The following is a 71,497-nucleotide window of genomic DNA, read 5'->3' as shown; positions in this document are numbered from 1 at the left end:
ACTCTTTAGCATGTAGCATGTAGCATGTAGCATGACCCAGAGTTACATGTTACACTGTGCATGATCAGCCCCGATGCCTGATCCTGGAAGCGGTGCATCATGGTCCAATATCAAATGTACCTGTTTCTGCTTATAACTTACATGGAAACTAGTTTTCACGCCAACATCGTTTCGCAGGTCTCACTGTTGCGTTGTGTCCGATACCCAGAAATTTGTTAAAAAATTGAAATTTAGTTTCTTTTTTTTATTATTTTTACAATTTTGGTGGCTTGGCCGGATTGGAGCATATTACCTGTCAATTTTAGAGATAGATAGAGAGAGATAGAGATATACTTTATAAATCCCAGACCGGGAAATTCAAGCCTACGGGCCTTATGTTTCACTTCCATGATCTAACTTACAAAGGTTATTGGGGGAAAAGTCCTGAAGATTAGACTATTTCAGTGTGAACCCTTCTGTCTCTGACGGGATTTGCTGCTTGCTTCTCGTCACTCAGACTGCTTCCACTTATAAAGCTGTTTTTAAGAAGCATAGAATTGGAGCTTTGCTTGGTCAGACGGGTCTCCCCGCTGGCCCCCAGGACCTGTGTGCTACGACACAGATAAGATTCACACCATTGTCACACACCAGTCGTGTGAAGCCTCAACACGACACCTCAGAGCTGTCACTTATTGAACGATGGAGTTATCTCAGAAAATGGGTCAAAAGCTATCTCTTGTTGCACATTTCTTCACAATTTGAAAGTGGTAAAGTCAGATCTTGTCAGTGTGTTTTGATATTTGGATCTCCGTGGTGTTTTTCGTCTGTGCTATTCCAGTATTATCTTGGTATAAATTCTTTGTGTTGCTGATGAAAATGTTTTTGGTGCTCGTCTGTCCTCCTGCTCACTGTCGGCTTCTGTTTCTCTTCTGTTTTGCTGGATGTTTTCACAGCTTCATCAATGAAAACAGGTGCTCCATATGCAGAAATAACACTCTGAGGGCTGTGACAGTGAGAGGTGGCTAAATGCTGACGGGAAAAAGTCAGATTCCGCTCCTTTCATGGAGCAGAAGCCACATCAGAACCGAGTCGTCAGACCTCCTGGAGCTTCTCGTGTTTTCTGCCACTGCTGAGCTACAAAGTGCCACAGGAGTCTGAATCTCTTTAAACAGCTTGAATTATGTGGGTTGTAAAACCATCTGTTGTCTTCTCATTATTGTCTTGTTAAAATGAGCCCGGAATATCTCCGTCTGTCGACGAGATGCTTTTCAGTGACGTCAACGCCGCCGACCACCTAGATTCCTAAGACGCCCAGTTGAGGCCATTCTTCATTTTAAATTTACAAATAATCCAAATAAAAGCATGAAACGGCCACGCCTGGCTCTGCTCTCTTTGTCTCCATCTCATACGTATTGATTAACTGGTGATTAATCGATACTGGAGAGCCTGTCAGCACCGTCAGCTGACTGTCTGCCGTGAGTAAGTAGTTTCTGGCGTGAGCGCAGGAGCACTCCTTCGCCCAGGTGATCATTCACCTGAGATCCTGGAAGCCTCCATCTTTCCCGGCACATGCAAGAAGCGCCTGCAGTCAGATGTCGTCATGCACACAACGAGCCAGGGAACCGGTTTGAGCCGGTAGAGGGAGTATCAAAGCAAGCAGATTAGCAGGCAGGCATCCACTCAACTGATCTGTGTGTGTGTGTCTGTGTGCGTGTGTGTGCGTGTGTGTGTGTGTGTATGTGTGTGTTTGTGTGTGTCTGCAGCTAAGTCCTCATACACACCCCACCAGCGAGATAAAATGCACCCCCATCCAAACCAAAACAACAAAACAGCCAGACTTGAAGGCGGGGTGTGGATGCAGTAATGAAGGGGTCGTGTCTGCTTCTGGTGGAGGGTGAAGAATCAGAGAGTGACGGAGCAAAGCCTCCACATGTCTAAACCCTGTAATGCTACTTAGACAGGCTCTTATCTGGAGAGCGGGGATGATTAAATAGACTCCCAACGCAAACACGTTGAGCAGAGAAAGCCATCCACCCTCCCCTCCCCTCCCCTCGCCCCCGCCCTCCCTCTCAGCTCAACCTGAGCCAAACTGGTTCTGGCCGGTCTGGCATGAGGCGCGCGGCACTGTGTGAGAGGGAAACCCGATGATGAAGGTTAGCCGCATCCCTCCACCCTCCTCTTCCCCTGCATGAGTAACTCTATCCCCATTTCAATGTGAGCAAAGGGGGTGGGGGGGAAATCACCTGCTCCTTTGTTCCCTTTACCAAGAAATGGGCCTAATCCCAGATTACATGACTCAACAGTTACACACAGTCGTAGTAATGGTAGTATTAGCCCAGTGATGCACCTCAGAGATATGAAGCCAGACTTTACACCCGAGGTTTCCTGTTGCCGTGGTGATTAAGACTGAACTGAGGGGTTTCCCTGAGTGTGAACAACGCTGAGCTCATCCTGCAGGAGTCTTTCCATCTTATTGCTCAAATCTAGGCTGTTTTTGTTTTTTCTTTTGGCAGTCCCTCATAAACCACGACTGATAACCATCAACATCACTGATAATAACAGACCCAGAATTAATCCTGAGCCTCCTGTAATAAAACATAATCTGCCATAATTTGACTACATGATCCTATAACCTGGAGTGAAGTGACTTTTTTGTTTTTTTTTGGGGGGGGGGGGATAAATCAAAATTATGTGAAAGATCTGTGTAAAAAGGACAACAATCAGGCTCGTTTTCAGTATACAATGAAATAATTTATTATTTAAAAAAATTGTGAAACAAAAACAAGGAAGAAGGTCATCGATGTAAAATCATTTGTTCTTGACAGTAACACATTAGTGGCCACTAATGAGTGTTCATACACGTTTTAAAAAAGACAAGGCATGTGTTCAGGACAGGCATTCAGAGGCAAGTTCTTCGGCACTGTTAAGAGTCAGATTGCAGCTGTGCACCAGCATCAACACCGTGATGCGCGCACGGACACCTTGGAACTGCTGCTTCACAGTCACGCGTCCACAGGACCGCTTTTTTTTTCAAGTCAGAGGAGAATGGTGGAGGAGGTGGAGGAGGAAGGGGGAAGACATGTATTCCCTTCATTATTCCCAGTCAGCTCCATGCTGTGGCCTCCGTCCATGAGGCGCACGGCTGCGGCGCGTGTGCATGCTACGATACGCTGCGCTCCGGGCGCGCTCCCGGCTGGAGGTGCGCTCTCCTCCGCACCTGCCGCCGCTCCTCCGGGGAACAGGGCCGCGCGTGGCGGCCTGGACCCAGTCACAGTGGGAGTGTTTTCATACTGGGCTCACGCGGGAGCCGGCAGAAAGGACACAGGCGGTGAGAAGCCCGGCCGCGGGCGCGCTCAGCGCATCTTGAGCAGCTGCCGCAGCATCCCGGCGATCTGCAGGAACTTGTCCTTCTTGCGCTGCTTGAGAGCCATGAGCGCCCGGGCCGTCTCCTCCGGGTCCTGGGTGTAGGAGAAGATGCTCCTCACCCGCTCCTCCGCCTTCATGTCGCCCGTTTTCTGGAAGAGCCTCATCAGCGCGTCCTGGTTGACGTTCTCGAAGATGTTGGCCACGGCCTTCTTGCGGTGCGCCGTGTCGAACTTGTTGCCGTGGACGGAGGGGCTGACCCGGCGGCACTCGGAGGACACGTAGGAAGACATCTCTCGTCTTTTCTGTCTCGGCTGTTGTGGCTTTGTTTGCCTTTCGCCCCTCCAAACTGCGGCGCGTTGCTCTCGGAGGCGGTGCGTCGCTCGGTGCGTCGCTGCTGTGCCCGGAGCGGCTCTTGGAGCGATAAGTGCGCAGCTCAGAGGAGAGCCGTGCGTATTTATGGAGCCGGAGTGGGCCGGTCTCCCTCTCTCTCTCCCTCTCTCTCTCCCTCTCTCTCTCCCTCTCCCTCTCTTTCTCTTTCTCTCACTTCCACGGTGACATCAGCCGTCGTGAAGCAGAGAAGCGCCTCCTTTCTGATGAAACCAGGCTGCAAAATGTCACTTTTCCACCCGATGTGAAACAAAAAAAAAAACACAAATCACCAACTTTTACCCCGTGTGCTGCAAATTCAACACAAAATGCATCTTTATTTTTCTTTTGGCATTCGCTAAAAAATAAATAAATAAATAAATAAAATCTGGCCACCATCTGTTTTCTTGCCTTGCAGAAATCTTTTTGTCTTTATTTATTCATTTCAAACATGTCAAAGACAAAAATACAGATGCAAAAGAAATCATACTAATTTCAATTTTAAATATAACAATGTAGGCATAAAATCAAAAGAATCAAACTATGCAAGCTTCCTGAAAGTAATTAGAACCAGCCTGAAGTTTAAATACAAATAAATGAAGTAATAGAATTATGATGGGAAAACTCTGATAGAAGTGAGACTGGCTGAGCAGCTTCACAGACTTTAATCTTATTCTGTTTGTTGTAAGTTTTCATTCTTACAGTAAACTGATCGTTGGCTGTGAAGAAACAGGTTTGATAAACTAATTCTTCCTTCTGTTCTTTTTCATTCAGAACTTTGCAAACTGGTGTTTTGCTTTGAGTTGTTTGGATGTTCTTTTGTAAGTTGATTATATAAAGACAAACTAAAGCAAATAGCCTACATATACTTGCATAAACACAACAAAATAAAACGATATCCAAGTATGCACACCTATACACTCTCACATAACACATATATCTAATTTAATCCTTCAACAGACAGTAATAAAATGACATCAAGCTTGAGATAACAACAAAGCTGGATAAAGTTACATAAACAACAGAAGAAATAGAAAAAGCACTGGACTGAATGATGCTGTGCAGATATTCATTTACCTTCAATAGTATTGTCAACTAAATAAGATGATTTTTATCAAAGGAAATGCAAAAAAAAACAAAACAAAACTGTAATCAACAGTTTTGACCAGCGAATGAAGCTGAAATGTGGATCAAATGACTTCTGTCTTTTCTTGACTGCTGAAAACAACATTTGAAGAGGTTTTTTTTTTTTTTTTTTTTGCAGATAGGAAGCAGGATACATCCTGAATGCGGCTAAAGTCTGTGCTTCAAATTCACTCATGTATATTTATTCTTCTTATCTACATTCGGCTGCTTTCATCTTAATAATAGTAATAATAATAAACCTTTATGGCGCTTTGCAGAACATCTCAAATGGAGGGAATCAAAATAAGAAAACAGAGCAGAGGAAGAAATTATTCACTGGAGAGGAATTATAATGCCAAATCGGCAACATCGCAACCTTAAGGTGTGAAAAAGCTTTCATTGTTTCTTCAGCCAGTTATGGAAAAGAGGCTTTTTCTTATTTTATCTACCAAACTGCACGATCCTGTCCATGCACAGTGACAAAACAGATGAAACCTACTGGTAAATTAAACGAGCAGACTCACTCTGAATCATTAAACAAATAGTCTGTTTACACAACAACACTGAAAATGCGACATTTTGAAAACCGTGTGTAAAAGCTGGAAGTTTAAAGAATTTGAACCAAAGTAGCCAATAAATATTCATAAATTTTCATGGACAGACATTAAATAACCTTGACACTCGTGTCAAATATAGAGGGCAAAGTCTGCAATGACATTTGTATCTGCCTGGACGGCGTCGGAGGGTTTTCTGGGTTTCATTGACTCATCTGTTTTCATCACTTGTTATTAGAAAAGATTGAGTGGAAGTTTACAAAAAGTGGACAAGCTAAATAAAACCGTTGGTGTGGTCTGTAACCTGGGGATACGTTTAAAAGCAACATTTATTCACTCTGTAATCAACTCTTTTCTTTTTTTCACTGCTCCCAAAATTGCTGCCGTAGATTAGATCTTGCCTCTCCAGTCAGCAGCGGTGAATGTTTGACTCACAGTTTGGGAGTGAGACGGGGGGCTGTGGAGCTGTGTTTACCGGTGGAGGTGACCCCGGCAGCTGAGGCTGACCCGCACTGATAAGCGCCGCGAGGCGTTCCCCCGAGCTGTCGGGACTTTTCCTGATAAACAACAGCAAGTGTCAGCCTCATGCACACTGCTGCCCCCCTACCTGAAAAAGCAGAGAAATGTCCCCCTCTGCATGCACAGGGCCTTATATGGTGACGGCCCCGAGCGGCAGCCGCGGCTCAGGAAGTGTTTTCTTCTCGTGCACGGTATGCCCGGCATGTGGCACCGGCTCTGTTCGCTGAGTCTGAACAATAAAGCAGAGCAGCTCCGAAGTGCAACAATAGCCAGATCCTCGCCGACGGCTTTGTTTTCCAACAAGCCCGCGTCGCCACAGGATACCTGGAGCTGGCATGGCCGCTATGACTGCAGACAGACAGACAGACAATGTCCAACCGAGAAGAGGCGGAAACGGCATATTTATGGCCCTGAAGACGTCCCCGAGGCTCCGGGCACAATGAGGGCTCAAGGCTCCCGTTTCCGCCCGCCGACCCCGCTCTCCTGTCCACGGCGAGCTTTTCAAGCTTTATCATAACAAAGAGGACACTAAATTTACCCGAGTTCAAAGGTTCTGTCAGCCGCTTCCCCACGGAGGGCTATTCTCAGGAGACGCTCGGTTCACTCCTCCGTGGATCATTTGTTTAACTTTTGGCTCGAGTTGCATAATCACGGATCAAATGTTCCCCAAATTGGGTCACAGATAAAAAGCCTTCAAGTTGAGGCCTGAACAGTCCCAGAAGTTTGACTCATCTGGATTAAATAACAGGGTCAATGTTCAGTCTTATCTGCGTGGACCACTTCTGTGGGTTCCCTCCCTCTCACCTGTGTTTATGGTCGTTCTGTACCTGTGGCTGTAAACTGCTGGAACGTGTTCAGAGATCCGTCTCCTCAGTCAGCAGTCGGTCAGTCAAAGTCTGACGGCAGGTTTCTGGGGTATTAAGGCGTTGGTTCCTTCGCCATCGCTTGCAGGAACACATTGGCTGGAGGGGTTTTGAAAGGTTCCAAGGTACAGGAAGTTTGCGTAACCCGGCAGTTCGCCAAACCGACACTGACTGCTTTGTAGTTTGCGTCACTTGATGTGGAGCCATCCAAACCAGAGCGTCCAATCAGAAACAGAAGAACCATGATTATTACAGTGAGGGGAATACTGAGCAGACTGAATCAAGTTTATGAGCTTCTGTTGCTCCGCTTCAGTTTCCTCTCTTTGAAATCATGATTCCATTTTTCAGAATTTACAGAGAACATTTCTCTTTCCTTGTTCTCAACCATTTTATTTAGTTAAGAACTGCTAGCTCTGCCACGTAATCTCAAGTGACCTCAACGGGCACTGACAGAAATTCTAGAAAAACAAGGAATTACTGAACAACTTAGCTAAAATGTTTAGTTCATGATGAAAACTGAAAGTACTCATAAAATAAAGGATCTGCTGTGATTTCAAAAAGATTTGATTCTGTTCAGTTTCCTTGGATCAGTGGAAGACCATCATATACAGTATAACTGATCTTTAACAACTTTACAAATATTTACTTTGAACAAAAGAGGAAGCACATAACGTCCAACTTCATCCTGGGTGGGTCGAAGCCGCACTCTAGTGCCTTGAGTGTACCTGCCAGAAATGTCTGTTTTCACATAAACTGAACAGAAAATAATTACAACTTCAGCACAAAGTTATTTTTAATGGAATCTTCTGGCACAAAACATAGTGAAATGTCCAGTTACGTAAAAGTCTGCAGTCACATGTTCCTCTCAAAAAACCACTCGGCACCACTTGAAACCCAACAAATGTGGTAACGCATTGTTTAAAGACACAGCCCAGACTGTCTCGTGACCTCCGCAGGGTGCAGGTCCGTCACGCTCTGGTCTCCGGTCCTGTGCTGCAACCTCCCAGTCCTCGGGCCCCGGGCAGCCCTCTGGAGCGGCTCATGATCAGACTCAGTCCTTCACATGTCGTCAGAACTCTGATTACTCTGATCCCAGTATTACAACATGTGTGAGGCCAGAATTCATCCATATTGTGTGTTTGATAGAAAAAACAGTGTTGTTTGCTGAAATGGTGTGTGTGTGTGTGTGTGTGTGTGTGTGTGTGTGTGTGTGTGTGTGTGTGTGTGTGTGTGTGTGTGTGTGCGTGTGATGTAACAGGGCAGAGTGACATCTGTGTGCAGTAAATCCTCTTGTAATTCAGAGACATGCAGGGTGTTATTTGCTTTTGTCTGTTTTGGAAATGTCTGGGATCCTGTTTGTTGTCCTCGGAGCAGAGACAGTTTGTTCAGATCTCGCAGCCATTGGCTAATTTAGGAATGAAGGCGAAAATCAAGTGTTCGCAAGGCGGCGATTTCAAGTGGAAATGGAACACTTCGGTTGCGTTTTGTGTCCGTTTACACAACGACGGCACTCTGAGCCTCTGACGATGGGTGGAACTTTTTGAAAACGAGACTTTTGGCGTCGTACTGTAATTTGCACACATGCTAAGCGATTTCATGACAACAAAACAACCCACAGTGCCAGCTCATGGCCTCGCATGCTAGCTGCGCCATTTTCAGTGTTTCTGCCTTTTAAGGTTAAACTGATGTTTTCAGAATGGAAGCGCGAAACATTTCCTAAAATAAAAACAATCCATTTTCACTGGAGCTGCCATGTGAAGGAGGCCTGCATCAGTTCGTGGGAATCAGTTCTTCTACTAATAAACCTCCCCGGTCAGGTACATTAACAACAAAAGAGCAGGCGTTAATGTAAAAATGAGTCATGGCATCTCAGCAGCGGATGCAGAGACATTCATGATTCCCGTCGGGCTTTGTGGTCGCAGTGGCAAAAAGTGTGTTTCTATTCAGGCTTGTTTATATCGGGCGCCAGGACCTTACTGGAAGCTGCCATACAAGTCTGTTCAGCAAGTGGCCACTTATGTAACGCTAACACAGGAAGAGAAGGACATTTGGGGAGAGTGGGAGTCCGCAGGGACCAGTGTGTGGGTGTGTGTGTGTGTGTGTGTGTGTGTCTGTGTGTGTGTGTGTGTGTGTGTGTGTGTTTCAAGGACAGTGGACATAGCCGCCCCCTCCGTACGGATCAAGGTGAGGATTCCACGTTGCTCGGGTTTAACGGGCGCCGCAGGCGTCCCGGTGCTATCACCGCTGAACTCTGACTTACTGTTAGCAGCAATAACATTCAGGAATTTGTTGCAGTCCCAAGCTCTGTTAGCCAGCAGGGGGTCCCGTTAAGGCTGTAAAAAAAAGAGGCCAATTACAGTAAATAGAAGCTCGGGATAACAAAAGGCTAATTAGTGTCGGGTTTCCCAGAAAAGGGCAAAATGGTAAAGCATTCAATTTAACGTAAAGGGTGAGTTACACAGCTGCCTCGTAAAGAGCTCAACCTTTTTCTTCTGTTTTTATGTCTTGCTCATTTCATGGAAAACGAGCTCCATCTCCTGAAAGCTGCACACAGGGTCCAGAGCTATCAGCAGCTTTTCTTTTAATCTTCGACTTAAGTTTCACAACCTGCTGGGGCGAGCGGCGGCGCGGCCACAATAGACCCGGCCGTAACAGTCGCACGCCAAGCCCAGTTCATGTTTCCTCTTTCCTCGCGCTCCCCGCCTCCGGGGACCGGCCAGCACTGCAGATTAAATGTCTGCACCCGCATCCAGGCCCGGGCGAAGCAAGGCACCGCTGCGGCGCCCAAACCGGCTCAATCCGGCCGTGGCCGGCTTCACGGCTGGCTGCACCGCGGGGCCCTGAGGCCAGAGCCACTCTGCATCTGTCTGCACGAGCCTCCCCAGCCAGGAGCCTCCGCTGCACATCCAGGCCCCACCGCATCAGGTGGATCATATTAAGGTCAGCGGCCCACAGGGCGGCCGAGGCCAGCATGGAACCAGAGCGGCCTGGTTACAACCCATGGATGACACTCCTTTATACACCCTCACTCAGTAACGGTTCTCATGAATCATGTCTTGACGCCTGAAATGTTGAAAAATCTCAGTAACCTTTGAATGTTTTGAAGCCAGATCAACATTTAATCTCCAACCAACCTTTATGGCTCCTAAATACCCCGATATACCAGGTCTACAAATAATAATGAATCTGATTCTGTCTGTTCTGCATTCACACACGATTTTTCACATCCTCAAACCATGAGAGCAAAAGGCTTTCAGATGGTCTGTTATGTGACAAAACTTCCACAACAGCACTGTGTGATGTGTTTTACCAGCTGACAGCTCGTTAAAATACACAAAAGATTTAAAAAAATGGCAGAAGTCCCTCCATCACACATTTCCACAAATATATCCAGCACCTGTAATATCCTCTTTAGCCCGCTTCCTGCAACACGCCTTTGGTTTGAGCAGCAGTAACACTTCAAGCGAATTTCCCGAGTTCCTTTGGAAAGGAGGGAGCCTGACTTCCCAGGAAATCTTACAAGTAACCGAGTGTTTGCACATTACAAATTGCAAGCTGTTGTCGTGCAACCGGGCTCTCATTGGGACGGGCACCTCGTCCAGGAGGTGACGACCTTTCACCTCGTGTGAACTGCCTCCACCTCTCTAAACCCCTAACTGGATGAAGATGGATGGATAAATGAGTTTAAAAAAAAAAAGGAAAGTATCCATACTGCGCATCAGGTTTTAAGGAGGAGCAGCACTAAGTGGAAGACATTCCACTCCAGTGCATGTGTGCTTTATTTTAATGATACAGCTTCGTAATAAAACAGCCTCACTCAAAACACATGATAGAGATTGTGGTTGCGGAGCAGGGGAACCCTCATGTGAGCACAGTTCAAAGCTCAAATACCACCCCGGAGGGCAGAGCGGCTGTAAAACACACACAGACAAACACTGTTAAGGTTGCTGTTTATCATTAGCCGGACCGGGTCCAGCCGGACCGGGCAGCACCGCTCGCTGACAGCTCGAATCCTCCACTGTCTCCACGACGACGCAGCAAACGGTCTGAGGGAGGAGGAGGCCAGACGGCAGCGCGCTGCAGGGTTAACCAGGCGGTGACTCAGTGTTTGATCCACTCTGACTTCCTGTTTTACGGTTGCCAGGAACCGTCTCCATGAGTGAGTCTGAGTAAACTGGGAAAGGTCAGAGCGTAACTGCTGCCATCAGCCTGAACATTATGACTCCTGTGGTAGTATTCTGTAGGCCTCAGAGACATGCTTTATCTATTCACTCTGCCTCCACGGGGCTGAGCCGCTCAGTAGAGGTGGAGCACATTGTTCACTAAAGCTCCTAATCTCATTCAAACGCGATAAGCTCGCCACAGTTGGCGACCAGTCCCTAATTTTGACACCGCTGCATTAACTCCACTCCACTTCTGAAGGTGTGCTGTGGTGTCTGGGGCCAAGATGTCCTGGAAGCTGTGAGGAGGGGTTAATCTATAGACTGAACTTCTGTTTGAGGCTCGTCCCACAGATGTTGGAGAGATCTGAAAGCCAGCTCTTGTTGTGGTCGATCGGCAGCAGTGCTGACGCAGAGGTTCAGCGATCTGTGGGCAGAACTCCGCCCAAATCGTCACATAATGTATAATGCTGCCAGTTCATCTCCACGTAAGCTCAGACATGCACACACACACTCACGCACACACACATAGGCATCCACATGAAAAGAAAGCGTGATTCAGCCGATGTGACCACCGTCTGTGATTTGCTCAGCGGTAGATTCCAGGCTGCCAGGCCGGAGGTCAGAGTGCTGAGTGTGTGCAGCCTCACACCCAAAATACAGCGTGACGTACTTCTGTCAGGACCAGCAGCAACTCCTGCAGCAGTTTGAGCAACAGTGACAAGTTGGATGGGACCACACACACACACACACACACACACACACACACACACACACACACACACACACACACACACACACACACACACACACACAAGCTGCAGAACAATACACACTACCACCAGGACCAGGAGGATCTGGACTGGGGGCCATGACACTTAAACACGTACAAATCTTTGAGGTTTTTTTGCTTCCGATTCATGAGAATTCTTTGAGAATGAAATGTTCTTCTGCTGCTTGACGTAATCCACCCATTAACCTGAAGCATCATGTAAAGATAATCTTCTTCACTCTACCTGTCACTGCTGATAATCTGAGTGCTTTAACCTGGCTCCTGCTCTCACACGCCTTGTGAGAGACCCAGTGAGTCAGTCCACATCTCACTCGTCAGATTCCTACATGTTTTGGGACTAATGTGATTGAGTCTGCTGACTCATGACATTACTGGGAGCGTCCCAGTTCAGCGGCCTCCGCCCGGTCAGCACCGCAGCGCAGCGCATTGGAAGATGGACGGGAGATGCTCCGATGTGCTGACCCCACGCTAAGCTGGACAGAAAGCCGTATGAATTTATAGCTCTTGGTTCAGCGCCAGGTGAAGGAAAGTGCTGGAGCCGGCCGGCGGCAGGCCCATTGTTCCCCGCGGCAGGAGGCCAAGGTCACTGCACAGACAGAGGCAGGCAGAACAAGCAGCGGCCCGCGGTGGGAGGGAGTCTGGATGAACCTGAACGGAAGCGTCCTTTGATAGCAAGCGTCCGCGAGTCCTCTCTGATTGAATTCCTCTCCGGTTGAAGGAAAGTCCAAACTCATCGTGTCGCCACAAGTTGCATGTGTATTCAAATGCATGGCTCCATATGATGACCTAAATTAAACGAATGTAGCTCAAAGAAAAGCCCTGCCGCACCTCTCCGTAGAAAGATGTTCAGCTGAATTTCCACAGGGCAGAGGTATTTCTCAGCCCGAGCCGCCACATCTCTAATCCCAGAGCAGACACATGGGAACCATGAACATGACTCATCTGCTGAAGAGGGGGGCCATCGGACAGACCCAGACGCTTTCAGTCGCACAATAAGACGTCTGCCGAGACAGAAGGGAAAACACCACTTACGCAAAATAAAGCACCTCTGATTTACCATCATTAGAGGTTTATTAGACGGGAGTGATCGCAAAGCGAGCGCTTCAGGAGGGCAAAGCAGAACCATCTGCTCACACACAAAGGTTACTGTCAGGATCCGCTCAAAACCAGGAAGGCTGATCTCTGATGACTACTGCTGCACACACCGCAACACAATCCAGGATGGGCTTTTAATCACACATGCATATTATTGTATTTGTCATGCCTTATAAGTGATAATAATAATAATAATAATAATAATAATAATAATAATAATAATAATAATAATAATAATAATAATAATAATGGTAATAGAATTTTTTTTCTTTTTCATTATTATTGAACATTTCTGAATATTTAGTTAAGTATTAATTTTTTTTTAAAGGTATAAATGTTTTAAATGGTTTTTGTTCAACAACCTAAATTTTAAAATGCATTCCTGGGACATGTTCAAACATGTTACACCTTTAAATCCTGATTATCTTGATGCAAATAATCCGAGTTGACATGTTCGTACTGTACAATGCACAGTCATTTCTGTGCAGATTTTGGTGTCTCCTCCCTAAATGGCCATAATACAGCCATATAAATAGTGGTAAATATATTCATGTGCATCCTGTATGTGCACCATTGAGTTGTGTGAGTGGAGGAATTAATCTACACACAGTATATTGAACTGTGTAGTCGTTATCCCCTCCCAATCTTTTTTATTCTTCTGTTTCATCATCTTTCCTGTTAACGTCTTTTTACTGTGCGTTTGCGTCACCATTTTCATTTCCCAGTGTACTCTCTTCCCTATAAATGTTTAAAAGGAGAATCGGAAAGCCCTGATGTGCAGGAACACAGTGCTGAGAGTGGAGGGATTAAGAGGAAGTCTATCAGCTGGTCTTTGAGGAAACGCAGCGAGGCTCAGGGAGCTTTAGAAGCGCTTAGCGTGGCCTGCTGGATGTGGAACTGAGAGCACGGCTGCCTTTCAGCTTCAGGCTGGTTTGAACCGGTCTGACTGAGGCAGAACTCGCTGGAGCAGATGACTGCGCCCGCCACGATAAGGTCTCGTGCGCTTATAGCTCTGTCTGAGGGGGATGAGGAGAGGGAGTGCAGACGGTGGGTGGGGGGTGGGTGGGGGCGGGGAGGGGGGAACGTAAATCTCTCCTGTCGGCCCGCCGGCCTCTTTCACCTCACGTGAAACTCATCATGAGATATGTGACAGAAACAAAGAGGAGAAAGACGAGGAAGGTGGGGCGGGAGCGGCGAGAGATGAAGAGCAAAAAGCCATGAATTAGGTCAACAGTCTCTCCGCTCTGAGTCCCTTCACTCGAACCCTAATGGAGTCAGGAGGGCCAGAACTGGGGAATAAGCTGGAGCATAAGTCTGTTTTTTTTAGTGCAGAAAGCACAGCTTCATCATCATCATCATCGTCATCATCATCATCCTCGTCGGCACGTGGCTCAAATAAAGAAGTGGCCATGTGTGGAGCAAGCGCAGCTTCGTCTTCCTGCCGTGTCAGCAGCGTTAGAAACACACTCGACACGCCGAGCCGGGCGTAAACACAGCCAGAGGTCAGGAGCAGACGGAGGAGTTTACCCTGAAACGTGACGCCGCGCAGAAACACAGGAGATGGATGAGTGTGCGTGCACGCCGTGTTGTTTATTTCTGCCCAGAATCAATGTTGGATGACAAACTGCTCGGAGCATTACTTCTCTAAAGCCTAAGCCGCCAGACAAAGTCCCCACTTTTCATGTTATTTGTCGCTTAGCCGTGCAGAGCAGCTTTGCAGCAGCTGATGACATGCAGCTAAATGACTTACAATTACTGCCGCATATCATCAGCTTAAAGGGAATTGGCAGATTCCTTCTTTGCGTACAAAAACATAAAGATATAGGGATTATATTACTTTATTGTCGAGCCTGTTATACATGGGAATCATAAGCAGTACACTCTACTTTGTGCTCGGCTGAAGATCATTTCTCTTGCAGAGAAGATACAAACTGTAAACCAGTGTGACAGATTAAAGACCCACACATGCACGGTGTTTGGAGGACTTGCAGCTGGCTGCACTCGGTTAGCTTGAAGTCATGCAAAAGCTGCCATGAAGTTTTACCTTAACCTTTGAACGGGACTGGCACATGGCCCGCATACCTGACCAGACCTGATCTGACCAGAACAGACCAGACCTCAGTAGACCAGACCTCAGTAGGCTAGACTAGACTAGACTAGACTAGACCTGACCTGATCTGACCAGACCAGACTAGACCAGAGTAGCCTAGACTACTCTAGACCAGATCAGACATGACCTGAGAGTGATGGCAGTCCAGTCTCAGCCTCCTCTCTCAGTTTTATTTAAATTATCCCCAGTGCATCAGGCTTCAAGTTGTGGCAAGAAAGGCTTGATTTATTCGAACACACAATCGTTATTTCCTTCATTTTTCCCCAGAGGGAACAGTGACGAGAGAGAGTGAGATGCTCTATAATCTGGATGATTTGATGAATCTCTTTTTTTTTCTGCAGACTATGCATCTGACAGGATTTTGCATAAATGTATATTTCATACTGGTGCATTACTGGTCTGTCTAGCTTTGGTATTTTATTTAAATATTGTAAGTAAATGTACTGAGGTAAATATATAAACGTATGTAGGAATGCTATAATTACAAAGATCCATTTTCGTTCCTATAAAAACCCTCCTCACTCTGTCAAACAGTCTGAACTGTTCAATACATCCCAGATGGTAGTGTGTTACTGTTGAACAGGTTTTTACAGGAGTTGTTGAGGAAACATGCCGACAAACAGCAGATTAAAGCAGTAAAAGATAAATCTAATCAAATGATGGGGTGAATGTGGAGCTACAGAATACTGCAGCAGGCCCAGTAATGGAGGATCTCATTAAAGCCCCTCCTCTCCACCATCTGGGCTGTGACCTCTGCTTTCTGTGACGCCCGTTCACACTGCTAATGTCCTAATGAGGAGCCGCTCTAATGTGATATGGATCCTGGCTGCAGGCGGCGTGGAAAGTCCTGCACCCGGCTCCATGCGCAACCATCAAGGTCGGGGGAGAGCGCACGAACCCGGCGCGAACCCGCTGCGGCCGCTCTGTGCCGCACAATCAATACAGTCACATTTTTCGACAGGGCCCGGGTCACACGGGGCAGCTGTCCTTCAGGCGAGCCGGGGACCTGCGGTTCACAGTCAGACCTTCACACTGCTGCAGCGCAGACCAGACGGACACATCCTGTCTGAAAACACTGCTCCGATCAGCAGAGCTGAAGTCAATTATTTCACATTAGTCACATTTCTGAAAGACAACTGTCCTCTGCTATGTAACGGCCTCTTATTATAGCTTCCTGGTGCTGTAGCGCCCTCTGTAAGCACGACACATCCACTGCAGGCGAGATTAAAGAGAGAGGATGCTGCCCTCTGCTGGTGATGACAGGAACTGCAAGCCAGAGGTGGTGGAGGGTTGAACTGAGGGCTTTCTGCATGTTCTCCCTGAGCATGCAAAGGTTAAGGGCTTTCCACAGATCTTTAGGAAAGACCTGATGCACAAAGAGCAGGAAGCCAGAACAATCTTTTAAATTAGAACTGCTAAAATTCTCACGTGAGCCTCAGCAGCTGAATGCAAAGGGAGAAAAAGTTATTCTCTGTCACTCAGGTTATTTTCTAGTTATTTCTGTTAATGTAATTATCTATTTTGATCATAACATATAGTCAGACTGGCCTTCCCTTGAGCATCTCAACTTTTAAATGTCAGATGGTTCAAATTTCACATTTATCAGTGTTTTTCAATTTGAAACTATTTAAAATCCATGCTCCACTTTAGTTAAAAGATTTAGAGCAAACCATTTTTGTGCATAAATTACAAATACACAAATTGTAATTCATTGTGGTAATTTAGTCAGATTTGGGATTAAATACTGAAAAGAAAACATGGCTGTCCAGTTAAAGACCGTGTTAAGACGACAAAAGTTTCAAGTGAAAACAGCAGCGACACCGACAACACTCTTATTTAAAATTCTATCTTGTCTTTGCAGAGCATGAATGCACAGTGAACATCCTTAATCACAGTTCAGCCTCATCTCCATGTGCAATGAGTGTAAAACAGAGACGCTGTAACCTCTTAAACGTTATCTGAGAGAAACTTCCTGTTTGACTTTCAACTTGGTTTTTCACTTCTCATTCAGTCGGCTCTCCTCAGTTTAAGAAAGTTGATGAAAATATTCAGATATTCTCCTCTCACACTTAAATTTAATAATAAAACTAATTCAGTGTTGATATGCAACAGCAGAAAGCAACATGGGGGTAAAGAGAGGCTGTCACTGTGCTGCCACCTGGTGGCAGCAGCACACACAACACACAGGTCACGACACGGCTCAGGTGAAAATTTATTTCAAGTAAGATCGATAAAACCCTTCAATAACAAAAGTCACGAGGAAAGAGAACATTCAGATTACAGAAGCGTGCAGGAGTTTAGATCAGGAGGAAAATAGGAAAGAACACGAGAAACTACTGCATCCCAGAAACATTTAAGTATATATATTAAAAAAAAAAGAAAAGAAAAATACAGTAATGTTTGTTCCAACGCTGCTCATCCATTCTATACCTTCATCTAAAAAAGATTAGTGGCAGTAATCAATCAGTTTGGATGAGGACTTTACACAGAAACCATCATCAGGGACAGGAAGAGGTGAATGTTGAACAAGACACTTTTATTAACAGGGGAAATATACACTCACACACACACACACACAGCAGGATGCTCTATTTACACCAGGAGAGCTGAGCCTCCTGAAGCTGACTGGACTGTGTAACGGCAGACAGGAGGAGACGGGACGTTGCTCCTCCTGCTCAGTTGATCCTTTGCCAACATTAGTGTGAACAGCTTTGCTGGCGGGTTGGTTTAATGGCGTGCCGGAGTTTAGAGTGTGAGCCGATTAAAGTATTTCCTGATCAATCCAAACATGCTCGATTGATCTCCAGTAACAGAAGATCCTCTGTAGCGAATCACTTCGAGTAAAGACACTCGAGGCGCTTCAAGGACACGAATGGTAACATATTAATCCAACAGAACCATTTCAACCCCGCATCAATCATTAAAACGTCATGTGGTGCGATTTTGTTTAGATTACTGAGGTTAAATAAAATAAAAGAAGAGAGAGAACATGAGCTTCGACGAAAGAAGCTGAAGGACTTCTGTCTTCACTGCATCTCCGGTCGTTGGAGCTACTTCCTCTTTGCTGCTGTGAAATAACCGCTACGTGGTGAAAGGTTTGTGTCGGCCAAGCACTCGGAGCCGTTCTGCAGCGAAGGCGTCCGAGCTGGAAGATAAAGTGCCTGAAACCCAAAGAAACCTGAAAGTGACAGATGAGAAGTGAGACGGCGCCTCTGTGTTTCTATACATGACTGTGTGCTACAGCGGATTGGCGGCGGCGCAGCGGCGTCTGTACACGGGGCTCGGCTTCAGGGTTTGGGTTTGCCGGTGGGATTGACGATGGGGGGCACAGGCTGGCTGACGGGAATGACCCCGGTGGCCAGCAGGACGATGATGAGCAGGATGACCACCACCACCACCACGATCACCACGATCAGCTTGACGTTCTTCCACCAGTAGGCCCGCGCCACTTTCTGCGACGTCTGCTTGAAGTGCTGCGCCTGCAGGGGGGGGAAGACAGTCAGGATGAGAAAACCAACAAGTCTGCAACTGTTTGAAGTGAAATTAAAACACTTCCGTCGTGTTACAGCATTTTGTTCTGCTGAAACAGACATAATTGACCATGTCAATGTGAAACTCTTCTGAAGAGAAACCACAAAGCGACACGTTTTCACTTGAAATGTGTCAAACGGTCTCAGGCTGTGGGCTTCCTTCCACTTGACGAAGTGTTTGTTTGTCATTAAGACAGGAACTTTCAAGCCTTAAACCAGGGCGTGCTGCCTTTCTTAAGCTTCTGCTTCAGCTCTGAAGGGAGTTAAGCTTAGCTAGTTATCAAACCTGAGCTCATTCTGGTGCTTCCTCCACACGGCTAACTGCGAGCCGACTCTGGTTCAATGATCAGACGCCTTACAGGGTGATGAAAAAAAAAAAAAAAAACAGAAGAAAAAATATTACATCAAGAGTATTTTCTGTTCTTAACAGTCAATTTGTTTTCCTGGTGGCACAGGAAGCTCTGTCTGTGTTTTGAAAGACACTGGAGCTGACCTGTGAAGCTATAAATACCGGCTGTAAGCAGAACATTCCTCCTGCACTGCTAAAAATTAATCAACATTCTCAAACAAGAAGTGGCTTCAAATATAAAAATGCAAGAAATGATTAAAAAAACCAATAAAAAAGGGAAACAAAAATAACAGCAAACATTAAAAAGGAAACATGTAATAAAAGCAGATGAATGTTGATCTAACTGAAGATAATCAGACAGACCCCCGTTTACACACACACACACACACACACACACACACACACACTCCTAATCATCATATATTTCTAAACTAATCTACCAAAACTGGAGAAGTAATAAACCGCCGACTGACAGAATGAGCTGTGACTGAAACAGTGAAGAAAACTGTCACAGCTCATTTACGCTCCGTCGCTTCTTCCCGCACTCGCTGAGCCGCTGAACCGGTTTACCTCCAGACACTGGAGGTTTATCGCTCAGCTGACAGCTCGCTCACATCAAACCTCACTCTCGATCCAGCTGACTCAGCTCACACCTCGCTCCAACTCAACCTCGCTTCAGCCCATCTCTGGCTTGTGAGCGGGAGAGCCCCCGGGCTGAAACACTGACCCCTGCCTGCAGATCCTCCGATTTGCCCATCAGGTCGTCCAGCCGCTCTCCTCGAGCCAGGATCCGGTCCACGTTCTCCGTCATGATGCTCTTGACTCCGTCCACCTGGTCCCTCAGGGCCTGGACCTTATCCTGGGGCTCCGGCGCTCCCTCCACTCCGCCCAGCTCCTGAGAAATAAACAGAAAAAAATGAACACAATGGCAGAGTTCAACAAATCCTCAGGACAGTTTTGTTCATTAATTATAGAGAACGCTCTGTTTCTAATATATGTTTTGCTTTGGATTAAAAAACAAGTCATTTTACTGAATTATGAGGAACAGATTCTTCACTTCAAGCTTGGTTACAAGTTCACATATGATGCGATTAATCACAATTTAAAAAAAGTTGTTGCACGCGGCAGCCGTAAACAAAGCTTTCAGTTCAGAGGCCGCGCGCATGTGCAGTAGGCTCATTGCTTCAGGGGCTACCGGAGGCTACACAACAACTTTCTTCTTCAAGTTTAGTGGAAAATACCACGGAGGTGGCGAGTCTGCCTATAGAGACGAGGTGGCGCAGCTGTCGACATGGTGCACAGACAACAACCTCCTCCTGAACACCTCCAAGACCAAAGAGAGGATCACTGACTTCAGGAGGAAGAAGACAGAGACTCCTCCTCTCACCATCAGCGGGGACGGTGTGGAGAGGGTTGCTGACTTCCGTTTCCTGGGAGTCCACATAGAGGAGAACCTGGCCTGGAGTGCCAACACCTCTGCGCTGCTGAAAAAGGCCCAGCAGAGACCGTATTTTCTGAGGATCCTCAGAAAGAGAACATCACACAGAGACTGCTGCTGTCCTGTTACCAAGCCTCCACAGAGAGCATTCTAACATACTGCATATGCATCTGGTACAGCAGCTGCACAGTAGCTCAGAGGAAAGCACTCCAAGGAGTCATCAACACGCACAGAAGATCATTGGCTGCCCTCTCCCCACACTGGAAAACCTGCACAGCTAGAAGAAAGCTCTAAATATCACAAAAGACACTTCTCACCCAGGTCACTCACTGTTTCAAATGCTGCCTTCTGGGAAACGTTACAGACAAATGAACACAAGACAAACAGACTCAAAGATAGCTTCTACCCAAACAGCAACAACCAACCTCAGCAAAACGAGGAAGTGATCATCCTACTTTCCTAATGACTGTGTGTGTATGAAGTCCTGTGCTGTTGTCTGTCTGAATGTGTCTGAATGTTTATTCTTTGATTATGTCTTAAGTTTTTCTTTTCAAAAAGTAACTTCTCAGGATTTTTTAACTTTTATGAGCACTTTAAATTCCATTGTACCTGTGACAATGACAATAAAGATCTATCTATCTATCTAAAATGGACGAATATCTATCGGATGAAGATGTTGTGGACGTGGAGGAGTGGCGTGAGCGGACCATGAGTTTTTGGACGATTAAGCCGTTTTAGGAGCAGCGTTACATGCCTGTCTACTAGCCGTGTACGGATGTCCGCCGCTCGATTTTGGATCTAAATTTATCCCGAAGCACTGTTTGGATCAGAAAAGCCTTCTGGGTGAGGATATTGTTCTACTTCATTCTATAAACAACGTGAAAGCTGTTTAGACCGTACTTTTCCTTTAAGCTGACTGCCATTTTCAAAGCTGTCCTAATTTTAATATAGTTTGAGTGATGCTGATCTGTTGTGTTGTTTTGTGTTAAAGTAAAGAAAAAATGAATAAAAATATTCAAAAATAATGTAAGTAAAACTGACAGCACTAAAAAAGAGATAAAATGATTTCTGTAAAGTGAACATTTTAAAATATAAATAACAAAAAACTGAAGATAATGAAGAAGGAAAAAACAGGAATTCAAATAAAACTGTGAAAAAAAGGGAGAGAAAATAAAGTACCATGACTCAAATGAATAAAAACAAGGCATTGACATGCATTAAATGTATTAAAAAAAAATCTACATTTAAAAAATTAAAAGGGCACAAAAATCATCATAATAGGGGAGAAACTAAAGCATATCAAACAAGTTTAAGCTGTGAACACATAAAGAAACAATGATGCAACATTTGAAAAGTGAAAAAAATGTAAATTTTTAAAAAGCAGGAAAAAATGTGCAGAAATACTTCTTGAAAAAGTGGACTTAACAAGAAAAATTAATAAAAAACAATAAACTAAAACAAAAAAGTGAAAAAAAAGTATTGCAAACTAATGTTTAAAAAGACAAAGATTCCTCTGTAATAGTATTGGTTCAGGTGGACTCACTGACCTGCAGGTTAGTGTCTGCTTAAAAAAAACCTGATTGAAATAAACTGAAATGAGGCTGAGGCCCCATTTAAACATTTTCAAGTTTCAAGGAGGACATAAGCTTTTGTTACATTTTGGAAGTCCATTTACACGACAACAGTGCTCAGAGAAAACACCACTTTCAAAAACGATCCGACACGGTCTCCATCTAAACGGGGGGAAAGGAAACTTTCTGAAACACTGCTACTGCGCACGATCCGCCGCAGTAAAGAGCTGTTCTGCACGTGCTCAGCAGAATGACAGCTGAGCGTCATAACTCCCGGCCCAGACTGTCCTCCTCCTGGTCCAGGATCCAGTCCAGATCCTCCTGGACTTGGCAGTTTCAGAGTTGACAGTCACTGTAATAACAGTCTGTCTTGGGTGTTCTGTCCATAATGATGTGTCTGTTCTCTGTTGTTAATGATCCTATTGTGCTGTTCTCAGTGTTTTCACTTCATTCATGTTTTGTATCTTCGTATCAGAGAATCTTTCTGGAGTTTCCTTTTGAAAGCTGAACTCCTCAAACAAAACACAAAAAAACTTGTCGTCTTCAGATTCTGAATGGTGTTACTGCCGGTAACCTTCATGAGAAACCCGAAGCAGGATCATCTCAAAAAGACTTTCCACGACACATTTTCACTTCAAGGCCAAACGAGACACAAATCATGTTGGACATCATTTGGACTCCTCCCGGTGCCGGTGCCTGTGTCAGCGGGCAGGGCTGCGCCCGAGGGACGTCTGGGTGATTCCACAGCCTGAGCGTGACGTGCGGGGACGTCCACGTCCCACGAGTCAGCGGGACGCAGTAAACAGCCGTCTCCAGGAAACCGGGCCGGTTCTCCTGCGTCACGTGGCCTCAGTCCTCCTCAACTCCTACAAGTGCTTCAGTAATCCGGGAGGAAATGCTGGACATTAGTCCAAAGTGCAGCCGCCACGCACTGATACATTTAACACAAGTAATACAGTAAAACACACAAGAGGCAAAAGAGCTGTTCTCTCCTCCTATGTGTGTTATCCGCCGAAGCCGGAACAGATTAAACAAAACCTTTCAAACATTCTAATTCTAAAACCTTAAAGTCCTCTGAGCCAAGCTGATATGTCCTTTATAAGTAAACTGATAAACATTCAAACAGCAGAGGATCGACAGACATCAGTACATGTGGTTAGGGTCAGGTTTTTGCCCGTTTAAATGTTTCTCGCTTGCACTAATCTTTTTTTTTTACCCCTCAAAACAAATAGTTGCAGTGTGAACTTTACACACTGTGTGTTTTTGTGAGAACTGTGGTTTGAACATAAAAATGTCAGAACTTTTCCTTCCACCTCCTTCAATCTTTCTTCTGATTTGGGTGAGGCCACAGAAATTACACGAGCGGCGGGTGTCAGCTACGTCAAGTCTGGAGATAGGATTCAAATGTTTCTGCTGCTGCAGGCCAAAATGACAACATCAACAACAAAAAAAAGAACCCTTCCTGTAAATGAGCACAGCTCACACAGAGGCTGCTCAGCTGGCACGTCTGTAACGAGGAAACACTCCTGCAGAGTGTGACGAAGCAAAACTTCTTTGGTAAACTCCTTTGGTTTTGGTTTTTAGGATGTGAGCTGAACAGGAAGCAGGAGGTGAGCTGTTCTCTTCATCAAAAGATCCACATACCTGCTGCTGTAACAGAATCCTCACACTGAGGAGCCCGTGTGTGTGTGTGGTGTGTGTGTGTTGTGTGTGTGGGTGTTGTGTGTGTGTGTGTTCTTGTATTTCTATCCTTGTCGGGGCCAAATGTCCCCATAAGGATAGCAAAACGTGGAACGACGTGCCTTGTGGGGACCTTTTTCCGGTCCTAAGTAGGAGAAACAGTGTTTTCTTGACCATGTTGTTGTTACTGAAAAAAGTAAAAGTGCAAAAACATTTCTTTAGGGTTAGGCTTTGTTGTGGTGTGGGTTAGGGTTAGGGTAAGGGTCAGGGTTAGGGGCTAGACATGAATGGGAGTCAATGGACGGTCCCCACAAGGATAGAAATACAAGACTGTGCGTGTGTGTGTGTGTGTTGGATCCTGTTGTTCTCCCTGCTCAGCTCAGTCCCTGCATGTCTCTTCACGGTCACTTTAATTCACAAACTGGTTGAAGTGCTTAATGACAGTCGATCTGCATCTTAATAAAACATTAATGCATCTCTTTCTTAACAGTGTTGCCACAAAACGTATATAAATGGATCAAGATGAGATGCAAAATGATCAAAAGAAACAAAAAGAGACAAATGTGACAAGATGTAAGCCATAGATGTTTCACGGTTGTTTACATGGGTGAAAGATGAGATTTAAAGGTGCATTAAGGAGTTTTTCAGCTTTAAAAATACTTATTTTCCACCATAAATATGTTACAAATATTCAATAATGTGTACAATGTGCCCTGACATATTCATTGTAAGGACCTCTAACAGCGCTAAATTGTCACTTGAAAGTTGCAGTGCCGGTCCGGCACCAGAATTTTTTGGGGAGAATTTGAGAGGAATGACGTAATGCACGCTCCGGCTGGCCTGATGTCCTTAAGTTTCGTTTTGTCCGCCATTACTACCGCCAGATGCTTAGCAGCAACAACTGAGCAGTACTGAGGATGGAGCTTCCAGAAAGTAAGAAAAGACTGGCTTCTAGCAGTGCCACAGCTCCAGCACAGACCGCACCAGGCAAAAAAAAACTCAAATTTTACTCGAGCGCTACTTAAAGACGAGGAAGGAGTTCCCCTCGTCCGTGCACGTACATGGATGGAAGCCACAGGCACGAGTGTTTCACTAAGCTGCAGTTACGCCCAAGGCCTGCAGGGGGGCGCTGTTTCGCATAAAACGTGCAAACTCCTTAATGCACCTTTAAAGTTCAAAATCTACAAATACAAAGGGATATAAGAAGATAAAAAAAATCAGCAAGATTTAAAAGAAAATTAATAAATAGACGTGTTAGATATAACGCAACAACAAACAGATGCTTATTATCTAAAAAGAAGCAGAACAGTACATCAAAAAATTAACACTGCCAAAACACAATCCAAAGAGATATTAAGAATTTAAAAAAAAAAGATAAAAACAATGAATGATGACTACAGATATCTGCAACAGGACCATTATGAAATCAAATAACGACAATCAGAATCCAAGCAACACCAAGACAAATACCAATAAAACAATCATATATCGCTCAAAACGAGAAACAGCAAAAACACAAGAGTGTGAAAAATGACCACAGTGACAAAGAACAACCTGAAAACATGAAGTTAAACCATCAGAGTCACAAAATGGCCAGAAGACGCTAAATAATGACAGACTAGAAAAGCAAACCACAGGCACCTCTGAGAAAAACGGTAAACGAATAGACCAAGACACAAAATGAGTGTGAAGACGACATACAGTAATTTACATCTGTTTGAGGAGCTGAGTCATAGGTGGAAGTGTCCAATACTTATTCTATTAATCTATATTTGGGCTATCTGTGCCTTGTTGAGCAATTTTTCAAAAAGTACTTGTCTTAACTGTTGATCAATTTAAAATTGAAGCGCCATACAGAAATAATCATTGAAAAAACAACTACAAGATCAAGATTCGTATGTCAATGGATTAAAAGTACAACTCCCTCAATAAAATCACTACTTTCAAAAAATGTCGACAATTTCAATTAATGTTCATTTTTAGCATTTTGATAGCAATTTGTGCAAATGTATTGATTTTTCACATAAGCCCCGTTTAATATTGACTTTTGTGAACATTTTCCATTTAATTTCTGCATTACAATGTGCAAAAAAATAATCAAATTATTAAAAATTAGCCAATACTTTGTCTTTTAATGGTCAGCAGGTTATCCACAAATTGGATTTACTTCAAGCAAAATAACAATAAGGTCCCAGTTACACGGAATTTTTAAGAGAAAATAGAAACTTTCACAGTGTTTTGGGTCTCTGTTTCCATGGCAACAGTGCTGGAGTCACTAAAGATATGACGTTTTGGAACACGGCTCCCAAGGTGGAACTTTTCCCGTCTCCGTGGAAACGGAGGAAAACACAGTTTTTAAAAAAGCCCTAACTTTGGCTATTTGGAAACTGCAACTTTTCTGAATGACCCACTGCTGCAGTAAATACTCCTTCTGTTCATGCTCAGTAGATGGACAGTCACAACAATGGCGGCTGTGTGTGGTTTCGATACAAACACAACCAGCAGCGCCCACTAGTGGCCCAAAATGAGAACAACATCATTCATTTTCAAAACGCTGCTGTGAAAACAGAAATCATTTCTGTAACAAAAACGCAAAACCAATGATTTTCCACTTGACAAGAAAACGGGGTCCACATGTCGACTACAAACATCACACTGTTAATACATCAATAATCGCGAGAAAGTATAATAAGTATTTTAAAAGACAGTAGGAAAAGGTGAGTCAGGGTTAAATGGCCTCATAGATGTTAAATGAGTCATGATTGCAGGTCTAAAATAAAGATTTACTTCAAGATTTGTCATCTTTACATAACTAAGAAGATGCATTGCAGATTAAAAAGATCTGACGTGAAGATTTTGTCAAGAACATTTTAACACTATTTTAAACAAAAACGAGTGTTTCTTGACTCTGCGGGTGTAATTCGGCCATTGTGTAACACTGAAGCGTCCCAGTTCAACAGTTAAAAGTTAATTTGTGGCTTTTCAGCTGCACTCCAGACTTTTTCCCGGTAAAATGCTGCTCCTTGTTGTTACACCTGTGGGATGTCGGTGTTGAACAATGGAGGCGAAGCTTCGAGCCGCAGAGTCCCTTACCGGATCGGTGTCCATGTTGTTGTATTAACCAAGTCCTTCGCCGGATAAACTCTCCCACGACACCTTTAAATAACCTAAAACTTTTTTTTAACGGTGTTTTTAAACCGAGACTTGAGCGTCCGAGGCTCCTCCGTGAAGTTTCCTCTCCACGAACTTCCTGTTTCTTCTTTCAAAGTGAATTCCTCCTTCAGCCGCCAAGTGCCCCAAAACACCGCAACCACTTCCGGTCAGGGCTTAAATAATAAAAGTCTTCGTTCATTAAAAACAGGAAGTGCACAGAAAATTGATTCAAATCTTGCGTTAACATTTTCATGTTATTAGAATTAAAAAATATATATGTATAGAAAAAAATTCCAAAGCACATTTCCTTCAATTCAATTCAGTTTGATTTCTATATTTATTAATTTATTATTTATATATTGCGAAATATACATCTATTTTTTTGTTTCAATTTTATTTTATTTGGGAACACCTATTGACTGTGGTAAAACCCAAAAGTTCCAAGCAAGTAATCTCAGATGCATGTTTTTTGACAGTATTACTTCTGGGGACAACACACACAGAAGCATAAAAATTTTGCACTAAAAGGCGCAGCTTGAATTTTTTTGCATTAATTAATATTTTCTATTATACTAGGTACAATAAGAATTCTGTCCACTTTACACAATGTTTCCTGAGAATCAACTTTTTGAAAACATGGGGAATGGAGAAACACAACTTTTCTAAAATAGCTCTTGTGCACATAGTAGCTGGACAACGTTTCCTCCAGAGTGTCATGACTCCCCGTCCAGATTCTCCTGGACCTGTTTTGAGTCACCGTAATAACAATTCATCTTTGTCGTCTGTCCTTGCCAGTGTCTGTGTACTCCCATTGTTGATGCCTATATAGCATATTGTTCTCTGCATGCACGTGTGTGATTTAATTACATAAACAAACAACAGTGCCTACAACTCATGGCAAGGTAACTACATTGTTTTTAACATTGGTAAATGTATGGCATGTGAACAGGAAACTTTCCTGAAGCAAAAATGCAAAAACAATACAGTTAATTTTAATTGTGCAGATGGATCCTCTAATCTGCTGCAAGCAGCTGTCCAGATTATCATTATTTGATATTTGTTAACTCTTAAAACACATGATTGAATGGATTTATTTATTTGGATGTTTTCTTTGGAGAGGATTAATCTGAGCACATACAGACACAAGATAACTTTTTCTATTCTGGTTCATGTTAGAAAGAGAAAAGAGGACAGGACAAGCAATCAAGTTATTAATAGACAGCTAATCTATTCAGTGTGTAATTGCAGGTGGCAGAGGGCACAGATGAAGCACTTCCAGTTCTGCCGTCAAAGATCCTGACACAAGGTACACCGAGAGAGAACACACTGCAGGAGGAAAACACTTGTAGTCAGGTTTATTTCATCTTTAGGCTGTATTTTTCTGTTATTTATTTTTTTTTTTTTTTGTCCTTATTCATAAGAGCCATGCGCCTGTACATTCACATTGCAGTTTATTTTATTATTGTAGCTGCTTTGTGCCATTTTCATTAATTTCTTAACTCCTTTTAGATCAGTTTGTTGCCGTTGGAGTGATTTTTGCTGACTTTTGTTTAAATTTTGTCAAATCATTTTTGACCATTCACTGGTTCTTCCATGTCGGCACTAAATTTACATTCTGTGAAAGAATTTTAGCAAACATTTTCGAAAAAAATCCTGCCTGCTGCTCACCAGTTGTAAAAAAAAACTTCACTTGTGCTTCATTTTACAGTTTTTGTGTTTAAAATGCAATTTTATTGAAGAGAGAAACAATCTACAAGCAGCGAGCAGCACAGGCCTGTTTCTCCTGTAACACCCTGACATCTCTCCAATCACTGTTTATCAGGCAAACGTCACACATTCACAGAATATCTGAGTTTAACATGCAGGTTTGTGTCATATGATCTCTGGAATTTAGAAAAGGGCCACTGCTGTTCTACATTTCTTATCAAAAAGAAACATGCTGCTGAATTGGCTCGTAATTAGAAATGTGTTTGTTATTGTCAGTCAGTGCTCTGAATCTGAAAAAAATAAATAAGTAAATATAAATAATATATATATATATTATATATATATATATATAATATATATTGTGTGTGTGTGTGTGTGTGTTGTGTGTGTGTGTGTGTGTGTGTGTGTGTAAATATATCATAACCTACAGAAATCCAGTGAGAAGTTCACAGATTTTAATCTAGAATTTGTCAACAGTGTGGGATTCCAGGTTCACAATATCCTCTAAGAACAATGTTGGGCAAAGACTTTAATTTCAGTGCTGAACAAAAGGTTCAAAAGAAGCATGACGTTCCCTGCTGCTGTTTTCCTGCAGCACATTGTGAAATATGGCTCTCTCTCCTGGGTGGTTTGGTGAATCTCTCCATCTGAAAGCTGCGTCTCTTCGTCTGGTAACAGCGTGACGACTGCAGAACTACATTCCTCTTATTCCTAGATAAACCAACAGGAAATGGACCGAGCTGGGCCGAGAGTGGTATAGTGTTTAGCACTCCTTCCTCACACTGAAATTATCTGAGGTTCAAGGCCTGTCGGTGCAGTTTGCATGTTCTCCCTCTGCATATGTGGGTTTCCTCCCACACTCCGAGATGAGCGTGTAGGTTTTGTCCTAATTTGGGCTTTTCTGACACAAAAGCATAAAACTACATGCTCTCAGTTTAAACGCTGTGCAGTTTAATTAAAAACAGCTGAACTCCAGTAGAAACAAAGCAAGAGCTCCATGTCTGGAAGAACAATGCAACAGTGACGAGCGTCGTGCATCAATGCAGAGTCTATTCAGCTCTCTCTGTAACTCCGACGCTCAGTGACTCCTCCCTCTGCCCTGGAGCTCCTTGTTGATCTTAACTCATGTGTCCCACCCAGACCGGTTTCTCCTCCTCCACAGAGACGATGACGAGGCTTTAAAGCTCTGCCCAACCTGCCAGCTGCTTAAAATAACCTCAACTGGTCCGTCCATGACGTTAACACTTCATACTCTGCAGGCATTTTACAAGAAAAGAAAAAGAATAAAGTCCTACCCTCTGCCTTTCTTGTAATATGAATTCAGTTACAAGAAAAAACTCCAGCAAAACTTTTTAAAAAAAAGAATTTTATTTCTTTTGACAGGAAACTTTTTTTGTGTGCGGTATAGAGCAATTAAAAATATCTACAAAAGACACACCGATAGCACAGAATGAACAAGAAAAGGCAGAGACTGCACTGTAATTATGAAGAGAAGCAGGTCCCACTGTCGAAGAGCTCCTCATTACATGTTGGAAATGTTGAATAAAAAAAAAAAAAAAAAAAAGGAGGGGGGGGGGGGTTATGAAAGTAACATGACATTAGAAGTGATGAGCGGAGGAAGCAGAGGGATGCAGATCCTCGCCGCTCTCCTCAGTGGCCTTGTCTGATGATGATGTCTGACATGTCGTCCACCTTCACCAGCTCCAGATTCTGAACCGCAAACAAAAACAAACGAGTGAAGAAACCTGCTTCCTGCTTCAGATGTCTGTCTGAATGAGAGACACTTCAGTAGAATATCACAGCCGAGCAATGCAAGTTCCACCCTGAAAGCGACGCTATTAAAACCCACACCCACCTTTTCATTGGCGAGGTGAAGCAGGGCGACGAAGGCCAGAGGCACCGACAGGTTCTGAGACATGCTGCTGGGCAATCTGGAGCGCCACGCGGAAAGGAAGAGCAAAAACAGCTTTAATCGTAACTCCTACACATCATCACAGATCAGGCTGAACGCAGTCTGGTGGACACGTGTAGAAATGACAAATGGGACACAGTAACTTATCTCCTATTTGTCCACTAGGGGGAGACACAGCAGCAATGAGGTTTAATGTTGAGTGATTCGTTTTATCCTCTCAGGATGCATTTTAATTCGAAGGAGAAGCGTTACTTTAAATTGTTATCCAGTCTTGTTTATTCATTTTGTGGTTTTCTGGAGCATCTTTAAAGGGCCCAGAACATTTTAAGACATTTCTCAACCTGCAAACACTCTGAAAAACAGTCTGAAAAACAGTTTTCAATTCTGCAGAGAAAAATAATTCATCCACACGTTTTATAGTCAATGGAAAATAATTTTTTCGTACATCGTTTATTTATTAAACTATTTTTTTTAGGTTTTAGTCATTTAAACCTTTAGTTATCTATCATTATACAGTACATTATTTGTCTTCTACTTATCTTGGGCTTATTTTCCTCATCCACTGTTGGCTGTTATGTGTAGACCTGACTTTCAGCTTGATGCTCAGAAACAGACCAGCGTCGCTGCAGTGCCAACGGCGATACAGCAGGGCTAAGCTAGCTACCTTAGACAGCGCTTCCTCCGGATTTCTAATGGAAATATGGCTGTTTTGTGTGGGAAAAGTTTGATACAATATGAAGGTGAGTTAGAGCGTCAGTCAGAGGTTGGGGAGGGGGGGCCGCCACTACCTCTGGAGGAGCGTCTTTGTGGTCTCGCTGAAGACTTTCTCCCCGCTCACTTCTGCCTTCTCTGCAGTCTCCGTTAGCTGCAAAACCAACACGCATACAGCTGAAAGCGCCACCAAACAGAATATGATTCTTTTAAATAACTTGGCTTGGAAATTCACCTCAACAGTCTTCTCTGGGCTTTCAGTCAGCAGAGTCCACATGGAGTTTTTCAGCCTCTTCATGTCCATTTTCTTTGCCGTCTTTGCGTAATTTATCTCGATCTTGTTGACCTGCACAGACACAGAACGATTAAAGCACAAGTGTGTGAAACACTGATTGGACTGGCTCCAGATCTGGGATCTGCATGAGAAATCAGCTCAGCTCAAAGTGCAATACTGCCAGAGACCACTAGGAAGCAGCGGTCCAGACTCAGGGATCACTGCTCTGGAGAGTAAACTGGAACCTGGACCTGCAGCAACCGTGTGCGTCTCACCCTGTGAGGTTCCGGGACCAGATCGTCCTCCCCGTACGTGGACACACCCTCCAGGTCTTGAGACGGCCCCGGTAAGTTCTCGCCGGAAGGCTGCGTGTCGTCCGAGCCCCCAAACCCTTCCACATCGTCGTCGCTGTCGCCACCCTGAAATGGAACAAACGAGGAGACGGCAGGAGAGGCCGTGAGCCGCTGAACCACAACTGTCTCTGTCCATGAATGATCTGAAGTTTAAACTGCTGACGAATCAGAATACCTGAGAAAATCTCACTCCAGCTTCATTTAAAGACTTTTATACAAACAGGAAGCAACACATGCCATCAGGTCAGCACTCAAGCTGAGCTTTGGCCAGATTTCTAAAAAATGGAGTCATTCTGTCCTGAGTCCATTACTTTCATTTAAAAGGATTTGCACACAGTTTCACGTGTTCCCAGTCAAAGGTCCAATTTCCTCGTGGTGCAGCTGTGGCATGCCCACTGCGCCCACTATGAAACCAAAACGCAGACACGTCATCTGCAAACTGGGCTTTTAGTGTTGGAGGAAAAAAAAAAAAAACCTGAGCTGGATCCAGCCTCATTTATCAGACAACATAAATTAATTTACTGCTTGAATGTAAACAACTTAATTTCACGACCCTGACAGAAGGAGCAGACAGATCAGATCGGCCGTCACGCCACATTCATTTTCCAAAGGCACAAAACGATCCGATCTCAGGAAGCAGCGACGGAACAATCCAATTGAACGCTGTCAAAACAAACCCCCCGAGTTCATCTGAGAAAAACACGAGCTCCATATTCAAAATGGGCACACAGTCTGTCTCAACGAAGCAGCGTCAGGAGGAGCGGTTTCACTCATCAGCTGCTGCCGCAGTAACCATGTTGGAGGCAACATTATTTTCTATTTACAAGTCAAAGGAAACGACCGTGACGCTCACAAATCAATCAATGAGGAGTGTTGTTTCAGACCTGAAGACCTGGACAGAAGTTGGCCGTGTCGTTGGCGTTGTTGTAGTCATAATCTCCGATTCCTTCTCCGAGCTCCCCCGACAGCCTCTTCTGGGCTTCTTGATTCAGCTGCAGAGAAAAACACTCTCCTTAAAGCTCCGTGATGTTCGCTCAGCTGGAGAAACATCTGGTTTATTTATGTATTTATCCAGGTGAACAGTCACATGTAGCACTACGCAGTGATTTGATTTGGCATTACTAATTTTACTGTCTCGTATGATTTCAGAATGACTCTGCAGCGATCTCACACACTTTGATGGGCTCTGAAACCCCCTGCTGATCAAACGTACTCCCAGGACGTGCTATCTGGTGAACTTGATCAGACAGACCAGATGAATGTGTGATTGTCTCACCGAGACGGAGGGCTTCACGCTGAGCTGGGACAGCGTCTCGGGGTGAACTGGAAGTCTGCAGGAAGAGTCGTTCTCCTCTTGCTGGTGGTGAGCGCTGACTTTACGTTGGTGGTGGCAGCCTGAAAGTAGATGGAAAAATGTCAGAGATAGATGAAATGTGCTGGCAGGTTGAGTCCACACTGGTCTGGACAGAGAGTCCCGCTGGTTTATGAGCATTAACTGCCACTTTGATCACCTCTCAATAAACTCCTAAGGCTTTGACGAAGTTGTACTAAGTTATTACATATTTCATAGTCAGATCTTCGCTGTATGAGATCCGGCTACTTCAGAATTCGTTCTGTCCGACCAGGATGTAAATGAGAGACTCTGTGTCACCAGCAGTATTATTCCCAAAGCGCTGCTTGCTGCATTGCCATGGTTACTGCACACAGGAGTGTGGCGCTATGGGCCTAATGCCTCCACATTTCGACAGATCAAACGCGAGGAGACGGCTCATCCCCCCCGCCCGACTCGGTTCGGTGGGTGTCACAGCAGCAGAGAACAGAAAGCCTGTGTGAGTCCACCTGCTGCTGGTTTACAGAGGCCAAGGCTTCAAAAGCACAGCAAAATGATCAAAAAACATGTATTTTTAAACAAAAAAACATCAAGACACAAGCAGCAGCATCTACACTGAGATCAAATAAGGGGAAAAAAAAGTAAAACAGTCAACAGAAATGAATAGGAAATGAAAATTAAAAGCAAGGGAAGAAACATCTCTTTCAGCCACCTTCAGAAAATGCTTCTCTTTTATCATCTGACAGCTTGTTTTAAGCCACAGAGGCATAAAAACAAACCATATTCTCTGAAGATCATCTTCTAGAGCCAAAACAACTACAAGAAAATAATCCTCCCCCACAGCGAGCAACGCGGTGCCGCAGGATCTGGAACAGCTGCTTCTTATGAAAGGGAGACAGAAAATGCAAAAACAACCCCGAAACCAAACGGGAGCCATGTTTTTACCCTGGTGGTGCGGAAGTAGGTTTCAAAGTTCACGTCCTCACTGAAGTCGATTTCGAAGGCCTTCTTGGGCTTCCTCTTGCGCGGCTCTTTGTCAGGCATGTGATCCACTGCGGGAGATTTAAACACGCAGAGAGACGAGGGAGATGGAGACAGTCAGACACTGACGAGACGGACTGGAGCAGAGTTTCATTACCAACGTCCTCCTGCGACCTTGACTGTGAGAGGATTAAAGCCACTGGCTGGACTCACGCTTGTGCTTGGGTTTGAACTGCCAGTACCCGGGTCCGGCCCACGTGGCCATGGTCTTGGGGCTGAAGTAGGAGTATTCTCTGGGCTGGAGGACAGCTGCAGACACATGGTGGCGATGTCTCCCTCTCCGATGGGGATCACGTCCCTGCAGCGGCCGTCCGGAGAGCCATTCAAAGACAGCAGGAGTCAGGCGGTTATAAATAGAGGCTGAGAGAGGAGCTCTCGAAGCAGTGAATTAAACAGGCTCTTTACTGGTGATAGCAGGTCGGGCCGTTACTTCACCCCTGTGACTAAGAGAGCGATACATTACAGACTTGTAAGCTTAAGGAGGCATTAAGAAAAAGAGGCTGTTTTGTTGGACGGAGCTTAATGGCAGCCATTCGCTCCTCCTCCGTCACAGCACGCTAAAAGTGTCTAGAAGTAGAAGGAAAAGGACACTAACCTCTAGAAACTTTTACTTTTAATTAAAAGGGTCAAACAAAAACAGGGGAAAAGGGACCAATTATTCCAAACATCATCTGAGGAGTGTGTGGCAGCGCATCCCTACCTCCCTGAGCCGGAGCCGGACGGCTCGCAGCCGACCCGGTGCTCCTTCACTCCCTCCTCGCAGTCGCCGGCTCCCTCGTCGTAGTCTGCGTCGAAGTCCGGGCAGTCGTCTTCCTCCGGCTCGGGCTCGGCGTTCACATCAAACACGTGCTCGCCCTGCTTCATCTTCTCCAGGAGCTGGTTGATGGTCTGAGGGGAGACACAGTGATGAAGTCTAGCGGGAGGGGTGAGGGCGCACAGCTGACCCCGGCTCATTTTTATCACTTTTACACCCGGAACTCTGAGGCTGTTTTCAGGCCTGCTTCATGTTCCTGTTTGTAATAAAGCCAAAGAGAAATACAGTAGATGAAAGATCAAACCACATGACTAATGAGATTCTGCCACTGATATGATGATAGAAGTGTCTCCTTCACAAACAATAGGATGATATTTGCCAGTTTATCATACTGTCTTGACTATAAGCTGCATTTCTGTTTATAGTTGCTTGGCTGGTGATCTGAATCACACCAAGGAGCAGCTTATATATTGAATTAAACGGTAATTACCATCAGGAACACACAGCAATGATTTCAAGTGAAAAAGTAGAACTTTTGTTCTTTATGGGTGTCTGTTTAAATGACAACGCTGCTCCGAGCTACTGAAAATGCGACTTCTAGGAAAAAGCGCTCGAGGTGGAACTGGCTTGGTCACTGTCTAAACAGACAAAAACAAGACTTTCTGGAAACACTCAGGCTTCAGCTCCTTCTTGACAGCAGAAAGGCTGCAAGTGTGCATGTGCACGCACGCCAAGGCTGCAGTAACTAGTTCATGTGTAGCACGAGTCTGGGCGGATCTCTGGGCTGGTGCACGTTCTTTCTGTTTGTGCACGGTTTTCTCTGAGTGGCTTTGCTTCCTCCCACAGTCCAAACACCGGCAGTGAACTACAGACTTCAAATGCAACTAGGGTGAAGGCTGCATTTGTGATGATCGATGCTGACCCTGCAATGCAACGCCAAACCTTTTCTGCACCATGGCCCAGTTTTAAGACACTGTGTTTTTCGTCTTCTGTGTTCATTACGTGGAGCGATGTACGATTCCAAGGAGATTGTTCAGTTATTTTTGGCTCTTTTCATTGTGGTTTTCTGTGAGTAAGGGGAAAAGGAGCCATTGGTGACTGGATGGTGTTTCTAACCTGCTCGGGGTTCCAGCTGGTGAAGGAGAAGTCCTGCAGCGAGGGGCAGACGGAGCTTTTCTCCTGAGAGCGCTGCAGTCCAGCTGAAAGAAACAAACCACACAGAGAGCAGCGTCAGATGAAACCCTGCAGCGCCGTTAGACACTAAAGCTCAGAGGAGCAGTCAGCTGATGGCAGTAAAGCTTCATCTCCTCACCCATGAAGGGCGACGCGGGACCGTCTGAGGAGGTGGAGGAGAGTGGAGGGTGAGGACTGCAGGAGAGTCAGGTGGGAGGGAAACAGCAGCTCGCAGCGGCTGTTCTCACTGAAGAGAACCGACAGGAAGACGCCGGCCGTGCTGCTCTCATCGAAGGACGAGGCCATGCGATGAAACATGGGGTCCACCTGAGAGGACAGCAAGGCAACCGGAGAAGTTCCTCCTCAGTAAGTTAAGAACACTTCTCTTTCTAAACCCTCATGAAGTAAATATCAAGGCACAGTGGGTTGTTGAGTCTGACTATCTCTCTGTAAAAACTCTGGCAAACGTCTCAGGCTGTGACGGGTTTAATTCACTGAAAATAAATAAATAAATAATTAAACCTTCTCTGTCTAAGTTTCCTCATACCTCACATCTCCGCTCGGACTCGGCACTGTTGATGTTGCTCAGGTTTTGCTCCACCGTCTTCTTCGGAGGCCTCTTCTTCTTCGGCTGCTTGACAGTGGCCTCGCTTTCTGCACCGTCCTCATCGTCGCCATCGCCTTTCGAGCCATGGTCTGCGGATTCACCGAGACAACAAAAGCCCAGAAAACTTCATACTGCGGACCAGCGAAAACAGACCAAGCCCGGCTTTCTGATATATCTGAATGATGAATCCCATGCAGGGCGGAGCCTCTCACCCTCCCCAGGCTTGGTCTCTGCCCCGAGACCACCCAGCACCCTGTAGGCGTCAGCATGAACAGCATCCACCCTCACGGCATAGATCTTTGTACTGGCATCCAGAGTGCCGGCTGCCACCTTCAGGACACACACACAGCAAGAGGATACAAGTTTTACACAAAAAACACAAAAACACACATTGAAGCACCACTGATTTGATATAGACACTACAAATCCAATAATTAATAATCTTCACTATATAAATAAAATGATCACAAGGATTAATTAACACACTTCTCACCAATTATGCAATTTCTTCATGAATACAAATCTTATTTATGTCTTTTTTCTACATCATCAAGGTGTTCGGTCAATAAGAAACACTCTGTGGTTTGTTCGCCGGAACTTTCAGTAATACACCTTTAAACACGCCGATTGTCACCGCTTTGATTTGTACCTGTCTAGACGTCCACAACTCCAGGACTGATTTCTTCCATCGGCAAAAAAATTTGATATTGACATTTCTGAGTGGACCTCAGTGAAGTAATCAATTGTTCTAAGACTTCGGGGGAAAAACAAGCGAGTGATGGAGCAAACAGAGAAACATACCTTGAAGTTGGTGAGCTCTGAATCCTTCTGTTTGAGAATGTCAGCCATGTAATCAATCAGATGCAGACCGAAGGCATTTTTTGTGGTGATTTTCTGCCAAGGAAGCAACAGGAAAGTGTTCATCTTTTCTTTGTTTCGCCTCACAGCTGCAATTTTATGATCAAAGTCGGGTTCAGTCAATATGAGTCATCTAAAACTATTCTTTTTATTTATCAGACAGCCGTATTTATTCCTTAAAGCTGTTGTATAAATGTTCACATATTCGACACTGAAGGCAGCCACATCACTCCATTTCTCAAATGTTCACATGAGCTTCCTTTCTTCAAGAAAAATGACTGTAAAGTACTGCTTTTAGAGTAAAAATATATTTCTCATTTTCTGCAGCAATACTAATCTTTCAGATCTCTCATGGCATCTGAGCATGTTTGCTTTTCATTTCCAGATGAAGAAATAAAAATACAGACAGTACTGAGTTTTATGTTCAGCTATATAGAAGCAGCATTTATGCTTCAAGCGTCTATTTGAAAAAAAGAAAAGGTTTAGCGCTATTGTTACTCCATGGTTTGATTGTGATTCATTCTTTGTATTACAATGGATTACGTTAATGCTCAGGTTAAGGTTCTGAATGGCTTCGCACACAGCTCACACATACTTACATTTTCAGTGGAGAGTTTTATGCAGGTGGAGTAATGCTCTGAGATCTGTGCGTTTGACAGCTTAGGCACGGCGGCAGGAGTCCCCACAGCACTGCGAGCAGCAATAAAATCATTACTCCTCTGAGACAGAATGCCGCTGGGCACAAAGCTACTGGGTTTTAATGCTTGACATAAAATGGTTTTACACATCAGTTTTTGTTTAAAAACATCACTCTACGCTGTAGACTGTCACCACAGAGCAGCATTTCTACCTGTGAGACGCAGAGTCATTGAAGGATGAGTCGGAGGCCGTTTGAAGGTCGATGACCCTCGACCTCCTGCGCTGGCGACGCTCCTGTTCGTCATCGTTGCCAGGGAAGGCTGTCAGCAGCGGGGTGCTGCAGGCTGCGGGGGACTGACCCTTGCTCTTCAGCGAGGATGACGTCCAACCCTGACGTATCCGGGAGATGGGCGTGGAGGCTGAACTCATCTTAGCTGGACGGAAAGGAAAACAAAGCTCTATTTGCAACAGACAAGTCAGACAACAACTCGCTTGAACATCAAAATCCAAATCAATTAGAATTAATATGTTTAACATGAGATGCTGCTGGAGCCATTTAAGCCCTCCAAGACAGAGTAAATAAGAAAAGAGGCACTGCAAAGAAATACAGCATATTTTATACATTTCAAACAGAAAGACTTTCCTAATTCCGCCCCGTGAATGTGCATTTTAAGTTTAATCATGGCAAGACGAGATGAAATTTTGTGTTACTTACAGTACAGGACTGTAAGTTCAAGACGTGTTCTCTATAATAGTTTTTCAAAAACTATTATGTGCTTCTATTCCATGCCAGCATGAGCCAAAGGATTTGAAAATATTGCTAAAATTGCAGGTTTTTTTGAACTAGACAACAAACTCATGATGATTTTGAGAACAACCCCAGGCTCTAAGCTTCTCAATTTGTTATTAGTCAAAAAAGGGGCTTTGGAAGAGACTGACCAACAGTATTAATCAGTGTCTGGGTTTCTAATCACAAAACGCACTCAGCAAGTTCATCCGAGTGACAGGCTGACAATAAAATGCAGTTATTTGTTGTCCCAGTCCAGAAGAACTGAAACCACAGCTTCATTTTCGCTTGCCTTCCACCCATCTCCTAGTGTTTTTGCACTTCGACGGCATGTTACTGCTTTGATTGAGTGAGTCATTTATAGTTGCATTGTTACTAAAAGATAAAATGTGCTGTACAAAATACTAAATGAAGCTTCCCCTTGGCACTGCATAAATGAAACTAACCTACAGGTATCAGCTTTGAGAAGTTCTGATTTTAGGACAACAGATGATCTCTATGTTTGGAACGGTGGCCACACAAAAACAGAAAGATTATTACTCGATATACTTTATAACCACGGACAACCCCACACGTCGATTCAATGAATATATGTGTGTTTCAACCAGAGGATTCAGTCTGTACAGTCACTTTTTCTACAGATCAGAAGCTGAACCAGAACAAAAACAAACACATGGAAGTCATGGTCACTGCTAACGCTTAGCATTAGTTAGCACTAGCTTCGGGACGCACGTCTTAAAATCGTGAGTTTAGGACAGAACAAAACACTTCAAGACGGATTTGTAAAGATACCTGGAAATGCACAAATGAAGTCCTGGTGAGCGTTATTATGAACTGGAAAACCAAGAGCGTAAAAAAAAAAAAAGATAGCAGGAACCAGTGCGTCTTTCTTTCTTCCGGTCCTCCGTTTTGAATTTTTGCGCCGGACGGTTTACGCAACCCCTGTACGTCACGACGTCAGCCACGCCCACTTCCAGTTCTTGAATTACGGGGGGGTGGGGGGGGGTGAGTAGGCGCAGCTGAAGCTGTTGGCCTTGTTGTGTACTTTGGGTATACTACTGCTGCTAATACTGCTACGAATACAGCTACTGTTATTAGTAGTAGTTAGTATTCTTTTATTGTAGTAATGACCAGTTCATGAGATAACCGGGGTTAACAGAGACAGTAAGACAAAATGATAAAAATTGTAGTTTCAAAGATGAAACCAAACAATAAAATCAAGATTCAAATAGAAAATAGCAAGAACAAACAAATAATAAACCCAGTTTTTAATAACAATATACTCAAACACATGCAATGGGAATCACTCAACATAACTTTAAGAGCTGTTCCAAAGCAAAAGCCTAAAATCATCTGTTTTTCAAACCATCTTCGAAAGACGCTTCGTTAATATCAGCTGACAATTTATGTGCATGCTCTTCCTGTGCATGTGGTAAGTTTTCTTTCTAGGTTGAGGCTGTCCTGAGTCTGCTTCTCCTTCAGATCCACAACTGGGGTTGCTTCAAAGAAAATTCTGTCTTCTCACATGCAGATGTACATGGGCTCTGCTTTAGCGGTGTAAAAAGTAATATAGTGTACTAAGTACACTAAGTGTAGTCCATTTACCATTTCGTAGGGCTCAAATGTCCCTTGCTGCTGCTTGTAAATGCTTGTAAACCTTTACAAGCATTCCCAATATAAGACTGAAAGTGTGTGTAGGTGTGCAAAAATTTAAGTTCACAGTGAGGAGGGGAAATCACCTTCTCACACACAGTGTCAGCATAGTCCACATCAGTTCCGGGGAGTGGTAGCCTGGACATTCAATCTGCAATGTTTTTCAGCATGCCAGACTTGTGCTGAACATCACAGTCAAACTCCACGAGACGAGCGGACTACCTGGCTATACAAAGTCCAGCGCGATTATTCCCTTTGGTAGTCAGAAGCGCGCTTGGTTTTCTGTACATAGCAGAAACTTTCTTCACATTCTCTTCGACATTCTTGTCCATGTCCATTCTCCATGTTTTAGTTCATACTCGCTTACTCTGTTTTATCTTAACTTCATGCTTTTTTTTTTTATTATTTTTCATGCAGTGTTCTTTATGGGGGCCCTCCATATCGGGAGTTGTGTCAGGTCTGCCTGTGGAGGATGTCGTCCTGTTGACTCTTCTGGCCTGAATGGTAGAAGCCGTGCACGATTGTTCATGGACCGTGGTGTGGGTCGGGGTGGTCCTGTGTCAGGCTCATGGTAGACATGGGCTGTGACATCTTTGGATGTGGATGGCCCCTTATGATTTTTCTTTTTCTGCTGGTTTATCGGTGCCCAGCCATTGTTAGGACTGTCTTGTGCTTTAGTAACTGCTGATAGATGTGGGCAGTGAGGGTCAGTAGTGGGCGAGCAAATGACCCCGACTCCTCTCGCTACTTCTCTTCCTCCTCTTCTTTTTCTTTCTCTTCCTGATCCTCCCTCCTCTTCCTCCTAATCTGGCACCTAATCATAATCTTCTTCCTCCTCCTCTCTCCTCCTCCTCCTCCTCCTCCTCCTCTCTCCGCCACATAATCTCTCCCGCTCTCTCGCTCCTCCTTCTCCATCTCTTGGTCTAGCTGAAAAAATGGCAAGCTGTCTCGATTGAAGGTGTAGTCCTCCATGTTGGGGAGTCCGTAAACCACACAGCAGCTCACAGAGCTGTGTGAGGCATGCAAGTTGCGGACATCAAACCACAGATTCTGCACCGGGTCAAAGCACTCCACAGCACGGATGGCGCGAAAGTTGTCAGAGCCCCCAACCACAAAGATGCAATCATCAAGTACTTCGATGCCAAAGTTGCAGCGCCTGCTTATCATGGAGGGCAAGATGCTCCAGGTGTTGGACCTTGGATCATAGACCTCAGCACTGGCCAGACAGTTGTTGCCATCAAAGCCACCGACCTTCAGAAAGAAAAAGGAATAATGTATTTGGAAAAAAAAGTTCTTAATTGTATAAATAAATGGATATTTTTAGAAATTCTTGATTTTCTGTATCTGTGGTCAGGATAAATATATTACTAACATAGATTGAAAAACCCAGCTCATCCAGGGCTTCACGCGTTCTAGAGTTACATGTTACCTGAGCGTCAGCTCAGTTTGGTAAACTTACCACATAGGCGAGATTCTTAGAAGCAGCGGCTCCAAATTTACTGCGGGGACAACTCATGTCGGAAATCACTGTCCACTGGTTGGTTTGTGGGTCGTAACACTCAGCGGTTTGCAGGTAGTCCCACCCATCAAATCCTCCAAAAACATAAATCTGAAGATTGAAGCCGGGACAGGAAGTCGTTTTACATTTTAGGCCACAAATGTTGTCAATGTTTTCTATGTCAGCGTGGAGTTACAATATTATGGTAATCATCATCATCAGCATTCTGAACAAGTCAAAATAAAATTTTAAAAAATCAATAAATTAGTTATTTCACTACTCGAGGTCATAATAGATCCCATCTAATGTCAGATGAAAATACACTCTGTCAAGCTTTCAGTTCAGCTGCTCTTTGGAGTCACTCACCTTCTGGTGCAGGACTGCACAACCTGCACCACTCCTCCTTTCGCGCATGGGTGCTATGAGGGTCCACTGGTTGCTCTCAGGCTGGTAGTGCTCTGCAGAATCGAGATGCATCTGCCCATCGTATCCTCCCAGGGCGTAGATGAGCCCTTTCAGCACAGTCACAGTGACGTAACAGCGGCACACATGCATTGGCGCCACCTCTTGAAAGGTTTTCATGACAGGATTAAATCTGAGCACACTGTTGGAAAACCCCTCTCTGCTGAAGCCACCGACGTAATAGATGGATCCATTCAGAAAGGCGGTGCCGTGGTCACTACGGGGTTCTGCAATGAGTGTGAACGTGAGCCAACGGTTGATCCGAATGTCATACGCCTCGACGCTATTGATGGGGTGGTCTCCATTAATGCTCCCAGTGGCGAACAGAAGGGCATTTGGTAGGCGCGGGCGAACAAAGGGGTTGGAGAAAATATTGCCACCAAAGTTATTGAAGAGGTAATGCAGCATTCTGGAGGCTTTGGTGACCATGGCGAGGCACTGAGAGTCGTTCTTCACCAGATCATTTGGCAGCACAGTCACCATGATGTACCTCATACTCATCAGACACAGTCGTATCTAGGCAGCAATGAAAAGGACATGTTGAATATTAGCTAATGAACCATAGCACTTGTCAGTTTTCTATTTGTCTTTATTTGTAAGGCTTTCCCTGTATAACCACTATTTACAACACATGGGATCAGGTGTATCAGATACTTCACCACAGAGTGCTTAGGAATAGTATGAGTCACACAGATTACTGTACCTTAGACATTAGATAGCAGAGGTGTTCTTTTCGTTGATCTGGGTCATTGCCGATCCATTTCATAATACCCTCATACAGAATGCTCTCTGCCCTTACAATAAGGTCATCTCGGTCAAGAAAATGAGCAAATTCATGGACAGTGAGCCGTTGCAACTGTTGACTGGAAATCACTTTCTCAAAGTGGTCCAGAACGTAACGGTAGACTTTAGTTTGCAGATTGGAGATAGAATAGAATCTTATGAATTGCCAAATGCTTATGCAATTCTCTGGGCAGAGTTGCTCCTCAAGGACATGGCTGCAAGTTTGTACAACATCCATTATTTCAAACTGATTAGCCGTGACCATGAGGCCCTGCACATTGTCCACCGTTACGTGAACAGAGCCGGTGTATGCAAACTTAATGATAAGCTCCATGATGACCGGAGTGATGCCCTGAATGTCATAATCCCTCTGGTTTGGGCTGGACCACCGAACAAAGAGAGCTCTGAGGGAGAAAAGAGAACGAAAACATTTCAAACTTTCGTGAAACGGTTAAAAGGAGCAGGCGGGGAAACAACAACTCAAACCACAATCAAGTTATTGGGCCCAGCACATTTTTTCTAAATAAGTACAATTTACCAAATGCTCAGTAGTTTTTCATATTCTATTCATTATACCAGTTGAAACTTAGACCTTAGAAGGACAAATATTATTTCTCTGTTTCAGCTTACTCAAAGTACGGAGAACATTCACACAGGATGACTTTGTGGACTTGAAATTCAACGTCTTGAACTTTGAGGACCGCATCACAAAAAGATCCTGCTGATCGGAGCTTCTCTTGAACTGCACTCATTTTGCCAAGGGTTATCATTTTTCAGTCGCCGTTGCGTTTGAACTGTTTTGTATTCCTGAAACTGGGGATGTGACTGAACGCCTGGGGTTGTTTTTTACAAGTGAGGCTTGAAAGAGGGAACACAGTCTCTTCTGATGACGAGCGTGTGAAGGTGATGACATCACAGTTCACATGGCAACCGACTCCTCTTCAATTCAATTCGATTCGATTCGATTCTATAGCAATATGTATAGAGCACTAATTACAACACAATCATTTCTCTGCACTTTTACAGAGAAAACCCAGCTGCAGAAAGCGACTGTGAAAAGGAAAAACTCCCTACTAAAAGAAGGAAACCTTTGCAGAACCAGAGGTGGCGACTTTCTGCTCCTCACTTTGCAGGTTTCATGAAAATAATGTCAATTATAATAAATTAACGGTTGCTCCATTTGCTTGTGAGCACTCACCCTCGTGATCCTGTTTTTTTTTTTTTTTTTTTTTTTTTTTCATATTTTGACCTTTTTTTTGTAGCTTGCTTCTCTAGTAAAGAAATAAAGAAATCTGGATATTGTATTTGTAATGAATTTTGTAATGAATTCACAAAAACTTTATAATCACATTTTATTGGTGAATTTTTGCAAAATTACTGTAGTTTTATTTACTCATTGGTCACTTATTGGTACTTCACTTTAATTCTCAGCTACATTTTGATCAGAAATATAATCATAGAGGATCAGAAGGACAAACTGAATACATTTTTGCATTAAAGAAACTCAAACTAAAAACTTGTTTTGACCATATGAGCTGTTACCAGGAGAGTTCCGTATTGTCAGTGGTAAGGATGCCTTTCACTGAAATACTATTTCATTGAACTTCATTCATTTTTCTTGTTTAAGTACACTGGCCAGAGAAAACCTGAGTGACCACCTGATATGGCATATGAGCTTCCAGTTTTATTTTAATAGCGAAATAAACGAATAAATTGAAACAAGCTCATATAAGTTCATTCAGGTCATGTAAAAAGGCGAAATCGTTAATGTACGATTTCAGCGTTTTTAACATCTTCTTAACCCAAAAGTCGGTTACGATTCAAAATCGGTTAATCGTGCAGCCCTTAAGTACAATCAGTGTTTGTTTTAATCCTGCCATAGCTATCAGCCTCTGCAGTACAGGCTGGGGGCATGCGAGGAACCCAGCTGAGATGAAACACAACTATCGCAGCAGCAGCAGCAACACAGACACACATTCACTGTTCCCATTTGGTGTGTTGCACCAAATTGCTGGCAGAGCACAATTTGCTCAAATAGACTCAAGTCTTGTTTGGGTGTATCAGTGTAATTTTGCAACATCAAAGATATTTCTTTTGGGCTTCAGTCGGACTAAAATTGCATTTCAATCAGTTAGTGGAATGGCAGTCTGGTTGAAGGAGCTCATATGTTAAATCCATATTCATCATTTCAAAACAGCGTGAAACCGATGAAGTATGATCAAATATCACCTCCAGCCACTGAAAGTACATAATGAATATTATGTAAAGTAGGAGTTACAATGATTTTATTTGGAATAGTGTATAGTACATAGTCATTTTAAAAAAGACTGGACAGCAGGTGAAGAGTGTACTGTACACTAGATGGCAGTAAGAAATAAGGCTCTCCACCATCTGTCACTCTTCATGCACTGACAACTGACTGATGTCTTTTTCCAACGTTTGTTTGCTCTGGTTTTTATGAGGATAATATGCATTTTCAAAAGAAACTAATCGCTTGCTTTTTGTTTGTTTTTGAAGAACAAAATGGGATTTCTTCAGCTTTTTCTGAGTTAACTCAAACTTTTCAGTTTCTCAGTAAAAAACATCACAACCTTTCATTTCTGTTGGAGTTGATTTTTTGCTGACTATGGATGAAAGCAGACATAAACACACACACACACCACCTAGATTGGCTAATACTCTTGCTTTTGGACTGTGGGAAGAATAGCAGAACATGCAAACTCCACACCTGGCACCCAGGATCCTCTTGCTGCCAACCATTACACCAAAGAGTGCCTGGAAAGAACCCACACACACGCACAGGAAGAACATTCAATCTCTATATTGACTGATCCCAGTCTCGACCTCAAACCATGGAGGACCTCGATGTGAGAAGAGGATGCTAACCACTGCCACCATTTTTTACTTGTTTCGTTTGCTAATAAGGTCTTGCGAGAATCCCCGCTTCATGTGCGAAACGACAGCAGATGCTGCAGGTTCCTCAAAGGACAGCAGAATGTTTAACCCGAACACCCGGCCCCGCAGACTGAGGTTACGTCTGCAGTCCAGACGGGGTCCGAAGAACTGATGGCAAACCGAACACGAGGAGCGCTGCCGGAAAACAACTGCAAAACGATGATCACACAAGGGAGCTGCAGTGAACTGGAAGTATAATAAGAGAGAGGTAGATCGGCTGAGAGGGAACATGAGAGCGGAGAGGTCGGGTCAAGTGTGGCAGCTGGAGAGGAGAGCAGGGCCAAGTGTGACAGTGTGATGAAGAAAGTAGAAAAACTAAAAGAAAATACCCAGAAGAACGGCAGAAAGTCTCAACTTTGACACAATGCGCCGTGTAAGAGCTATGGAAGTGTGCTTTGGAGAGTAGAACACTGACAGAACAAGACTCCTTTCAGGCTGCAAGTCAAACTTACATTAATGATATGATTAGAAGTCGAATGACCCTCGTCAGGAATCATCAAACTGATTGAACTGATGTAGACAGAATAATTCAGTTCAAGGATTACGTACATGCCGTTTCAAGTTGAAACACATTGTTTCTGAGTTTTAGTTCCAGAGGCAGATTTGCTGTTATTGTTCATCTACTGAGCATGTGCAGAACAGCTATATTTACTGCAGCCACGGTAACGCTGTCATTAGTGTTCGTCCACCTTTCCACGAGTTGAACTGGTGAAGCAGAGCTGGTATTCCAGTATTTGTATCAGAGTCTTGTGCGGAGTCAACAACCTCATGATCTGACAGTGAAAAAACTCTGCAGTGTTCAGGTAATGGCAGATCAGTGAACGACACATCATGCAGACATCCGGATGTAGGAGAGAAGAAACAAAAGGCTGTGTACTGTGCCAGTAAGTGATGGATTAGTAAATGTTGGGGCTTATAAAGTGAGAGTGGAGGACTGTTGCAGTCTTCCTGCCTGGCTGTGGCTGTGAGTATAACAGAGAGCCCCGGGGTAAATCTGTGAAAGTGCTTCTTCCTCCAAAGAGCAGCACTTCAGAATGAAACATGGTTATGGCATTAAAATTGAAACGTGTGAATGTATGTACACGCGCACTGTGTTCAAACCGCGCATACATAAATATGAAAGGCACTCACTCACATGCACGCAGTCATGTTAACATGCAGCCAGACCTCACCAGTGAAAGGCGCTTATCTCTCCAGCAGAAGCCTCAGCTTGCTTTATCCTGCCAAAGCCATTTGATTGATTCTCTCTATTTGTCGGTTGATGGCCGATGATGACGACTATTAATGACTCAGTCTTTCCCGGCCCTCCCTGCTCCCCGGTAATCATATTCTTTTATGCAGAAAGCCGTCAGAACTGAACCTTCGCGGCTTGATGATGTTTTCAGCAGTGCGGCTCTTATTGGGAGGTAATTTAACCCGTTTTGGCACATTCATGCTCTCACTCTGGACGAGGGCACAGGGTGTACCCTGCTGTTAGCTCAGGGTTATATTGCAACGCTTACCTTTTCAGAAACACTCCAAGAACATGGAGTACATTGGGGGCACGCGCACGATGGCGCCGTGGGCTTAAAGTCACCCGGCGGAGGCGAGAAGGGCTCCCATCCAAGTCGATGATGGTGATATATGTATTGTACCGGTCCAATGCTTTTAATGAAATTACACAGCGGAGGAGTGCTGTAAATGGACAGAAGGGGCAGTTAAAACCGGGGACAAACCCGAGCTGCAGAGCGCCGGTCGTTTGTCTTGACATGCTGGGGGTGTCAGCAAGAGAGAGAAAGAAAGAAATGTTGAACACTCTGTTATTTCCTGCCAAAAATAAACCACCTGCCTACTGCACAGCTTTATGTAAATGAAATATCAGGACCAAGAACTCTGGACCTCATGGTGGAGCAGTGGTTATGTTACAGTTCTTCTCCCTTGGTTTGGCTCATTTCTTGAAACAGAAATTACATTCTCACAACATGGACAAAACTCCAACCTGCTCTGCAACTGCTCACAGCAGCACGGTGTTTCTCTTTCATTTCATCGAACTGTAAATATCTTAGTAGATGTCTCAGTGTCTCAGAACGTCTTTGCAAATGATAAAGCTCAGCGAGGCTAGATTGAGCACAATTTTCAAGTGAAGAGATCATGTTGATCTAAACTGATTGAATGAATGTCAGTCTAATGGTTGTTCTCTGCAAAACATACCAGCATCATTTCATTATATCAGTCACCACCTGTCAATATTAGTCAAGAACAAACTGCAATAACATGAATACCAGACATGGGTCTGTTTGCATGAGGGTGAGGAGGACAGGCAGGAGAGTGAGGACGGAGACCAGGGAAGAAGTGAGCTGTGAAACTTCTCTTACAGCACTGTGGGCTACATGCAATTATCCTTTTTATTTGTTGTGTTTATGTTGCAGTATATTGAACTCTGATGGATGGAAGTTACTTTGTGTGTGAATAAAAATGATAACAGTTTTTTTTTTTTTGGAAGTATGAGAGCAACGTGTGAATCAAAACTTGGTTTTTCTAACTGTAAAATATTTTTTTATCCTTCAGTTTCATATGCAATACTATCACAGTAACCATTGTGAATGATTGACTGGGCTCAGACTCAAAGAAATATTTTAATGTTCCTCTGCCTTAAAAACAAAACATCTAAATATTTAGGATTGCATATTTGCATTTTGGTGGCACTGTCAACTTATATGGGAAAGAAATGTAGCTTTGAAACATGAGTGAACAGTTTTGGAAGAGAGATGAGCTTCAGCAAGTGAACTATGGTGTTGTGCTGAACTGTAAGATTACGTTGCCAAATGATCCTAGAGTTTTAAAAATGTAATTTCGGTTTCAAGAAATGAGGCAAACCAATGGAGAAGAACTGTATGATACACAAGCTCCTCTGTCAGAAAGATTTTACATCTTGAAGGCAATTATAGAAAACGATCAAATATTCCAGGATTTTAGACCACTTCAAAAAAAACCAAACAAAACACATGTTGCAATTCTTGGCAAACATGAGCAAAGCAACAGGGCGAAAGCTGTTTTCTCAGGAGAGGCACATCATTTTGTTGAGGACAGGTGGTTCTAATTTCTCTACCGGGAACGGCTCAGAAGCAGGATGTGGGGATTCAGATTCTGCAGAAATGAAACATATCAGCTTGAAATTAGATAGTCTCGCATGAGAGGGATGACAATCAAAAACACATCTTTCTGCAATCAGTGAACATAAGGGATGGAGGACAACAGCAAATTAGGCAGGAATACACCGGTACCACTTTTCATTAAGTATAAGTACTAACCTTGCAAATGTGATGAAAAATTTGTGACTTTCCATACATAAACTACGATGTATAACTATAATCATGTTTAGCATGTAGTGTTATTAGTGTGTCTCCCACGACAATGACACACATCAGGCTGACTCTGCTGCTCCAAACGTCTCCATACAGTATTGGATCACATACCAGAACCTGGCATCAGTATCAGTACATCCCTAAAACTTGGTGCTCTGCGCTGTATCAGACTGTCTGGAGAGGATATGAAGCAGCTGATTTTTTTTCCTCTTTCTTTTTTTTTTTTTGGCTTTTTCAGTTCGATCCAAAATTCATCATATCTGAAAGAAAAGAGCCAAAATCTCCAACCGCAAGGAGAACACGTTGTCCTGCAGCAGATGGCGAGAGCCCTCGGAGCCCTGATCTCAGAATCATGGAGTCAGCCTGACATTAGACACGGAGACAGAGGTTTGAGGGTATTTTCATGCAGCAGAATGAATTTGAGCATCTCGATGGTGTTACGTGCACGAAAGACCGAGCACCGCCCCGTATTAATGATTTACTCCAATGTGTCCAACTCACTTCTGAAGCCAACAGGTCGCCATTAGCTTCAAGCTGCTCGGATGACTGACAGCAGAGAAAGAAATGTTAAGTTGTTGCTGTTTTGAAAACATGAATGTACACGGCGCTTAAAGACCGATTTGCATTCAGGAAATGGAAATGTGCTTTCACAAGAAACTCCAATAAATCTCTACGGGGTTCCTCTAATGTGGTAAAAGTCAAAGAGCATTTATTCTGAGGCTCACTCTGAAAGCATTTGCAGGTACGGTGTCCTCACAGTGCGAGCAGAGTTATCCAGGAGGGAGATGCTAATTTTCTGACCTCTGCTGTCTGTGTCTTCTATTTTCTCCTTTTCATCCGAGCCAGCTGAGGCCTGGAGCTGTCACATGACCAGCTGGGGAAGACCCAGCAGACACACCTGACTGAAAACCGCCTTTTCTTTTCTTTCTTTTTTTCCTTGTTTGTCTGTGTGTGAAGAAGGAGTGTGTTGTGCTCCATTCAGGTGCTGCACATGACCAGTAGCAGCACTTCTGCCGTCTACATGGAGACGGAGGCAAAAAAGAGGAGTTTTCTCTCCTTTTTAAAACAGAGTCGCAGCATTTTCAAAAAGTTCCACCTTAGAAGTCGTTGAAAAAAAGTCACCAGTGACTGTGAGTGCCATTGTCATCTGAACAGATCTCCATAACACTGATAAGGTTTTTCATTTTCACTTGAAAAAGTCACGTTGAGTCCCTGAGAAGTACATCCAGGATTTTCGGACACTCTCAATGTTGAATATAAATATGGCTGTATTTTTTATAAGTATACACAAAGACATTGCTTTAATATTTTCTCCTGTGCTTTAGTGTTCACATGGGAAGGAGGAGGGTAATCTCCAGCTTTTTTTTGGTTTGGTGTATAATGAATGAGTCTCCTCTTGCTGGTTGCTGTAGGATGCAATTTTTTTAAAAAACAAGAAACAAGTACTACTTAAACACAAATTTTATCAACAAATAACCTCTAAAACATTGCGTGTCAATCTTTGTGTACATAATAAGAAAGCATGGCACTTGTTCTCTAAGAGGACAGATGCTTGTATGTGTTTCTGAGTTTTTTGCCTTGAAAAAGTCCCTGTTTTTATTTAAAATATCTGATAAATCACTGTGTGAGAAAACACTAAACAAGTGACAATAGACACTGGAGACATGTTTAGGAATCTAACTCGTTCGTTGCAGAGCTTCAGAGGTTCAGTAACATTTCGGTGGGCACTTCGGCACATTTCAACCAGCTGTCAAAGCTTCCTTTACAGCCTTTCACAACCACATACAAAACATCTGTTTCTATCTTGATTAAATGATTAATTGATCATTTTTAATTAAAGCAAACAGAGGACACCTGCTGTGACTCTCGTCATGGTTTCTAATTGTAGTTTCACTATTCAGCTGCTAGATTGTATGCATAAGCATAGTCAGAGTTGTACTTATATTTACACATGTTTGTAAGTATAAGTTAATAAATTCCAGACTTTGCGTAGGAATGCTCGGAAGTATTCATTACACACGCGTCTGTGTGTATACATGGTTGATAAATGAGGTTCCAGGTATGGCTCAGTGCTGGGTTTTATCCTTTCTTGGAAGTTTAGAATGTATTTTGGAAGCATGTATCTTTTTGAAACAATAAGGGCATTGGGTTTTTTTTTTTGTTTGTTTGTTTTTTATGGACAGCCAATGCAAACCTCCAGAAGGAAAACTTTGTCATGTGGTCAGGTCGAGACAGAAATGAAAAACTGAAATGTTAAAAAATAATAGATAATCAACCAACCGAACCACAGCCACCTGATCGAACCAGAGAAGAGCCAATGAAGCCACAGGAGGCTTCATTAAAATACATCCAGCAAACCTCTTCCACAATAATAATGTCCACTGAAAAGAAATGAAAATAAGTCCAGCCTCTTTTGAAACAGCTCATTCTAACACTTACAGGTGGAGCAACACTGAACTGATCCTATGAATACTGATTAGTTTTATCAAGGAAAGCAGGTGGCGGCAACGGAAATATTGATTTGATTCCTCGATCAACCGATTAGAGGTAAAAATTGTGATGAACATGATTGACGGGAGATTATTTACTCTCATTTCTGGCTTCACAAACTCGCTGGTAGCAGTTCAGGTGGAAGTTCTGCTGCCATCGAGGTCAATCTTTATATCTGCCATAAAAGTGGGATCAATATGGTGTCTGTGTGCCGTAAAACTCTTTATATAGGCACAGCATTGAGGCAATGACTTGGAGTTACTGATGATGAACATGACGGACACAACTTCTAATAATCCCCCAATACAACTACGCCTGTGGTTTATGGTTATCCCTTTGAACCAGGACGGTTTTTATTGTGATTGCTTGTGGGCCACATGACCAATAGAAGGAGATATTGAAAAAATCCCTGAAAAATAAAGGAAACTTACAGGCTTCTCCTGGAAGCAGTGTGCGACGCAGGGAAGCTTTAGCTCCCAGGTAACGGAGCAAAATGAATAACAGCGTTTCCATTCATAGATACGCTGCTGGTGGAACATCCAACAATTTCACTTCAGTGTGTGAAGCAGGGACATGAAAAGGCAGCCTGCAGCCGGGGTGTCGGGCCGCAGAATGATGCAGAGAAAAAGAGAAAAAAAAAAAAAAGAAGAAGAAGAAGAAAAGCAAGCAGGACTACAGGTTTGTGTGCAGCTGCTTCTCACTACAGGAGGCTGACAAAGAAAACACCCTCCAGGACCCTCACACTGCTCATCTGTCACCACGGGGTTTGTTCCTGAGGAATGAGGTGACTGCGTCGTCCTGCTGAGTAAGAAAAGACGGCCGCATGGACAGAAAAAAAACAAAAAGACAGGACAAAATAGAGCTAAGTCCTCGTGATTGAGACAAGCGAGCATTGACTTGTTCAGGTGTGACTGTGTCTCCCAGCATGCTCTTCCCATTCGCAAATGTGGCGCGCTAATCTTCTGCACGCCGTGGGGAACCGGCATTGGCATTTTAAGGCAGATAGGAGGGAGGGAAAAGAGGCAGACGGAGGGGGAAGACGGGATGGGAGGGCAACAGAGGGACCGCGGTCATGGCGGTGAGATGGAAACCGATTAAACAACAGTAATGAGAGGAGCGAAGACGCCAATCAGACGCAGCGCGATCTCAGTCATGCAGTCATCACCAGTATGGCAGCAAACTTCAGGACTGCAGTCACAGATCTGACTGCGAAATGGCAGAAGATTCAGTGACAACACCATCCATCCATCAGTCCATCTATCCATCATCCATCCATCATCCATCCATCCATCAGTCCATCTATCCATCCAACCATTCATCCAGTTTATGATTGTGATTTTGCTCTTATCTGAGCTTTACCCTTTTATTTCTGAAGCATCAACTTTGTTCTCCGTGCCGTTCCACCGGGAACACACAGACTATTGACACTGCAGTGACGCCTGCTGATCTGTAACCGGTGTTTGCATGAAGATGTGCAGAGATTGACCCGTCGGGCTGATCAGTGTGATCCATCTGCAGATGTGCTGTGATGTACTTTAATTCGCGTTACACTGCAGGTCGATCCACTCTCCAGTCCGCCAGGATTTATCACAGTGATGGCAACTGTCCAGGTTGCGGCGAGTCTTTTTACCACTGTTTGACAGAAACAGGATTAGTGCATGGGCTTATTGCCATGGCAGGGGGTCAGCAATAAGCTCAGTGCTGATCAGCGAAGGGCACCAGTGTGAAGGCAGCTTTCTTCTTTTGGGCTCAGAATGTTTTCCATCAATCTGCAGCAAGGCTAGTGCTGGTGCTGCAGCGCTGTTCCAGAGCTAGAGCCTGACTTAGCACCATCAATTGCAAAGAGTAACTGATATGATTGTACCAAATGTGATGGAATAACAGTGATATGTTGCTTGAAACTTCCACATTAGTGAGGATTTTTGGAGACAGATGTTAATTCATGCTGCTATTTGTCTGAACCATCTGTTTGCATTATAAACTACCGATTTCACAGTTTGAAACAGAGAATGGGGTCAGAGGCATGAGATCTGTATGTTTCATGATTTGCCTCCTCACTTGGTTTAATTGCTCCCACTGCTGCTTTGTCATGATGAATTATTTGTTTTCCAGCTGATATGATGAATAGCTCTTCTATCTGCCCTCATAAAATACACAAATCATACGTCACGCTCTGAACGCACTCTGTGTTTAAGTTGTTGAGATGCTGCTAATTAACTCTTGCGGCATGCAGCTTTAATTGAGGCGTTCGTTGGGATTGAGCGGCAGGAGGGGAAAAAGAAAATTATGCATCTCTTGTTTGCGCCGCTGGAATCACAGTGCAATGTGTGTCAATCACTCATTCCCCATTGATTGTGATGTTCATGAAGACGGCTGGAGGAATACCCCCCCCTCCCCTTTTTCTTTTTCTTTTTTCTGCAGCTGGTGGTTTGGCCATGGATGTGTGTTCGCACTTCAAATTCCCCTAAAGGGACAATTTTCTGTGTGATTTCACTTCAGCGGGTGAGGAGCTGACCTCTCTTTTCTCAGCATATAATCAAATTAAACATATACAACTCTGAGCAGTGGGACACGGTGGTGCATTTTACAACTGGTAATGTGGTGTGATGAGGATCAGCTGAGTGTAATCACCTGTCAAACTGGCCTTCACGAGGGCAGAACAATCAGTCTCAGGGCAGTGTGGGAGTAGCTTAAAAAAATCTAAGATTGTGGAAGGTCTTCAGACAAGCACTGTGATTACACACTGAGGTGAATGAGGGCACAAGTGCTTGATTTGAGAATCTATCAGTGTTTAACCAGGCTGAGTGGATTGAGAGGAAACTGAAAATACAGTCTCTCATCTGGTTTTTTGGACTACAGGCGCCGTTCAACCTGTGAATTTAAAAGTACAAAATGCAATAAAAGTTAAAAGTGAAATTCTGCAAACGGGCCGTGAGTGACATAAAAGTGAACTACAAGGGGTTCAACTCTTGCAGAAGAGTCATTTCTTCACGATCCTCCACTAACAATCCACCGCAAATGGAACCATTTCTGACAACTGTGAAATTATAATTGTGATGCGCTGATGTGTGTTTCTTGCCTCCCTCTTCATCTCACCCTCCTCGTGATCTGCTGCTTCACTGCTTTGCTATAATTAGCAGCAATTTTTCGCTCTTTTCTGACATTTAGGCATTGCGGAAACAAAGCCACGTTCCATGAAGTTCCCTCGCCCTCAAGTCGTGTCATCAAACCTTTTCTTCAACACTTGTTTGAGGCTTTACTCGCCTCCAGGTGTTGGTATTTTTAGAAGGAGACTCTTAAACGCTACCCCTGCTGTCATATCACACCCTGTGATGGAGGTAAGGGTGAGATGATTTCACTCCCACACAGAAATGGAGCAAACTATTGACATATTGTATTTAGACATATACCTGGTGAACCTGAAAAGAAACCTACTGAGAGATAAAAATACATTTCCCCGGTGCTCGGCCAGAATAATTTCCTTCAGCAATGGTACATTGTGTTCAGACTCATGGGGCAGAGAGCCCCTTCTCTCTTCAGTTATTTGGAATGTAGAGCAAGTCCAGTCATTAAAATGCTGCAAAAGTTTCCACTTTAAATGGTTGAAGTGCAAACGGGCCCTCAGTCCTCCGAAACTACAGGAGCGTCCAGTATTACCAAACGCTGCAGTCGTTAAACCATCACTCATATCGTTGGTTCCACCTGTTCCCCTTTTCCCACGGAACCCTCTGCCAGTGAAAAGGTGGCTACTCAACTCCTAATTGAAGTGTATTGAATGCGTCCCTGACAGCAGCCTTGAGCCGCCGCTCTCAAGGCTCTCACGTCGGAGGCAGGACACGTTCAATCATGCAGTCCTTGAGGACATCCATCTGGCTCACCGACAACCATCCACCCCCGCACTCTGTTCAGGGGATGTGAAAGACAGCAGCAGGTCAGAGGTGTCACCCAGCCGCCTCAAGAAGGAAGACAGAAAAACACTTAATCGTTGTTTTCAGCTTTATGTAGATAGAACTGTGTCTTTTTTGTTTGCCTTCAGTTAAGTTTCTTTTAGCAGCAACACAAGATGCTTTCATTTTCTTCTTAAACTGGTCATTAAATTTAAAAAAAAAAAAAACTGCAAAAGAAAAGTGTTTTCTGTCTTCTGGCAAGTTTAATTTAATCAGTAACCTCACGCTTATGCATAAAATAAGCTGTCTTTATGTTGTTTTTCCTTTGCGGTACAAAGAAGTTCACAGACTCCACATCTGAATCCACCTGCGGTCATCCAGAGCGCAGCGCTGCTGCACGTCTGTGGGCTTCAGACTCGGATGAGACGTGTCCCTGGATCTCCATCACTCGGCTCACGTCAGCCCTGGCAGGCCTCCAGTCAATCGCATCGACATTTCCCTGCCTCTCCGTGCGTCTCCGTCTTGCTTCGGGTGAGTGCTGATGCAATTAGCGGCCTCCTCCACTCACGAGCCTCTCCTCTGGAGAGGTGCGCTGCAGAAGTTCTCATATCCTCACAACATCTCACAAAGAGAGCGCGAGGATGAGTGTTTTAAAGATCATCTTTATCTATATGGCGTCGATGCCAGCTGACTACAGGCACACACACATTTACATGAGGATAGTCGACTGAAAAAGGCATCTGTTTCAGAAAAGGTTAACAGGTAGACTACAACATTTTGATAATGATCACCGCACAACAGAAACAGAAAGACTACTAAAGCTGAAGCCTGCATACCGGGCGAGTACCTGGTGACAGGCTTGCATCCAGAATATAATGTGATGTAAAACTGAACCATCTTTTGATGGTTTGGCTTTGTTGTTTGGGCTCATTTATTATCGGTGTCTCCACTTATGCAGATGGCGGTGTGGTAAATGTACACTTTTTTGAGACGAGACTGAGCAGCACTCCAGGACATTGTTGTTACTCTTAATCTAACTGTGTATGAAGAAAATCTGTATTCTCCTCTGTTCGTACAGAGACAGAAGCCAATGCTCTTCAAAAATAGTTGTTTTCAGATGTGATTTCAGATTTGTTGATGATTTGTGTTGTCATTTGTTAATTCAATCAAAATGATGCTCAGCTCTATATAACTGGTGAAAATGGTCTCTTTGGCAGAATGACCTGAAGATGAAAAAGAAAACTGACTCCAGTAAAGATTGATGGACTTCGAGGTGACTTCAAACAGATTCACACAGAGCTGACAGCTCAATGTGTCATAGCTAGACAAGCACGCCATCCACAAATCCTAATTAATCCTCAAATAAGGGTAAAGAGCCAGTTCTCAAACACTCATTTTTTGCAACTTTTCCAACACTGTGGTATCCTGGATGAAGGGTTATTTTTTTAAATCACAGTCATTAAATAATAATCTGCAAGATAAGTGGAACACAACACTACAACAGAGTTAAGAATTGCCCAGTTCTTGTTTTTGTTGATTTTTTTTCGGAATATAGCTATTAAGTCAGCTCAAAATGGGACAAGTTACAACTTCATTGTTTGTATAAAAAAAACGCTCGTATTGCTGCAGCAGGGATTTAAACCCAGGTCCCGTTCACCTCGGGTCAACACTCCACGTTTTCAAGTTAAAGCACCAAACGGTTGTTGTTTTGTTAAGTGTCCGTTTACAAGACACTCAGAGGCATTTCCATGGGACTTTTTATTCCTTTTTAGAAGAATTTGATATAATGAAATGAGTGGATCGAAGGGCGCTTAACAACGGACACTGTCAACGCTGCAGCGTCAAAGTTAATCCAGAAAGAAAGACGAGAAAAACACCGTTTACTTCCAGGAGACGTCAGAACGTCATGGCTGGCCCGTCCAATCAGAACGCTTTGCAGGCCCCAGTGTGAGAGAGGATTTAATTCTTTGCTTTTCCCATGTAAACACAAAGCTTATGAATTTGATTATAAATTACTTAATTCAGAGTAAACCAATTCCGAATTGAAAACACCATGTAACCACACTCACTGAAAGCACAAGTTTTTGAAAATGTCACCTCAGGTGGAACTTTTCAGAAATGTTCTGACTGTGTTGTGGTTTAAATGTCTGAAAACCCAACTATCTGAAAATGCTCTTCTTCGTGTAGACAGTTGAAAACACTGCTGCTGCAGTTGTGCACCTCAGGCCCTTCCTGTGATCTCTGGCGTTTAACTTTGCTGTCCCTGCTCCTCCGGCACTGACACTTCTGAAAAGCAGCTTGAATTCTTTCATGGGAGAATATCTTCACGCCGACAGGCAGCTCGTTCCTCTTTGATCAATCTCAGTTTGTTTACTCCAAGTGGAAAATCACCTGAGATGAAAATTCCCTTCAGAGGATTTTTGAAAGACTTGATAAAGAGGAAATAAAAACATTCTAAGAGATGTGCTTGAAATCTTAATGCACCACTGTCAGTGTCACCTCTAAACGAAAGGTTTGAGTAGTTGGCCGGGATTCTGCCTCCACCTGTGTGTGAGTAACCCTGTGGTTACTACGGTGGATGGAATGAAGTCAGAATCAGCAGCGACGCCTCGGGCTGTAAAAACATTGGCTCTGTACGGATGTGGATGCGGATGCCTCATAGAGATCCTGTCACTCTATTTGCCATGTAACCTCCTTCCTTCACGTAGCGTTTTTGGTCATATTCAAAACATACAGACCTCCGCCCTGTAGCAGGCTTTGGTCAGCTGACCCGGCGCTCCATGAGGTCCCACGGAGCCTCCTCTCATTAGACGGGAACCCGCGGCGCCGTGGCAATTAGGCTCAGCACGCCGTCTGATAATGACTGGCAAGGCTTTGGTGGCGCATCGGGCAGAGGGAGGGGCGGCGCGTTAACCAGCAGCCTTGACGGGGTAATCACCGCTGCAGTCGACGCCACGGAGAGTAAATCTCGCCGTGCGAACATCGCCGAGGTGATGGCTGTGTGTGGCGCCTCAGCGTGGTGCTTCCCATTCAGCTCAGCAGAGAGATGAGCCGCCGCCGTGCCCTCGGGCCTGTTTTCAGGATAGCTTTAACCAAATGCGACCCGTCCTGTGACCTGCTGGGCCGGACGGGGACGTCTGGCATTCTGTCAAAGTCGCAAGGGGAACAGTGGACCTGAGTAGTAGGTTTACTTTTCTGGACGGCAGTGTGTCTGGGGTCACGGGGTCGTTGTTCCAGGCTGAGGAGACATTGTGTCTCATGCTTTGGTTCCTCAGATTTCTCTCCAATAACCAGGAGTTAATAATTCAGGGGGAGATATGCAATAAATGAAATCCCCCAGTATTCCTCGGTAATCAAAGTCACGCTTCGGCACCACTGCTATATGACAAGAGGATATTCATAATCAGCGGCGCATTAGGAGAGCTGGGCGCCGGACTTCAAGATGGCGGAGCTCATCAAGAACCTTTCTCTGATTCTTTACGCCAACATGAGCACATCATGGGTCTTTTTTAATACGTACAGGCTGATGGGGCAGTGGGTGCTCAACACACACACACACACACACACACACCACACACACACACACACACACACTCAAATATCTTCTTTGAATTCTTCTCAATTAGTTAGTCACATAAGACCAACTGTAATTTTCTGCTTAATTGTTTTTGTCTCAAATTTATTTCCCTTGTTTGGTTGTGAAGCTGCTTAATCAGCAGACCAGAAAAAAACACCACAACAAATAAATTGATTTTGATTTTGGAGTCTGAGAAAAAGCAGAACTGGACTTGTCACTCACTGAGAATTTAAATCACCCGATTAACTGAACTCACACTAACAGTGTTTATCTTACATGAAGTAGTGAACTTCGGTTTTGAAATGAACGATATTATTGTCAGCAGAAGATCCACATGTGATAATTTACATTTACATTGAACAGAAGGGCCAATTGAAACAACTGTTGAACGTGAAAACAGAAAGACATCAGTGTCAATGTATAGCGGCAAAGCTCTCAGATTAGCTTTAAGACTGGACTCTTCGTTGTAAATGGATAGAGGAAGCGTGGCAGAATGAATCTGATGATGAACTCTGATCAGTTCATTCCTGGAACTGGGACTGAGGTTGAACACAAAGCAACATTACTTAACTGGAAATAAATACCCAACAGTTACCCAACAGTGTTATGCTGGGTGTGAAGGACAATATCAGTGGAACCCAGACCTGGATTAACACAATGCCGTGCCCCGCGGCAACCTCACTCCAGCAGCTCCACTCCACCACTTCACACACACGAGAAAAAAACACAACTGAAGTACATCCTCACCACACACACCACGGACGAGCAATACCCAACGAACATGGAGAGTGTCATGATCCAGCTTTCTGAACAGCCCAGACTTCATAGATGAGCTTGAATATGCTAGACTCGCCCACCTCTTCCTGGAAAATGGACGCTTTATCTGGTTTGTTAATCTCCAGGGAGCTCATGCTGAGAAAATGATGTGAGGGAGCGACTCCCCAGCTGGAACTAAACGAAAATTGTGTTAGATAAAGGAAAAATGGGCAAGTCTGAGTTTTGACAAGGACCAAACAATGAAGGATAGAAGACTTAATCAGAGCATTGCCAGAGTCTGCAGCGGTCAGATCCATAGGATCTACCTCCAGTGGGCCAGGAGAGACACATGATGAGAATCAAGCCAAGCCTCAGTGATGCATGGGGAGTGAAACCTGGCAGTGAAAACACTGGATGTGATAGAAAACTGTCAGAATACACCGTGAGGCAGGTTTTAGAGTGTGAGACAGTCAGGGTTTCACAGTTAAATAAGTTAGCATATCTCAAAACACACCTGAAAATGAATGTCATAGTTTATTCTAAGTTACATTTAACTTGTGGATGGCAGAGTTCTGGACCATTTGGAGCTTATGGACACCAATGAGAAGTGAGTTACAGCAATTAATACGGGAGGTGACGAGGCTGTGGACGAGGATAGCAGTGGTGTGAGGGGTGAGAGAGCAGCGGAGGAGGTTTATGTTACCTCAAGGGAAATATGCTGTCCGAGTAAGGTTGTTGTTGTGGGAGTGGAAAGAAAGAGAGCTGTGGAGGATGACACCCCGACTCTTGACACAGTGGGGAGGGGACACTGAGGAGCTGTCTATGGAGAGGGAGAAACTCTCAGCTTTAGACAGGGTTGATTTGGTACCGATTAATAGGAGTTCTGTTTTGCTGCTGTTCAGTTTCAGGAAGTTGAGGTGAACTTGGATTTTATTTCTGAGAGGCAGTGGGTGAGGCAGGAGGGGGGAGAGTGGAGTTGGTTTTAGTGGAGCTGTAGAGCAGTGTGTCATCAGGAAAGCAGTGGAAATGAATCCCAGATTTACGAAAAATATTAACAAGTGGAAGAAGATAGGTGATGAAGAGGAGGGGCCCCAGAAGAGAGCCCTGTGATACACCTGAGGAGACAGGGGAGGGCTGTGAGGTATGCAGACCGTTTGATGTGAAGTCTTTGTTGTGGAATGATTCTGATCCTGGATGGATTTGTTGTATTTCTCAAGCGCTTCACAAACCAAATTCCAGAGTTCATTCCAGATGCTGCAGGCCCCACCTCGACAATAGACCTATACTATAAAACTGTATAAACCCAAAATCATTATCGATCTACTAGCTGTTGGTGTGAGGCCACTCTCCCTGCTGAGGGATTTTTCACATGTGGTTATGGTGGCAGTAGATATTTCTCTCACTCTCTCTCCTAATACGGCTTCTGATATCCAATCATTGAGGGGGCTGCAGACACAGCCCCCCGCAGGCCTTCTCTCTTATCTCTGGGGACCATCGTGCCTTTTCTCCTTCCAACCTGAGCCAGATTCTCACAGTATTTCACTTTCCCCCTCCAGAGGCAAAAAATACCGGACTTGTTTTATGCCAACATCAAGGAGAATTAATTCATCCCTCGCTCCTTCCCTGGGACCATCTGACCACAATCTGGTGCAACTGCTGCCTGGCTGTGGGCGGCGCCGACAGATGATGGTCTGGAGAGACCGAAGAGGCTGTTGAGATGGCTGTATGGACCAAACCGATGTAGTCAACTAGACGATGGTGGGCTTTTGATGGTTAGATAATGATGAGAACACCATATATGTGTGTGTTATTGAGAGATTATATAGTTATAGAGCAGTGTACTTTTCAGTCTGAATCAGACATGTTGTAAAGCCTGTTTCATAATCCACTGAGGTTAATAAAAGCAGAGCAAATCAGGGCAGAGATCTCTGTTTGCCTTGTCAGCAGACAGGATGTATTGGTCCCAGATCAGGAGCATCCAGAGTGATCCTGGCCATGTCAAACAGTGTAGCTATTTCAGGATGTTTCCATTGGGAACCTGGACTCAAATGTATTGACCTTGCCTGTTTGCAGTGGTCCAGGATTACTCAACAAATTCATAGCTCAGTGACTGACAGGAGCAAAGCACAATGCCACATGACTCCTGTAGAAATTTCGAACGTTGAGATGGAAGAAGCATCCGTGGTGATAAAAGAACATGTTTGGTTTTTCTTTACGTTTTTGTCAAGGACTCACCATTTTGTAAAACTGCTGGCAGAAATCATGTGGCATACCAGCTGAAAAAAAAAAGGCAGGATTTCTTGTCTTTTGCGTTCCGACTGATCAATGGAAAATGACTAGTACCATCCATCGAGGAGTCAGACATCCCTGACCAGGTCAGACAAGCCCAAGAAAGATCACACAGTTTTCAGACGTGGCACAGGAATCCTTCTGATACTGAAAAACTAACTCGAAAGCTTTGAAAACCCAGGCCACAGCCAGGCTATCACGCTACTTCAACTTCCATTTAACAAGTTATTTCCCAGCGTGCAGTCCAACTTCTCAGTTGAGTGAATTATCTGAATGCAGCAGCACAAACTGCCTGAACTGTGGAACCATGTTACTGGAGGCGTGCAGCACGGAGATAAACTCCCGGGGACCGTCGGATACGACCTGCGGCTGCTTCCACACAAACGCACGCTGAAAGAACCAGACAGACACAGATGCACGCGTCTGATGGTATCTGCTTCCTCCCAGAATTTGTCAACACGCTGTTTTCCCCCTCCAGTTTCTTGACTGGTAATTGAAGCAGTTCTGAGAAAGGAGGGCTGTCGGGGAGGGTAGAGAGCGTAATGAAGCCGGTCGTAGCTGAGCATTTAATTTATACCGGGCATGAGTCACACTGAGGAAAAATCTCTATAAAACACTCAATACTAATAAACTACAACACAGCGCCAATTCCCCAAAAGGTTGGCTCGGTGTATTCAGCAGCAACAAAAACAGAATGCAGTGAGTCACAAATGTCAGAAACTCATATTTCATTCCAAGTAGAATTCAAACCAGTGATCAAACTGAGACCCTTCCCCATTTCATGACATTTTTAATTCATTTCAACTTTTATTGCAGTTACACATGTCAATGAAGCTGAGACAGGGCCATGCTTTTTCTTCTTTTAGCCTCTCTGGAACGGAAGGTCCCTTTCTGAAGTTTCTGGGCATTTGGTGCAACATTTTCCCAGTTATGATGCAACAGATTCTTTTGTGGTGATTTTATTCTTCTGCTACTGTGATGGATGCAGTGTGTGGTGCAACATTGTCTTTATGGAATAGGGAAAGCCTTGAATGACTCTATGAGCTGAACTAGATCTGCAATCTCATCACAAAGTGGAAGCTTCCACTTCCTTCAGCAGGACATGATGATAACGGCTCAGCAGCACAGTTCAGATTTTGCTTCAAGTCTTTCTAATTCGGGTCTCTTCATATTTTCCTCTTTTCATGATGCAGCCTTAACTTGAATTTGTGTGGCTTGCACAGTGAACTGTGATCCCAGTTGGCGATTTCTGAAAGTTCCACTCCAATTTATTCAAAAAAAATCACAAATACCAAACAGTCCTTTCAAGGCACGTTCACAGAGAAAACCCAACAACTCCATTAATTCATTCAGACTGCAGGTGTTTTCCATCTGGGCACTCACGTCTGATTTAACTGCTTCATTTATTTCTGTCTTTTCAAGCCTTCTTATAAATAAGAAGAACAGCCAGAGGAATGACGGCCACCCTCAGAGGTTTGAGCTCTGTCTAATATGGAGAGAGACACGCAGCCCTCCGGCAGCCGTGAACTGACTCTGACGTTCGAGGAATGTCAGGCGTCAGTCAGAGTCCAGCCGTGGGATCGACCTGAATGCTAACTGGATCTCGGAGGCAGCGATGAAAGAAAACAAAAGCAGACGAGGAGCGCATGCAGAGTCGCCTTCAGGTAACAAGATTTCAGACAGAATGTTAATAAGGAAAGAGGAGAGAAACAGCCTCCAGCGGAGCTTCCCAACCTCAGCAGAATACAAGAAGAACACAATAATAATGAACACATCACAATGTATTTATTTCTCCTTTCAAGAATACTAAATCAAGCTGAGATTCCTCTGCTGTCAGACACCTCGCTCAGTCTGATCTCTGCTATATTGGAACTTATAAAGGTTCACCCTGCTGGACTGAAATGAGTCGAAAATACTTCACCTGAACCACATCAGGATCTGGATGAGCGTGTGGTCCAGGGGGATTGTGGGTAATGGCTAGGACGGGAATTGGCATGTTCTAACTCATATGGTGGTCAATGTTTCAACCTTTTACGATTCATTTTTCACTAAACTCTTGACTCTCACACAGACAGTGGGTGGTGGGTGGGTCATGAAAGTCTAGAGGGATTTTTACGTCTTTCTCAGAGCTGTGGAGTCCTCAGCCTTCACTCCACAGTCACCATCTGCATTTTCTCTAAAACCAAGGTGAACGTGAGGCTGGAGACGACTGGTGTTTTAATGTTTTTCCTGTCTTATTTGCAGAGGCTATAAATTTATACGCGTTTAGAGTGTATAACTTACTACTTTTTAAAGATTTACATTGCTTTTTTTTGTTGCTCACTTGTTCCCGTGTGTTTTGGTAATAGCCAAAATATTTTGCACAGAATTCCTCAACAAACCACACAAACTTTAGGAACGGTCTATTTTCTGCAACATTCTTATATTTTCTTAGGATGAGTTCAGTCGGAGCACAAAGCGGCGTATCTGAACTTCCTCTCTGTGAACTCGCTGACTCAAAAAGCCGGAGGAGGACATTCAACACATGAAAGCTGAGTTTTAAACCTTTCAGAGCGTGTTGGATTTCAAATCTCTTTTGAAAAGTGTTTCCCCATTGGCAGTATCAATCATCACGCTGCGCGCCTCCTTGAGTGTGTTCCTGCTGATTTGTGAGGCTGATCATGGCTGCTCGGTTTTTCAGTGACTCCTTCCTGAAAGCTGCTGAGATAACGCCTCTGTTTACCCCTCCAGTAGAACCACGGCAGCAGAGGAGGAGGATTTCTGTTTTGTTTTCTTCCCTGCTCTGAACGCGATGCTATGTTCCTTGATTTTGGACTTCAGTGCTTAGTGTGACCTTCTTTGGAGTTTCTTAAATGAGTGCAACATTCATACTTCAACAAAAAAACAGAACAGAACAAAGGAAACAGAAAACACAGGAGCAGGACTGAAGGCCAATGTTCACACAATGTTTTCAAGAGAATACACACAATTTCTGCATGTTCTGTGTCTGATTACATGAAAACGCTGCTGGTACTTTCTGAAAAAGGCCACATTTGAAAATGCTGGGCTGCATCTCCATGGAAACAAGGGAAAACACGACTTTTTGAAAGTGTTGGAGCCCAGGACTTCTGTCCGGGCCGACTCCACCCGGTTCTTTTATTCTATGCTTGGTATAAAGAATGCCAAACGACTGACTTCAGATTATTACCATTTATTAAGTATAGCCAGATGTAATGTTCAGCGCTGGACCTTACAGGGAAATGATACAAAGTATTTCGCCCCGAAAGGATCCTCCTGATTGTTGATGAGACAGAGTTTTTATTCCATGTTCTTCTGGGCTGGGCCTGCCCCGACAGATAGGTTGGACTTGTTCGCAATTGGACAATTTGGTGTTGATGTCAGCTGCCAACAAGAGCTGACATCCTTATCGAGTATGTTTTTCGAACACTAGTGAGTGTGTGTTGGTTTCTCCGGAACGTGTGGGTATGTTTAAACTTTAGCAGAACATCTTATAACCTTGGTGTACTTCTCTCAGGAAAGGCCTAATGTGCAGTTAATACAATTATTCCATAGTAGTAGTGCTAATTTAAGTATCTCCCTAACAAAAGTGATGCTTGATGTTCACATCACAGTTTTTGATTCCCCTTTAATTCCAAATAAAACTTTATTTCCGCTTCAAGATGACCTTACAAAACCTAATTCGAACGAAATGTTAATCTGAATTCCTCCTGATGTTGAAAGGTGACATTAAACATTTTAAAGAATGTTTTTAGAAACCTTGTGAACGTGGTATTTATCCGCCACTCATTCGCCGTTTCCTCCCGTCTCATCTTCCTCCTCCTCCCTGCCTTCCATGTCTGGCTGCTCGGTGCTCCTGATTCAGCTGAAGGAGTCGTCTTTGGCTCTGCAGACGCCCGATAGTGACTGGTTAGGCTGAATCAAGTGTGCCTGTTGTGCCAAGGTACTTACCCCCGAAAAAAATTGTATCCCCAGTTCATGGGAGCGCGCATGCACCTAAAACGCTTTTAGTATGGGACTCCACGCTAAACAATGACTAGTACAATCATGCAGATTGTTGTATGTTTTGAGTGTTACCGTTTTCCGGTGCTGTTTTTTTTAATATGCATAATCAATATATCAAAATAAACAAGTCCATTGTTTGAAAAGCTTAGTTTTTACTTATCACACTGTGTAGTGCCATAAGGAACTGATCTGCCAAAGAATCAGGAATCTTCAGTAGTATTGACGAAGTATCTCTTCTTACCATGGTCATACGTTCAATTTGGATGCTATTTGGTACAACTTTTCTTACATTAGCCTCCTACTGCTATTTATGATCGTCTGGAAGTTCTATCCACACTTTCAAATAAAGCACATCTCCATGAAAAACGTGAGGACTTGACCGAGAGGTAAGAGGTATCCAACACAAATTTCAAACCTTTTTTTTTGGAGACAACAATAATAATGATGATAATAATAATGATAAGAATAATATCATAAATAGAATAAAATGGGCTGCACAGTGGAGCAGTGGTTAGCGCTCTTGCCTCACAGCATGAAGGTTCTTGTTTCAGTACGGGCCTCAGGGCCTTTCTGTGTAGAGTTTGCATGTCTCCCCATGTGTGCGTGGGTTCTCTCCGGGTACTCGGCTTCCTCCCACGGTCCAAAAACATGCATGTCAGGTTAATTGGTGACCCTAAATTGAACCTAGGTGTGAATGTGAGTGTGAATGGTTGTCTGTCTCTCTGGCCTCTTTTCCACCAACCTGGTTCCCGGACCAAATTGGGGCCGGCACCCAAATAGAACCGGTTCTTGTGTTTTCACCACCGCGGCCCCGGCTCCAAAAAGTCGGGGCTTTTCAGGAACCGCTTTCTTCCTGGTCCAGATCAGGCCCTGATCAGGCCCCTGCCACTCATCGACTAAGCCCGGCCCTGGGGGCGGAGTTATGGCGACAGCGATCACCAACACACTCAGGCTGGGCTGGGGGGGGGGGATTGCAATGCAGCGCGGGGCTCGCATCCCGTTTGGTGGAAAAGAGGTATCAATATGTCAGCCCTGCAACAGACTGGAGACCTGTCCAGGGTGTACCCCGCCTCACCCATAGCAGCTGGGATCAGCTCCAGCCACCAGCGACCCTCAGAAGGACAAGCACTATAGAAAAATGAAAATTTAAAAAACAGCACAGGAAAACAGTAACAGTCACTTCCGGCATACAACAATCTGCATGATAGTACTAGTCATTATTTAGGCTGGAGTCCCATCCTAAAAATGTTTTACGTGCATGCGCGCTCTCGCCAACAGGGATACAATTTTTTTCAGGAGTAAGTACTTTGGCACGACACCGGAGCAGGGAGACGTCTGAACCACCAGCAGCATTCAGAGGATTTGGAAATGCTGCATTAAAAAAACAGCAGGGGGTCAGTTCAGCATGGAAAACACCTCTAACTCTCCCACGGCAGCGCTGGAGAGCACAAACACTTTTTCTAAATTTCCGCTGAAGCTTGCAAGTAGATTTTATTGGAGTTTTACTGGAAGTTGTGAATATTGTGAATAGTAGTTATGCGTTGCTGTGTTCATCATTTTTATTCACCGGAAACAGCTTATTATCTATTCATTCATATCTTGATACCTTCATCTTTTTTTCATTTTGGCGTGTTGTTACAGGCGTGACAATAATGAAAAAAATAAAACAAAACTTGTGATAATAAGAAAACAGATGAATAAAGCTCCTGCGAGTTGAATGTAGAACACACACCCCTGCATTCAGACAGTAGAAAGCAGCAGTTTGAGGGATAATGTTTGTCACGTCTGTTTGTGCTTCTCTATCATGTTGATGAAAGGTTTATGAGTGATAAATGGAGCAAGGCGACGCCCACACACACACATCTATTCACACACACACACACACACACACACACACACACACACACACACACACACACACACACTACCTGCAGCAGCGTTTGGTTTGACTGTGTGAAAAACTCCTGAAATGCTGCTAATTGCTTTTCTTGGTCGAGTTGGAGGAAACTGAGTGGCGTTCAGCGATCCATGGATGATGCGTTATCTTGGTTTATACATCCTTCACACTCATTAGCAGCGACAGCCGCTTTTGTCTTTCTGATTGATTCGATTAATCCTCGTTGTTTCCTTAATCCCACTCAGCTCCTTTACGTGATTCTTCGGCTTTTGACCCTGCTGATTTCACTCTGGGGTAAAGAACCAATTTCCTGATGAAGAGGATGTGTGCTGAAGCGGAACGGCTCCAGATGAGGAGCTGATAACAAGACGATAATGGATGAACAGACAACAGGTGCTTCATTAATCTGGATATTTTAAAGCTAGAGCTCATTCACAACAGGTGAAGTGTCAAATGCAAACTGTGTGCAAAAGAGGTTAACATTTCTTATTCATTCCTGGATTTTCAAAATAAAGGCCACAGTAAGTAGAAACACAAGATGGAAGGAAATAATGATCAGGGATGATGAAGTGATTAAAAAAATGTTGAAAAATTCTTCATAAGCTACTCCTCACATGTTGCTCATGATGTGTTGTGTAAATACGACCAGGTGACCATGATAGCTACACTTCAGAGAGTACTGATCATTTTATGTTGTTTTTGAAGAATCTAACATACTAAAAGCATTTATTTGACGGTTTGATTTGGAAATTCATATTGATTTGCCCTGTATTTCTAAATTAAACACAATGTGAGAGTTTTACTTTGTGAAATCATCTCTTCCCTCCACGTGGCTGAACTCAGTTGATAAAATGTCATTTGAAGTTCATTGAGATTAGTAAAAGCTGCAACATGTATTTTGTTACTTTTGTAACTCTATGTAATTTTAAAAATATGAATTCAGTGGTAAAAATGTGATCATATATTCGCTGTTCATCGTCACGACAATTGTCGGTATATTTTGAAGGTATACATTTGTCCACCTGTAAAGTACAGCATTTTGATTTACCAGTTGAAAATTAATGTACGCAAGTCAATCCTGGACTGAACACCTAATTCCATTTAGGAAGAGCACCTCTCAGTAAAAGCAATACAAAAATTGCAATTCACTGCCAAACATCATCAAAAACACACACAGATACTCTGTCCTCACAACACAACTGAAAAAAAATGGCTTATAGACAACTACAACTGGATGCTTTAACCCTTGTCACTGGATGTGTGTTTCATGTGACATGGTCGTTGTTGCTGTCTGCCTTCATCTTATGTCTTTGCTTTTGCTTTGCGTGGACCTTAAAGCTCGTGTCCGGAGTTTCCGTTCGTTTCCACTGTATGTATCATTTTTTAACAGAGCTTAAATGTGTCAGTCTGGTTCAACACTATAATTAATATTAGCAAAGCAATATAAAAATGTATGTATGAGCCCCGCCTTCGTCTCACAGACCCATGTTATCCTAAAAAGCGCCGGTCAGTGTCAGCCAATAGATTTCGAGCTTCCGCTTTGTCATGCTGTCAATCAACATGTGCAGCCAGAGAGCACGGCCGCTCGCCCAGGCAGAGGTGAGTTAGCTCCGCAGCAGCCGCCTCGCTTACCTCGGATATATCCACTGTCTGCTGAACATCCACCATAAACAGCTAAACATGGATGCTGTAGGACTCAGAGGCTCTCATTTTCACACGGCGGATAATAGCGTGCACAGTTGAAGGGGCGTGGCTTGGTCGCTCAGACAGCAGAGGGAGGGCAGAACCTAGAGACGTTGGATTAAAAAAAACCTCTCATTCTTTCAAAACTCCGGACACGAGCTTTAATTGTGGCCTCTATTCCTCTTCCTGTCCTCTGTCTTTTCCCATATTGTCTCTAATGTCTGATCTGCCCTGACAGGCTCTCATTACATGCTCTATGTCTCTATTCCTTGTGCCGAGGCCTGCTGGAACTATAATTGTAAATTATTTCCCCTCATTTTTAAATTTCAATAACTGTTTTTTTAGATTGCCTATTGTCAACTGGCCGGGGGCTCCGACTGGAAATTAGCCATGAAGGCTAAAGCTGCCCCTTTTTGCTGTATGATGAATTAAGGAGACTGTCCATGTAATCACAAATCAGTAAACAAAAAAAACTGAATACCACTGAGAGCCGGATTGATACTTCCCTGACTATTGACTCTTCCCCCTGATTGTCAACTGGTCTTGATTGAATCCACACCGGACAATTTTCAGGAGAACATTTTGAATAAACATTTTAGTGACTTATTCATTTTGTTAGTTATTGTAATGCAGTTGTTCACATTACTGAACTTAAATCAGCCTTGACCCACATAACGGCAATGAGACAGAAATAAACATCTGCTGTTAATATCGGAGGAGTTCTACTTATCACACTGATGCAGATATACCAACATCAGTACCGATATATCGTGCATCTCTAATACTGTGCACTGTTCAAATAGAACAAAACTTCCCTGTAACTACTTACAGGTGTGTCCATTGATTACTGCTATTCTTCTCCAGGAAGACGAAGACCTGGAAGAAGACTCTGACGTGAAAAGTGAGACAAACCGGCCCGGACGAGACTCCGGATCAAACGGCTGAGACGTCCGAGAGAGAGGGCCGAATCACAGACTCACAGCTGAGTGGCGGCAGGCAGCAGTACAGGAGGACCTGAGTCAGAGAATCACCTGAACGGAGGCCGGCGACAAAAATCCTCAGTCCAGATTCTGTCTGTTAGCTCCAGGAATCGGCCTGATATGATCCAGAAAAGGGCTGCATGACAGGGAGACTGGCAGAAATCTTTGACTTTTTGAGACTAATTTTGATGCAAACCAAAATAATGGCTCCTTATTAAGGATGACAGAGCAGAAAGTTATCTCTCCTGGAGGCAGGGACTGAAAAACAAGGTCCAGGACAGATCAGAGCAGAAAGGGAAATCAGGAAACAGGAAGGAAACAGCAGGAGTGGGGGGAGATTTATGGAGAAAATAGGTGGAAAAAACAAAAAGAGAAGGAGAGTAACAGGCAGGTTCTTATGAAAGGGAACAGGTGTTAGAACAGGAAGACAATAGGCTCTCATCA

The 71,497-nt window shown here is 44.0% G+C and overlaps 4 protein-coding genes across 4 annotated transcripts; all 4 read right to left on the bottom strand.

The window, feature by feature from the left end:
- Nucleotides 1–3,048: 3,048 nt before the first annotated feature.
- tcima (transcriptional and immune response regulator a) lies at nt 3,049–3,792 on the bottom strand. The gene has a single exon (XM_030104874.1). The coding sequence runs from the start codon at nt 3,633–3,635 to the stop codon at nt 3,333–3,335; it is 303 nt and encodes a 100-aa protein (XP_029960734.1). The 5' UTR covers nt 3,636–3,792; the 3' UTR covers nt 3,049–3,332.
- Nucleotides 3,793–17,129: 13,337 nt separating this feature from the next.
- Nucleotides 17,130–26,779, bottom strand: vamp8 (vesicle-associated membrane protein 8 (endobrevin)). The gene is made up of 3 exons (XM_030105532.1): nt 26,592–26,779; nt 19,537–19,704; nt 17,130–18,409 (listed from the first exon to the last, which is right to left on the bottom strand). The coding sequence occupies exons 1-3, from the start codon at nt 26,604–26,606 to the stop codon at nt 18,218–18,220; spliced, it is 375 nt and encodes a 124-aa protein (XP_029961392.1). The 5' UTR covers nt 26,607–26,779; the 3' UTR covers nt 17,130–18,217.
- A 2,924-nt stretch (nt 26,780–29,703) lies between these two features.
- On the bottom strand, nt 29,704–39,625 carry ncaph (non-SMC condensin I complex, subunit H). The gene is given in 22 exon segments (XM_030104842.1): nt 29,704–30,068; nt 30,214–30,289; nt 31,059–31,135; nt 31,217–31,327; nt 31,531–31,674; nt 32,493–32,600; nt 32,885–32,928; nt 32,931–33,003; nt 33,884–33,990; nt 34,133–34,222; nt 34,225–34,277; nt 34,680–34,867; nt 35,850–35,932; nt 36,046–36,066; nt 36,069–36,089; nt 36,092–36,233; nt 36,454–36,602; nt 36,726–36,843; nt 37,315–37,407; nt 37,971–38,061; nt 38,222–38,444; nt 39,590–39,625. Coding segments are annotated over 21 exon segments (2,067 nt in total). The 5' UTR covers nt 38,440–38,444; nt 39,590–39,625; the 3' UTR covers nt 29,704–30,008.
- A 1,278-nt stretch (nt 39,626–40,903) lies between these two features.
- Nucleotides 40,904–43,963, bottom strand: LOC115397839 (kelch-like protein 10). The gene is made up of 6 exons (XM_030104320.1): nt 43,824–43,963; nt 43,114–43,597; nt 42,315–42,926; nt 41,910–42,059; nt 41,344–41,701; nt 40,904–40,947 (listed from the first exon to the last, which is right to left on the bottom strand). Exons 1-6 carry the CDS (start codon nt 43,961–43,963, stop codon nt 40,904–40,906), a joined length of 1,788 nt encoding a protein of 595 aa, XP_029960180.1.
- Between the last annotated feature and the right edge of the window lie 27,534 nt (nt 43,964–71,497).

This window comes from Salarias fasciatus, chromosome 12 (genome assembly GCF_902148845.1).
Source record: "Salarias fasciatus chromosome 12, fSalaFa1.1, whole genome shotgun sequence".
Lineage (NCBI taxonomy): Eukaryota > Metazoa > Chordata > Actinopteri > Blenniiformes > Blenniidae > Salarias > Salarias fasciatus.
Note: the sequence above shows the minus strand (reverse complement) of the source record. Positions and strands in the feature narration are given on the sequence as shown.

Excerpts from the sequence above, each read along its gene's own strand:
- vamp8 (XM_030105532.1), bottom strand. Across the intron at positions 18,410-19,536 it reads CGGAGGATCTGCAGGCAGGG|GCGCAGCACTTCAAGCAGAC; the intron begins GTCAGTGTTTCA and ends CCCCCCCTGCAG.
- LOC115397839 (XM_030104320.1), bottom strand. The coding sequence starts at position 43,963 with ATGATAACCCTTGGCAAAATGAGTGCAGTTCAAGAGAAGCTCCGATCA. Across the intron at positions 43,598-43,823 it reads GAATGTTCTCCGTACTTTGA|AGCTCTCTTTGTTCGGTGGT; the intron begins GTAAGCTGAAAC and ends TTTCTCCCTCAG. Across the intron at positions 42,060-42,314 it reads GTGCAGTCCTGCACCAGAAG|ATTTATGTTTTTGGAGGATT; the intron begins GTGAGTGACTCC and ends TTCAATCTTCAG.
- tcima (XM_030104874.1), bottom strand. The coding sequence starts at position 3,635 with ATGTCTTCCTACGTGTCCTCCGAGTGCCGCCGGGTCAGCCCCTCCGTC.